We start from the raw sequence: 60,948 nt of genomic DNA, 5'->3' as shown, positions 1-60,948 counted from the left end.
ACACTCACATTCACACACTGGGGCCAATTTAGTGTTGCCAATGTTGATTTAATAAAAAACAAAAAAACAAAAAAAACAAAAAACGATACCGATAGTAAAAAACCGATACATTTCCGATATTACATTTTAAAGCATTTATCGGCCGATATTATAATGATTCATTATATATAAGAATAAATATACTCTACCATAATAATGTAACTGCTTTGAAATTATGTTTTTTTAAGAACCACTAGATGGCGTATGAGAAATGAGCGCTTCCGTGTTTTGCACCAACGAAGAAGAAGATCGTCTTTCTCGGCCAATGAAAACAGTCATAAAGAAGGCTTTCATAAATTCGAAAAAGCCTGTGATTTTGGTGAAGCGTTCATCTCGGAAGGATTTCTTTTGAGCAGTTTAAACATAACATGGCGGAGTTCGACGACCCAAGTATTAAAATGTATTTTTATGAGAACAGGCTGAAAACTTTTGAGGGATGGCCTTTCAAGGAAGACTGCTCGTGTACACCGGAAAATGTAAGTTTGTAAGATCAAACGGTCGACGAGCAACGTTCGCGCTCAAACAATCTCCAAAAAACAACATCCATTAAACATGGTCTTTTATGTTGTTAAAGATGTACATTTGTGTTTATAGCGTCACTTTAACGGAGGGACGTCGAAAGTGCGGCTCGATTTTAAAGATAAAATAAACACGTCCCTTATTAGAACATTACACAGAAAAAAAATAAACTAGCTGATGTTCTCCCAAAAGTAGGCACTGAAGAGCAAAATGGCCGACGACCTTTGCATTCTATTGTATATGCTGTTTGATCATTTACGTGTTTTGTCATTTTGCAATGATTGGTCATTTTTGTAGTTTCGCGAAACCCTCAAAAGCGTTTTTAGTTGGCGGAATATTACGACTGTAATAGTAAAAAAATAATAAGCAAAAAATAAATAGCTGAAGTTGGTTAGATTATATTTTACACTAATTTGCTGTGTTACCAGTAACTCAAAACTAAGATGTGGATACTTAAGCATATATTCATGGATCTGCATTGTATTGGTATCATTAGTGTACAAACATGTATCAACATGGCGCCCTGCATCCTTCAATTTCTCTGTATGTCGCCCTCGGTTTGATTGATTGATTGAAACTTTTATTAGTAGATTGCACAGTACAGTGCATATTCCGTATTATTGACCACTAAATGGTAACACCCGAATAAGTTTTTCAACTTGTTTAAATCGGGGTCCACGTAAATCAATTCATGATAAACATTCTGACGCCTCTGTTTTATTTACTTTTTACTTTTTAAATTATATCTCAATTCTGTACACTGTTGCTGGAATTTAAATTTTCCTGAAGGATTCAATAAAGTACTATCTATCTATCCATTGTAAAGTAGCTGTTTAATAGCATGTACACACTATTGCTCGCTATTACCATATCTGAGTTATTGTGTAGAAATATGGGGAAATAGCTACAAAAGTACACTTCATTCATTAACAGTGTTACAAAAAAAGATCAGTTAGAGTAATACATAATGTTGGATATAGAGAACATACAAACCCTTTATTCATTGAATCAAAAATACTGATATTCCACGACAGTGAATTTGCAAACAGCTAAAATTATACACAAAGCAAACTATAATCTGCTACCCAAGAATATAAAATAATTATTTTCAACAAAAGAGGAGAAATATAATCTTAGAGAAAACTGTAATTTAAAACATTTGTACGCACATACAACATTTAAGACCTTCAGTATATTAGTATGTGGAATCAAATTATGGAATGGATTAAGCAAAGAAATCAAACAATGTACTAATATGATCCACTTCAAGAAACTCTTCAAACTTAAAGTGTTTACAAAGTACAAAGAAGAAGAACCATGATAAACATTCTGAATATATTTCATCCATCCATTAATTTTCAAGATCATCTTATTTATCTCACCATATGAAATATAACTTACTTCACCAATTATTATTTATTTGTATTGTTATTACTTATGGAGTATATTGTGAATACATTGAGAACAGGAAGTGAACAAAAGTTTTAGCAACTGCTATGTAAAGGAAAAGAGGTAGGATTAAATAAGCTCTGCTTCTTCCTACTCTTTTTACTCTTTTTCAAACATGTTGAATAGAGAAACTGGAAATTGTGATGTATCATGTTGTATGCATGTACAGTATGTTCCAAATAAACTCAAACACTTACTAGGTACATATTAGTACATACATTTGCTACTGTTGTTTATTGATGCAATTTTGCTAAGTTATCAGTTGGTTATTTAGTTGATAAAGTATAGGGGACCACTTTTTAACGATCATTTTAATACCTTACCTGACATTGAAGTTGTTGGAAATTGGAATTACTAAAATAGATAATCTAAATCAGTGGTTCTCAACCTTTTTTCAGTGACGTACCCCCTGTGAACATTTTTTAATTCAAGTACCCCCTAATCAGAGCAAAGCATTTTTTGTTGAAAAAAAGAGATAAAGAAGTAAAATACAGCACTATGTCATCAGTTTCTGATTTATTAAATTGTATAACAGTGCAAAATAGTGCTCATTTGTTGTGGTCTTTCTTGAACTATTTGGGAAAACCCCCCCAAAAAAAACTAAAAACTTGTTGAAAAATAAACAAGTGATTCAATTATAAATAAAGATTTCTACACATAGAAGTAATTATCAACTTAAAGTGCCCTCTTTGGGGATTGTAATATAGATCCATCTGGATTCATGAACTTAATTCTAAACATTTCTTCACAAAAAAAGAAATCTTTAACATCAATATTTATGGAACATGTCCACAAAAAATCTAGCTGTCAACACTTAATATTGCTTTGTTGCTCTTCTTTTCACAGTTCTTTTTGACAGACATTTAAAAAAAATCTCACGTACCCCTTGGCATACCTTCAAGTACCCCCAGGGGTACGCGTACCCCCATTTGAGAACCACTGATCTAAATAACTGCTGTAAATAACTTAAAATGGTGCCCTTTTTTCCCCAGATGGCCGAGGCTGGTTTCATTCACACACCTGCAGACAACAGCCCAGATTTAGCCATGTGTTTCTTTTGCCTTAAAGAGTTGGAGGGCTGGGAGCCAGATGATAACCCAGAGTAAGATGAACATACTGTATTACTCTTGACATGTTGTCCTCTTGACATGTTGTACAGAGTAAGATGAACATACAAACGTACACAACACCAGCAGGTCATTACAGTATGAATGGATGTATAAAGTTTATTATTTGCCCACTATTGACTAGTGATGCACCGAAAATTTGGCAGCCGAGAAAAGACTTAGGTCACCGGAGTGGCACCTGCCGAAACAAGATGTTGTGATGACTTAAGCCATACGCACAGGCTTGTCTGGAACTAAGGAAGCATATCTGCCATGTGGACTTACGGTACTTTAATCATCGGCACTCACTCGAACGAGTATGACGATCCTCCTGGTAGGGGTGTATCCCTTTTATGGAGGATGCCTGTGCATGACTTTGTTTTACGTGGGGAGACTGGTGCACAGACAGTCACCACACGATCCTTGACAGAATCGGGTCAGGGTCCAGTGGCATGGAGTCCAAGACCGAGGATCATTTTCTGCTGCAGCCTTCTTCCGCCATCGCAGCTGTTTTGGTAGTTCTTAAATCTACCGTCTTCCGCCTGCTCCGCTGTTGAGGTCTTCACCGTATCCCTGGCTAGGGGGCAGTCAGGTACTAGGCCTTTGCCAAGGGCCACCTGGGGTTACAGTAGTAAAGGGGTTAACCTAGTGCCCCAAGACCCCCATAGAGGAGCCTCCACTGCCGGATGCACTTTAACGTCATGCCCAGGACTCAAACTCAACTCAACTTACTTTAATAAATCAGCGATATATGCGCTGACAGCGATCTTCAAAATTTAAGATGACAATGGTGGCTTGGCACTCAGCAACACGGGTTGGAGTTGGGGGTTAAATCACCAAAATGATTCCTGGGCGCGGCGCCGCTGCTGCCCACTGCTCCCCAAGGAGATGGGTCAAATGCAGAGGACAAAATTCACCACATCTAGTGTGTGTGTGACAATCATTGGTACTTTAATCTTTAATCTTTTAGGAGAGGAAGGCTCGCAGCAGCGCAAAACAAGTCTGACGTCAGCCGTCAGGCTCTCCTCAGCTAGCTGTTCTGTGAAGTAAAGTCTTTAAACACGAGTACAGTCTCTAATAACACCAGAAATAGATGTTTGTTGCTAGTCGTTGTTAATAAAGAAAGAGTTACTAAAAGGATTGAAGAGATCTCTAGAAAAACAATTCGCAACAAAGTACATTGTTCAATAAGCAGAAACATAAATGTAAGAAAAAATAAATGTTAATACTAATTAATAACATCCATCCATTTTCTACAGATTGTCCCGTTCGGAGTCGCGGGGTGGGCTGGAGCTTAACTCAGCTGCATTCATATTTGTTTTAAATCTATGTATACATTTTTTTGCCTTTTTTAAAAATAGGTATCATAGCAAATTATATGATGATGTCAAATTGACCACGACCCCAACTGCCACAGGTATCTTGGCAATCCAGGGGAAACCATGGATTGTGCTGGTTTTTTTTTTACTTATGTTTACACGGCACTCTGTAGCTATCTTTAAAGAGTACCCATATCAAAACCAGCTTTGCTTACCTACCTGCTGTTGTGTATTTCAGATTCGCAATGGTTCTGAATTTTTTTAAAATCAAACCATTAAGCCATTGCGGAGTTATTTATAAAACAATGTTGCCTTGCTTCATATTTCCTTCAAATGAGCCGTTGGAATTTTCCCCAGTAGGACATCAGCGGATTATCCATATATGTAAGCAATGTACCCAAAGTGCTTTGCGTGCATCTGCCATTGTAGTCCAATGATGTAGTCCGTTAGCTCCGTCTTTTTTGCTATCCTCGTCTTGTGGGGCAGACTGGGTCATACATGCACATACATCCTTCACTGTTGCCATTTCTAATAAAAAGTAGCATATAGTTTGAACTTATATCTGTCAGTAGACTCGCTAAGGAAGTGCTAAAAACTACAATATGGATGACGAGTAGAAGACACAGTTGAAGTAGAGGCATGTACCGTAAATTCCGGACTATAAGACGCTACGTTTTTTCCACGCTTTAAACCCTGAGTCTCAATAAATAGTGGGACTAATTCATGTTTTTCTCTTTACTAATGGTCATAATGAAAATAGTTTTCATAAAACACAAGCAGAGACATTAAAAATGTGTGTTATTGTTTGTGCTATCGCACCATATTTTGGACAAGTTTGCTCCTTGAAGATGCTGCGGGGTGAACGCCCTACAGCAGTGGTTTTCACCAAGTGGTGTCTCAAACAAAACTTGGCTCTCCAAGTGCCACCATAATGACCAACATTAAAATATGATAGCGTGGTTCGGCTAAGTATTAATTAAAAACAAGCCATAGGTTTTATTCAACAAGCATATTTTAATATTTTTGGCCACTGTAACATTACACACAGTTTGAACAGTAACAACTGTGTTTGAATATTTCATTGGTGATTCTTTGGCGTACCACTATATGGAGCACACGTACCCGTACCACAGTTTGAGAATCACTGGTCTACAGTATTTTCTTCTTTTTAGTGCTTTTAACCGGAAGTACAAGTGCCATCCCGTCTTCTGGTAGTCCATAGCTTTCTACTAGTGTGGAATTTGATTTATCACTCCAATCAATGTTTTTAGGTTTTACTATATAACTAAAACTATTTGTTCTTACTAAACTGTCCCAGGTGCGATGTCTGTAGGAGTGTTTTCATACATATTTGTACGTGCTATCGTAATGTAATGAAGGTAGCGTCGTTCGCATTAGCCAATGTGCTAACACATTTACGAGTGTCTGTGTTGGTATTATTGTTTTACAATAGCATTTTGTTTGTATTGTTTCAGTTTCACAAGTTCCTCAGTAAATACACCAAAACGTTACTGTGGAGTTAAGTCTGTTTCGCTGATTGGAAAGCTAGCTTTAGCAGCTAGTGGGTCCATGGCGATGACTTCTGTGTTTGAAAATCCGTTTTACTGCTGAGTAACAGGCACCATTTGGAAACAATTAAGATATGTAAATAAACATTTACAAAATTGTACTGTGTAAATAACTAATTAGCTCATATATGTGGCTTATAGTCTGATGTGGCTAATATATAGGAAAAAAAATTTTCTTCTCAAATCTATAGTCCGGAAAATACCGTAAATGAGACCTCCTACAAAACAGTGCATCCTGAAGAGACGGTCAAAAGCAGCTTGAAGACGGTCTGTAAAACATAATCTATGCAAAATGTTGTCCAAAGAACCACCGTTACATGTTAGGTAGACCCCAAGGAAGCGTTTAAATGTAGAAAAAAAATCATATGACCCCTTCAAAAAATAGATAAGGCCTGTGAGCGACATAATGTTATGTGATGTAAGAATGTGAAGTATTGGCAAGAAAATTGTACTCAACTGTTTTTTGGTGTCTGTGTTTGTCAACAGCAAAGAGCACAAGTCTCACTCATCTACATGCCACTTCATTGCCTTGAAGAAAAGAGTGGAGGAGATGACTGTGGAAGAGTTTTTAAAGATCCATCGGGAGAAACAAAAGAACATCATTCGTGTATGTTCTGAAGGTTTTCATATTTGTATAAATTGTCCATTTTAGTTCTATAGATGAATCATTTCTGTTAAGGGACTATATTATTATTTATTTCCATTTCATATGTGTTGTTTGGGAAGGTGTAATGTATTTTCGTTAGATTGTTTAACCGTTGCTAAGGTTACGGTTGCCACGGTTACGGTTGCCATGGTGACGGGCACTTCCGTTTCCGCCGGCAGGTAGAAAAAGTGTTTAAAAGGAGCTCCAGTATTGACAGGCAGCGGAGCGTCGGTAATACTACCCGGAGATAGAGATCACCACAGTTGCAGATCAGATAAGTAACTAGTACTCTAAGCGTTGTATTTAAGTTTGTTATAAGTGACAGTTAAGTGCCAGTGCACTAGTTTAAGTTTAAAGACGTTTTGGGCGCTTCACGTTGCCAGTAGGAGGTGAAGCCCATGCTAACTGCTAGTTAGCTCACCGCAGTTCGCACCTGTGTTTGTTGGCTGCAACGTGACTTCACGAACGCCAGGTTCAGTCACGTTCGGACTAAGTTTAGTTAAGAGACACTCTCCCCTGGTTGGACTGTGTGTGTGTGTGTTGTGTAATTGGTTTAGTGCGGGAGGTTTCATTAGGGAGGTAGCGTGTGAGTGGGGATGAGTGTATGAGTGTAATCAATGTGTTCATTATTGTCAGATTATTGTATGTTATATTGTATAGTAAATTGTTAACTATATAAGTGGTGTCCTCTCACTCTCTCCTAGACTATCTTTATTTGGTAAATAGTGAAAATTAGAGCATCTCCCTAAAGAAAATATACAGTCCTTTACAGGCTCCCGAACATTTTGGTCCTCCGAGCCGGATAGTCTAATCAGTTAGGATGTCCAAAAAGAGTGAGAAAACCCTAAGCCCCTCCCCAAAACCAGAACCACCAACACGCCCTGTTAGAGAGCGTAGGTTACCCACTAGACTACAGGACTATCACTTGACTACCCTAGATGAGACTGACAGCCCCAGTAGTTTAGAGAGTAAAGCACCCCAAGTGGCGGAGGACAATATTGCAACACCAGAATTAGGTTCAACTATGCAACCCAGTATTCACCCCTTCTCCTCACTACCAAGGGATGAAGAGAGACAGGAGAAGGTGGGCCCGCCGCTGACAGCAGTCATTCCCCCGCCGACAGAAATCGTCAGCCAAGGCAAAGAGGATCCACCAGGAGGTGGCGACTTACAGAACGGTGAGGAAATAATTCCCCCTGATGCCGCCACCCCACTAGACAGGACCGACCCGCGAACCTTCCATCCGGGTGAGTTTTTCAAGAACTCCGATCCTCAAGGCAAGCCCCCCAAAGTAAAGTCTCGCCTATCTTCTGGCCGGCGTAGCAGCGTCCATAGTAGCCGTACAGGTAGTCATCGTAGCAGCCATGAGAGTCTACTCTCTGAGAAGTTAATCCAGCAGTTGATTGACAACCAGGAGAACCAGCGCCAGGACGCCCTCGCCAGAGAGAAACGCCTGGAGCTACAAGAGCAGAAGCTGCGCGAAGAAGCCTGTGCTAGAGAGGAGCGTCTGCATGAAGAGGCCCGCGCTGACAAGGAGCGCCTGGAGCGGCAAACCCGTGCAACTGCGGAGGCACTAGAGAAGGCGGCCGTCCAGAGCCTGCAGCTCGCTAAGCTCGCTCTCTCCCGCCAACCAGAGCCCTCTCCCCCAGGCCGGATATCGAGAGCGCCCTCAAGGCCTGGCTCGCCAGAGGAAAGGAAGAGGAGCGTCGAGAGGTCTCGAGCGCTGGACCCAGAAACCCAGAGCGCACACGAGGAGGAAATGGAGCCTGACGAATGCTTGGACTCCCTTCTGGATCGTAGGGTGCAGTATCCACACGCCCCTCCCCCCTTCTCACCATCACCATCAGCCCGCCGTAATGCAGGACCATATGACCCACTTCTTCTTCACCCGCCTGGCTCCATAGTTCCCTTCCTAACTCAAGACAGCAGGGAGAACTACAGGGAGATGCGGCTGAGCCTGGAGTACCTGCTAGGAGAACCACAGGCGTACCACAGTGAGCAGCAAAAGTGGCTCACACTCCAACTCCATTGTAAGCTACCAATAGCTAAGAGACTTTGCTTCTCCCACGCCAAGTCCCTCACTCCCTACACAGACAGCATGAACAAACTAGATCACCGCTGGGGATGTCCATGGGACCACATCCTCGACGAAGTTGAAGCCCTCGGGGAGTTACCTGAGATCCGAACCGACGTAGCCCTGGATGACTACGCCCTCCGCATCCGCTCCCTGGTCACGATGCTGAAGCTGCAGGGACCGACTGGAGCCAGGGAATTGAACACAGGCTCCACCGTGGAGCGCTTCATAAGGAAGCTGCCCAGACACAGAGAGGAAAGGTTCCGGCGGCGCCACGACCAGCTCAATCCCGACCAGCCAGCTTGGAGGAGCTATCTGACTTTTTGAGAAGTGAGGTAAAGCACATCCGTCTCCCAACAAAAGCTGAGCCGAAGTACGGCGGACACGAATGGACCAATCGAGCAACCAAGAGGAAGGAAGGGTCAGTCCGGGTGATGACGACGATCCCAGGGGCTGACACTGAGGAGGAGAGGGACACCCCCCACGGTGAGAGGGGCGGCCCAAAGCAGGGTGACAAGAAGCTACAACCACCTTACCCGTGTTGCACGGGCCCCCACTGGCTTGAACACTGTCCACAGTTTGGGAAGAATAACACCGAAGAGAGGAAACAGTGGATCAAGGACAACAAGCGGTGTTGGAGGTGCGCCCGTGAGCACATGGCCAAGCAATGCACCCTGAAGAGGCCTTGTCGTATTAAGGAATGCGGCAGGATACACCTCACGGTCCTCCACGACCTCAATACCATAAGCGACAAGCCGGAGACCGGAGAGTACCCATCAAGTGAGATCCAGGAGGGTCGTACCTACTACGTAGGCCCAGTCCATGGTAACAACCCCCGAGTGTTACTCAAGATGGTGCCGGTCATCCTACGCCATGATGGGAGGGAGATGTCCACCTATGCCATCATTGATGACGGTGCAGAGTGCACCATCCTGATGGAGGCAGCCACCGCCCTCGGGCTCAAAGGTCATCCTCATCAGATGAAGATCCTCACCATCCAACCCAAGCCCACCCAAATCGCGGGTGAGATAGTGTCCCTGGAGATCATGGCAAAGGGGCGACCAGGAGAAGTGCACCCCCTGCGCGATGTGTTCACCGCGGCTGACGTGAGCCTTTCTAACTACGGCTACCCAATAAAGGCGCTCAAGGCAAAGTACCCCCATCTGGCAAAGTTGAGGCTTGATCAAGAAGAAGAAGTGGTACCGACCATCCTAATCGGGTCAGATCAAGCAAGGCTGACCCTCCCAAGGCGCATCCTCCTAGGCCCATGTGGCTGCCCTGTCGCCCTGGACACCCCACTTGGTTGGACTCTACAAGGCCCTATCAACCTGAAGAGTTCTAATCCCAGCCAGACCCAAACGCACTTCCTCGGGGCCGAGTGCAAAATGGAAGAACCCTCAAACCAGCCCAATAAGGCTGCCAGTGAGACAGAAGCATTCCTTGAGGTAATCAAAGCAGATGTGATTGAGGACAATGTGGACATGACAGAGGAGCTTAAGAAGCAACTAACCCCTCTTCAAGTTGACTTCCAGTACAACCCACCTAGCGCCCCTCCCACTCTAAACTTCACCCTTGGAACACAGGTCCCCCAAAGCTGAAGTCCTCGCCAATGTGTTAGCCGAAGCGGAAGCAATCTGGAATTCCAAACCATTGGAATATGCAAGTAGCGACCTGGCTGACCTCCATCCCATCACGCCCAACTCTCTCCTCATGGGGCGGCCAGTCATGATTGTGGATCCAGCGCTACCCAGAGCGCATTGGCTCCTGGGCAGAGTGAAGACCATCACTAAGGGGAAGGATGGTAGAGTTCGCTCAGCAATAGTGGACACTGGCCAGAGAACCTACCATCGACCAGTGCCTCGCCTTATCAAGCTCCCCCCATACTCTGACCCGACTCCCCCATACTCTGACCCGACTCCCTCATACTCTGACCCGACTCCCCCTAAACCCCCCTGATCTGCTTATATATCAAACCTTCATTAGGGTAACTGATTTCCTTCACATAAATCAGGGGGCGGCTGTTCTGAAGGTTTTCATATTTGTATAAATTCTCCATTTTAGTTCTATAGATGAATAATTTCTGTTAAGGGACTAATTATTATTATTATTTATTTCCATTTCATATGTGTTGTTTGGGAAGGTGTAATGTATTTTCGTTAGATTGTTTAACCGTTGCTACGGTTACGGTTGCCACGGTTACGGTTGCCATGGTGACGGGCACTTCCGTTTCCGCTGGCAGGTAGAAAAAGTGTTTAAAAGGAGCTCCAGTATTGACAGGCAGCGGAGCGTCTGTAATACTACCCGGAGATAGAGATCACCACAGTTGCAGATCAGATAAGTAACTAGTACTCTAAGCGTTGTATTTAAGTTTGTTATAAGTGACAGTTAAGTGCCAGTGCTCTAGTTTAAGTTTAAAGACGTTTTGGGCGCTTCACGTTGCCAGTAGGAGGTGAAGCCCATGCTAACTGCTAGTTAGCTCACCGCAGTTCGGGAGCTAAGAGGAAGCACGGCCGAGACCCCCCCCCCCCTTCTCTACTCTACAACGGGAGGTGTCCCCCCTCTCCAACGCCCCCTTGGTATCCAGCATTTGCAACTCACCACCCCCACCCTACGTGCACCAACGATACAGCAGGACCGCAACAGATTATCTTCTGGCCCAGCCAAGGGGCCCAGGTTGGACTGTGTGTGTGTGTGTGTTGTGTAATTGGTTTAGTGCGGGAGGTTTCATTGGGGTGTGAGTGGGGATGAGTGTATGAGTGTAATCAATGTGTTCATTATTGTCAGATTATTGTATGTTATATTGTATAGTAAATTGTTAACTATATAAGTGGTGTCCTCTCACTCTCTCCTAGACTATCTTTATTTGGTAAATAGTGAAAATTAGAGCATCCCCCTAGAGAAAATATACAGTCCTTTACAGGCTCCCGAACAGTGTATGTTGAATTCTAGAGCACCTCCATAACTTACTGCCTGATACATGTTATATTTGACATTACTATGATAACCTGTGCCATTTCTTCTCTTTGCAGAAACAATGTGACGAGGCCATTAAGAAATTTGCAGAGGCAGCAAAAAAGAAAAGAGCAGAAATAATCAAGACAGCCACATGCAAATAAAGCAGAGACCGTAAACTACCGGTATGTTGATTTGATGTTCGGAGACCTTGACAACGTTTTTTGCACTTTTAAAATGTGCTGCCTGGGCTTCCTTACGTGGACCCCCGACTTAAACAACTTGAAAAACATATTCGAGTGTTACCATTTAGTGGTCAATTGTACGGAATATGTACTGAACTGTGCAATCTGCTAATAAAAGTTTCAATCAACCCTAAAGTTCTTTGTGTACGTGCCCACCATGTCACAGAAAACAATATTCTGTTGATGTTATCCCCAGTTTGCCTTATAACTGCAAATAAGGCAAAGAATACGAACTACCGGTATTTTGCTTTGGTGTTTAGTGCCCTTGACATTGTTTAGAGTTTTAATTTGAATGTGTTGACAAGGCTTCTTAAAGTTATTTGTGTATGTGCCCACTACACCACATAATTAAAACACTGTTTGCTTAGGTCAGTCTTCTCAAATAGTTTGGCAGAACCCTCTGGGTGGGCACATGTGACCCCCATGGAACCTTCGAAAAGCTGCTCACTGCAAAAACGTGCTCATTGTAGCCATTAATCATGACTTCCTCACTATATTCATAAAACAAATCTGCACTTTTCTTTTTTTCATAGGTTAAAGTGTTTTCCATATTGCTCCTGAGTTAATGTTGGTGCTCAATTTGAATTCATTGAGTTTAATTTCCTTTTTCAGTATCAAATGGCTCAAATCGGTCAAAAAGTTTGTTTAAATGATTACATTTTATTTCAGGTAAATTGATGTCCTTCAATTCCTTTTTTTTATTGACGATAAAACAATGTTAAAATATATTTTTGTAAGTTGATGTATATTTATTTCCCCCTTTAATGTTAAGGCTACAATGCTATGCAGAGGTGTACTTATAACTATTTTATAGATAAATTATAGTATTTATTGTTGCAGTGGTGGGGGCATGAAATGTTTTCTTCTCCCGGGTGATGGGGAGGGGCGTAACAGAAAATAAATGCAAAAGCTAAATTGACAGTACGAAAAATATGGTCATAACAATCTTGCTAGTTTCTAGTGAAGTTGCACAAACCTAAATTGTACTTAATCCATAAAGAATTTAACATTTAAATATTCCTGCAGGTCAAAGTCATTTGTGTAAATGTTCTACAAAGACCACTTTTCTAATGGAAATAGCACATTTTCTTGAACACTGTACACAAGAATGTATTAATTGCAGTGCGCTGCTGGTCTTTTTTTGAAAGATTGATTTATTTGAATGTTTGACATGAAGACCATATGTGATATCCAACTTTTGATCTTTACGTCTATCAAGTGCACAATAAGATATCATTTTATGTAACATATCAATACATCAAGAACATTCACATTTTCTGGCAGTATGCCCAAGGACATGTTTTTGAGACCCATTTGTTTTTTAAATCACACTTGTCAACAGAAAACTTACCAGAATTAAACATATAGTAAAGGAATAAATTAGATGACTAGAGGTAACACTTGAACGTGAATACTGTTTTTTTTTTCCAATGTAAACAATGAGGCGACTTGATATAGTGAGTGAATGGTAGCGGTCAACCTTCATCACTGATTTTAGCTGAGGTTCTTTGTTGAAACACAGTTAACACAACTCGAGTTTGGCTCTGATCTCTGCATATCAGAACTACAACACTCCAGTTCTTTCTCACGCCAGCTCTGTCTTCAGCGCTCCTGCTTATCAGGATGGTTACGTTCCCGGCAGGCCTTTGCCTACCTCGCTTGTGTCGGAAACTACTCTGGTATGATTTCAAACTCAGCGTTTATCTCTTCTTTTGTCCATCTCCGTTCGAATGCGGGCCTCCAGGGCTGCCCTCATAGCTAAATCCAGGATGTTCTTCTCAGTGACATGTTCTACCACCCTTGCTGGTGTATCGTCCTTTAAGAACACAGAAACAATTTAGCAAGAGGCAAAACAAAAGAGCATCAGCGTGATGCATGGGGATGTACAGTAACCTTGTGCACAAGGACGGACGTGATGGTCCCCGAGTCCGCCTGATAGTCAAGCCAGAAGAGTTCATTTCCCTGCGTCTCCGTCTCTGTACTTGAGCCACTCTCATTCCACTCTTCCGCCTCGGCGCTGGCCCCCGGCTCGGAATCGTCTGGAAAATTACAATTAGTACACGTGACTTGCGCTCTACCCTCCGACTGTTTATAAACCAAAAAATGTCATCTTACGCCGTCGTCGGGGATGGTAAACCTGAATGTCAGGTCTCCGTGGGCGTCGAGGAGTTGTGGTGCACCTCCGCCGCTGAAGCTCGGTGGCTAACTTCACCTCCTTGTCATAATCATCTCTTTAGAGGAAATATTAAAGTGTTAGACAGTGTTGAACACAACTTACAGTTTATCAATAATTCTAAATGAACAACAATTGTTGCTGTGGTTTAAGATGGCAAGTTTCAAATCCATACAAAAACAAGATTATTTACATAGATTATTATTACACTGGTGCCCCAATTTAAGAGTGTTTTGAGATAAGAGCTGCTTCTCTGCTAATTGTTATGCATTTCTGCCATTAGTTGGTGAAGTAAGAAAATAACCTCATTAGATTTGCCCAAAACTCACTAGCATTAGACACTCTTGTGATTTGGATAACATCGGACTGTCTGCCCTGCAGGATGCAATTTGAGGATCAGTCATAGACAATTTAGTGAAAAGCAAATATAAGTTTCACTCGCATACAAAACATTCTAACTTGGATTGTTTCCCTGGCTTCGAGACCCTCCCGAAGGACAGTGCGGCGAAGACACGACAAACCCCCTTCTTGTCTCTCATGGACACACATCTGTTGTTGACTTTGGACTGACTAGCGACTGCACAACATCAAGGCCGCGGAATAGAGACACGCCGGGCCTTAACCCCGGGCCGGGTTAAGGGGGGGAGGAGTATATTTATAGCTAGAATTCACTAAAATTCAAGTATTTCTTATATATATATATACATACATTTACATAAAATACTTGACTTTCAGTGAATTCTAGCTATATATATATATGTTTATTTTATTATATATATACATATATATATATATATATATATATATATATATATATATATATATATATATATAAATATAAACTAAAATAAATACTTGAATTTCAGTGTTCATTTATTTACACATATACATATACACACATAACACTCCTCTACTCAAGGTTGTATTTGAAAGTCTAATGCTTTGCAGCCAGTAGCACAGCCTTTGAAAGAGCATAGGTATGGGCAGCATCTGTGAAATTTAATTTGCAGCTGAGGAGTGAGTTTAGGGTTGAATTGTCCCTCCTCGTTCTATTCTCTGTCACTCGTCGTCGCCATGATACTCTTCTTCGTTCTTCTGCTTCGTCTCCAAAAGCCGTAGATGTTATGACGTGACTGGGCCGGCACGCTGTTTATATGGAGAAAAAGCGGACGTGACGACAGGCTGTCCTCACTCAAGTCCGCATGGACCTGGAGGGCGCGTGCCTGTTGTCCGGCTGGAAATTGGGAGACATTCTGGAGAAATTCAGGAGAATGGTTGTCCCGGGAGATTTTCGGGAGAGGCACTAAAATTCGGCAGTCTCCCGGAAAATTCGTGAGGGTTGGCAAGTATGATCCAACGCCCTTGATGCAAATCCCTTATGGGTGATGGACGGATGGGCAGCGCCTGAAGAGCTGCAGCCTACCACCGTAGCCCCCACACCATCCGATCTGTTGGCAAGTCTCGAGATGGATGTTGTAATATGTATATGTGTTTTATGTTGCACGATTGCACCAAGAAAAATTCCTAGTTTGTGAACCCGTTCTCAAACAATGGCAATAAAACTATTCTGATTCTGATGTGCTTTGCTATGGAGGTTTTTTCCCACTCCAGACTGGGCCCCCTTAGCAGCCCAGTCTAGATTGTATTTTTTTTTACTCATCCTTCCCCAGCGTTTACCTTTTTCCCATCTTTTACGGGGCGACTTGTGGCGACTCATCAGCGTTCCTGTTCTGTAACCTTGTACACTGTTTGTTTGTCTAATCTTGAACGGGTTTGTGCTGAAAACAAAGTTTTGTTGTACTTGTGCAATGACAATAAAGACCTACCTACCTAGTTTATAGCAGTCCTTCTAAAATAGTGGGGTGGCACCCTCTTGGGGGTAGCGTATGACCTCGGGGAACATGCTTTCTTTGCCTTTTCCAGAATATAACCAAGCGTATGTAGCACTTGTCTTCCCTGTAACCACGGTGGGAGATGAGGAAAGACCGGTGTGTTGTTTTCTTTATTGTTAATAAGCTTACAATGTTATGCAGAAGTGTAGTTATAACAATTTTATAGACAAATCATACTATTGAGAGTGGGTGGCGTGAAATATTTTCTTATTCGTAACAGAAAATATTTGAGAAGCACTGGCTTATAGGTAGAGATGGACATACCTTGGTTTTTACAACCATGAGAACTAAGAAGATGATATTTGTTTAATAAAAAAACGTAATAATAAAAAAATATGACTGTGTCGCCAGTTTGGCAAAGCAATTCGAGCGTATAACCGCTGGTCTGCAGCATACTGAAGTACAATTAGTCTAACGCCAGTCAAGGATGTTGAAATAATTTCTAAGCGGCGGACATTTATCCATAAAAATATGGCAAAGCTGTGGATGGTGTGTTTGACAGAGAAGCAGCTGGATGTACTCAGGTAGTTCACGTGGTGTGTTGCTGTACAACAGCCATCTTTTAGTTTGGTCGACCACCACTGTTTTTCACTTCAGGGAAGAAGTCACGTGTCGGAATACCAGTTATTGTATTGTTTATGATACAACATTTCTGATCCAAATGCTTGTTTTTCTTTTTTAAAGGCATGCTAAAATTGTGCTGTTTTAGGGGTGTCCAAGTTCCAAATAAATGGATTTTAGTCCATTTCAATGGGAGATGATTTGAGATACGAGTGTTTTGAGTTAAGAGCTCCATCACAAAACAAATCGAGCTCGCAAATTGAGGTACTACTGTATTTGTAAAGGGAGAGCTTTGTATACATGTCGTGTACCTAATGATGCGAATGTATCACCTTTTTCTTTCACGACCATATTGCTTATAAATCAGAGTTTTGATGACAAAATTAAAACAATTTAATGTATCAAAACAAACTAAATTGGTTTAAATCATATCTTGAATTGCGACAACAATGTGTTCAAATAAATGGTGTAAAATCAGACGTAATAAATTGTGACTTGGGTGTGCCACAAGGATCTATTTTGGGCCAGCTGCTTTTCAGTATATATATTAATGACCTCCCCAATATTTGCTCAAATACCATATGCCAAATGTATGCAGATGATATAATCATTTATGTGTCAGTCGACAGCCCTCAACAGGCTTCAGAGATTATAAACAGACAGCCTGCTGAAGTATCAACATGGCTTCAAAATAACTGTTTAACCCTAAATTATAACAAAACAGTCTCAATGTGTTTCTCTTTGAAGAACCAATCATTAAATGAAATTCAGGTCAACATTAATCAAAATAAAATAGAGCAGGTAAAGGAATTTAAATATTTGGGTGGTATTTTGGACCCTAAGCTAAAATTTGATGGCCATATTATAAAAATGACTAAGACCATAACAATAAATATAAACTGTTTCAGGCTTATTAGACTGTGTTTAGCTGTTCAAGCTGCACAAGTTTACATGCATGCAATGATTTTATCCCTTATGTCTTATTGTGCCATGGTCTGGGGACAGGCCACGAGATGTGTCGTGAAGCTTCTGTTGTCTTTAAAGACATTTGATTAAAAACCAATGAAGCATCATCACTACCTTATTACTCAAAAATATAACATGATGAGTTTTGATCATTTTATACATTTCTAATTTTTACAAGCTATTTTTAAGTGTCTTAATGGATTAGCCCCTGATGTGATGTGTCAACAAATACAAAGACACTGCAGTGAAGGTGTGCAGACTCTAGCTGCAGTCGGTGGGAGCTGAAGAGTGAAAAGGCCACTCGGACCACTCTGGGTCAGTCTGCGTTCTCAGTGAAGGCCTCACATCTGTGGAACTCTTTGCCACTGGAGTTAAAGTCACAGTCGGACATTAAACTTTTCTCCATAAAACTGAAAAAATGGCTCAAAGAAAATCAGAAGTGTGAGCACTAGATCTGGGTGTAGTGTGGACAAATGGGGCCAATTATTTTCAATATGTTTTTATTTGTGTACCTGTCTTAATCCTTTTGTATGTGTTTTACACTTTTGTCAACTTTTTTTTTTTTAAAGCCTAACCAGGGACAAGGGTTGCAAATTAGCCTGTGGCTAGAAGTCTTATCAATCAATCAATAAAAGTTTACTCATATAGCCATAAATCACGAGTGTCTCAAAGGGCTGCACAAGCCACAATGACATCCTTGGCTCAGATCCCACAACAGGGCAAGAAAAAACTCAACCCAATGGGATGACAATGAGAAACCTTGGAGGGAACCGCAGATGTGGGGACCCACCCCCTGGGCGACCGGTGCAATGGACGTCGAGTGGATCTAGTTAATAGTGTGAGAGTCCAGTCCATAGTGGACCTAACATAATAGTGTGAGAGTCCAGTTCATAGTGGATCCAACATAATAGTGTGAGAGTCAGTCCATAGTGGATCCAACATAATAGTGTGAGAGTCCAGTCCATAGTGGATCCAGCATAATAGTGTGAGAGTCCAGTCCATAGTGGATCTAACATAATAGTGTGAGAGTCCAGTTCATAGTGGATCCAACATAATAGTGTGAGAGTCAGTCCATAGTGGATCCAACATAATAGTGTGAGAGTCCAGTCCATAGTGGATCCAGCATAATAGTGTGAGAGTCCAGTCCATAGTGGATCCAACATAATAGTGTGAGAGTCCAGTCCATAGTGGATCTAACATAATAGTGTGAGAGTCCAGTCCATAGTGGATCTAACATAACAGTGTGAAATCCAGTCCATAGTGGGTCTAACACAATAGTGTGAGAGTCTAGTCCATAGTGGGTCTAACATAATAGCGTGAGAGTCCAGTCCATAGTGGATCTAACATAATAGTGTGAGAGTCCAGTTCATAGTGGATCCAACATAATAGTGTGAGAGTCAGTCCATAGTGGATCCAACATAATAGTGTGAGAGTCCAGTCCATAGTGGATCCAGCATAATAGTGTGAGAGTCCAGTCCATAGTGGATCTAACATAATAGTGTGAGAGTCCAGTCCATAGTGGATCTAACATAACAGTGTGAAATCCAGTCCACAGTGGGTCTAACACAATAGTGTGAGAGTCTAGTCCATAGTGGGTCTAACATAATAGCGTGAGAGTCCAGTCCATAGTGGATCTAACATAATAGTGTGAGAGTCCAGTCCGTAGTGGATCTAACATAATAGTGTGAGAGTCCAGTCCATAGTGGGTCTGACATAATAGTGTGAGAGTCCAGTCCATAGTGGATCTAACATAATAGTGTGAGTGTCCAGTCCATAGTGGATCTAACATAATAGTGTGAGAGTCCAGTCCATAGTGGGTCTAACATAATAGGGTGAGGGTCCAGTCCATAGTGGGTCTAACATAATAGTGTGAGTGTCCAGTCCATAGTGGATCTAACATAATAGTGTGAGAGTCCAGTCCATAGTGGATCTAACATAATAGCGTGAGAGTCCAGTCCATAGTGGATCTAACATAATAGTGTGAGAGTCCAGTTATGTACTTTGACATCGGTTACCTATGGGTAGCACTGTTTAATTGTACTGTCCCTGCCAAATAAATACATAAATAAATAACATTTTGAGGTTGAATAAAAATAATCAGTCATTTATGTTATAAACATGCTACAGCACGATTTGTTGAACTAAATACATTTATTTTCACCTTAAACAACAATCTTATTTTTTGTATTTGTGTTACCCTGACAGACGTTAGCTCTTATGTATATTTACTATTATTGGCATGTGTTTTACGATTACACAGGACTGTTTGGCTGAATGTGTTAATAGTTAGTTATGATAACAGCCACATGTATCAAGCCCCGACTAGAGAACATGACGGCAGCTAGCAGTCGCTGTACCCACCTGGCAATCTGGTTCCTGCGGATATGGTGCAAAAAGCCATGGCTCATATCCAAACGCCCCCCGCGTTTGTACTTAAGCTCATGACTTTCATCGTCTCTTAAAATGTCCATTTGAACAGACACTGTCCACAAAGATGACAGTATAATTAAGCGTAAACACAAAATGACAAACAGGAGTTTGACAAAAAGCTACATGGCTAGCTGCTGGCACATTGCTGGCCAACTAAAACACTCCCGGAGTGACGCTTTATAGTTGGATGTATCTGCATTATAGTTATATGTGTGTACAGCTCCACTAATGGACATTGGAGTGTTACTTTCAAAGGCAAAATTAAAGTATTGCTCGACACATAATTTTACATGGGACTTTATTGTATTATATGTATAGTACATGTTGCAAAAAGAAAAAAGCATAAAACACCACCAGAATTAGAGATATTACAAGTCAAAGTGATGAAGCTAGTGTTACGCTCATGACTTGGTGTAACTAAACATTACCCTATAAGATGAAGGCAATTGCAGTTTATTGATATTTGAAATGTATTTAATGTTTATAAATGAATATTTATATATACTAAATGTAAAAAAGGGAATAAATATTCAGAATAAGATCATTAAATGAAATGTAGTTTGGTTACGCCATCATGAGCGCAACACACGGTTGTAAAAGTTTCAACTACAATTCTAAATAAGATGTCAAAAGCAAACTGAAATCAAATACACACAGCTTAAAGATTGACCAATACCTATTTAAATTTAGTAATACATAAATATGATGATTTATCAAAATATAAAAGAAATATACCTGAACAGAACGCTCATGATGGTTACACCAAAAAGTAACGCTATAAATTGTGTTTTTCCAAGTTTTTGGCGCATTTTTATGCTATTTCCAAGCATCTCCTTTTTATTATCGTTGATTTTAAATGGTCAAACTAATGCATATTATTTATGCATGCCCTAGTAAACAAAAAAAAAGTCATATTTATTTTGATTGTTACATTTTGAAGTATTTGTGCAGGTGGGTGGGAATGTACCCATTACCAGAGCTGTACACGTGTATATGAGCATAAAGTGTTGCCTGTGTTTAAATAGATGGAGGCTAAATTTGTAAGAACATTTTACATTTTTTTTAAAAGTATTTTGGACAACATTATGGCAATATGGAACAGAGAGAGTTAATTGACGTGAGTTAATTGTTCATTTTATTCTCTAATAATAATGACTATAGCTTACAAAATGTTCCTCGTAAATCTTACATATGTAAAATATAATTTATCCAACCGTTAACACCGAATAGTACCTGTAGGTATTCGTGAGTCTTTTGTAAACGCTTGGTTAGTTTTTTGTTCATCCACTATTATGCTACTGTAGTGACGTAACATGGCGGCTTCCGGCGCGTTCCGCGGTGTTTCACACAGGTCCTTCACCCATTCATTTGTCCAGGAATAAAGTTGTATATTCTCCTTTATTCGACACGAAGCCTGTGTTTTATGAGCTGCAATGGTTTCTTTGAAGCGAGAAAGAGAAGATGAGGTGGACGACGACGACGAGGAGGAGGACGGAGGTGAGTTTTATTCATGTTACTTCCCAGCAGCCCACAGTCGATTAGCTAGTAAGATGGCATTACAAGCAGGGGAATGCTAGTTTGGTTGCCAGTTTAGTTGATACCAACATAACAACTGTACAACATAACAACGGTACAACATGACAACTGTGTACGGAATATTATGCACAAACCTTTTCTCAACAATAAACTTGTTCGAACGATGAAAATAAGTCTTGCATCCAATCAACAGCTAGGTTTACTGGCTAGCATGCTTAGCTAGCTGCGTCTTAAATATACCATTATAGAATATTGTAACTTAAAACGTGTGTGTGTGAATTTACAACACATTTAAAATCTTAGCGTATCAGTATGTGGAATGAAGTTATGGAATGGATTAAGCAAAGAAGTCAAACAATGTACTAATATGATCCAAAAACCGTTCAAGCCTAAAGTGTTTATAAAGTACAAGGAAGAAGAATCCTGATAAACATCATTCTTGAAAATGAGAACATCTTATTAATCTCATTATGCGAATCGTTACATAACGATTTATTTAAGAGAACGGTTGTATTTATTATTGTGTTACAAATTGAGAACAGTAAGTAACCTCCTGGTACCCCCAGCACCCCCAAAACCCTCAAATCTAGACTCCAAACATCCCAGAACAAGCTAGTCAGGTTACTTCTAGACCTCCACCCCAGATCACACCTCACTCCTACTAGGGATGGTGTTTGATAAGAAATTATCGAGTTCGAGCCTATTATCGAATCCTCTTATCGAACCGATTCCTTATCGATTCTCTTATCGAGTCCAGATAGGTTGTTGTATATGGAAAAAAACACACAATATTTGGTTTAACAAAAGCTCACTTTTATTACATAAGAAAAAAATAAAATCTAATAAATAAATAAATATTGATTGTTACCCCCCTAAAAAAATAAAATAAAATAAATAAATATTGACTGTTGTTACCCAAAGTATATTAAGTGGGATTTTTCAGAAAAACTAATATATACAGTAACACTAAAACAACCTGTCTCTGTGATCACTATAGGTGTATAAATAATAATATAGTGTTAAATAAAATCAGTCCCTTGGGCACAAAACTGAAAATAATATAGCTCTCCAAAAAGTGCACTTCTGCTGCTATTTGACATAACTGTTTATGATGCTTTGACATTTTTGCACTTTATTTCCTTATTGAAAGAAAATTCTATGAAGAGAAAAGTTGTTTGCAAATGTGGTTACGATGCTAAAAAATGAAAAGTTAAAGCTTAAAAAAGAAATAGACTTTATTGAGTTAACATTATTTCTTTATAGGGGGAAAGATGTGATGTTATGAGCTAGGGCAGAGGTCGGCAACCCGCGGCTCCGGAGCCGCATGCGGCTCTTTGACCACTCTGATGCCGCTCAGCTGCATACTTGCCGACCCTCCCGATTTCCCCGGGAGACTTCCGGATATCAGTGCCTCTCCCAGTAATGTCTCGGGGCTGATATTCTACGATTTTCACCCTAACAACTATAATAAGGGCGTGCCGTGATGGCACAGCATTTAACTCCCTCTACTACATGTACAGACAGCGTGCCAGCCCAGCCACATGTTGTATGCAGCTTCTGCTTGCACACGTAAGTGACAGCAAGGCATACTTGGTCAACAGCCATACAGGTTACACTGACGGTGGCCATATAAAACAACTTCAACACTCTTACTAATATGCGCTGTGAACCCACACCAAACAAGAATGACAAACACATTTCGGGGAGAACATCCGCACCTTAACACAACATAAACACAACAGAACAAATACCCAGAATCCCATGCAGCCCTAACTCTTCCGGGCTACATTATACACCCCCGCTACCACCAAACACCCCCCCCCAACCCTTCCCCCCACACATCAACCCCCCCTCCGTGCGTCGGTTGAGGTGGGCGGGGTTTGGTGGTAGCGAGGGTGTATAATGTAGCCCGGAAGAGTTAGGGCTGCATGGGATTCTGGGTATTTGTTCTGTTGTGTTTATGTTGTGTTACGGTGCAGATGTTCTCCCGAAATGTGTTTGTCATTGTAAATAATGTAAATAATTCAATGTATATACTCTGATGATTAACTTGTGTGATGACTGTATTATTCTGATAGTATATATTTATACCATGAATTGATTAACGTGGACCCTGACTTAAACAATTTGAAAAACGTATTCGGGTGTTACCATTTAGTGGTCAATTGTACGGAATATGTACTGTACTGTGCAATCTACTAATAAAAGTCTCAATCAATCAATCAAGTTAGATGGATAGATAGTACTTTGTTGATTCCTTCAGGAGAGTTACCTCAGGAAAATTTGTAATTCCAGCAGCAGTGTACAGAGTTGAGATATAATTTAAAAAGTAAATAATAAATAATGGGGGTATATGTTATTGTTTTGCATCCCCTGTCATCCTAGTACCCCCCTTCCACCCAGAGAGGCGTTGTACAGTCTGATGGCGTGTGGGACAAAAGAGTTTTTGAGTCTATTAGTCCTGCACTTGGGATGAAGCAGTCTAGCACTGAACAGGCTCCTCTGGTTACTGATAACGGTATGCAGAGGGTGACTGGCATCATCCAGGATGCTCACTAGTTTTTCCACAGTCCTCTTCTCTGCCACCGTCACCAGTGAGTCCAGTTTTATTCCGATCGTAGAGCTGGCCAGCCTGATCAGTTTCTCCAGTTTGGAGCTGTCCTTCTTAGATGTACTGCCCCCCTACATATTAGCAGTAATGCTACTTTTTGTAGAAACGCTTTTGCCCCACACTTGACAAATTACGGTTGTCTGTTCGACATATTCCCACTTGAAGCCAAACCACCGCCAGACGATGGACCCCCTGCTGTTTTTCTTGGGAATTAATTCTTCCTTCATTTGTTACCAGATTCGCACCTTCTTTCTCTCGTATTACCACTCGCACCACAGCTAACGTTACCCATGCTGCTACCTCTCTGCTCCGCGAGGGCGTATACGTATGTGACCTATGACGTGACAGTATGAGACGTATGTAGAAGGTGCGCTTGCTATCTGTGAGAAGGAGACACAAGAAAGAGTGGGAAGAGCCTGTCGTGTAATGCCAGCAGCTAAAAGCAACTGCGTGAGAACGTATACTCGAATATCACGATATAGTCATTTTCTATATCGCACAGAGACAAACCCGCGATATATCGCGTATATCGATATATCGCCCAGCCCTACCTTGAAGGTACGACCGGTGCAATGGATACCGAGTGGATACGTTTAATAATGTACATCACTATAACTTGCAAGCTAATCAATTTTTTAGCAGTTGACCCCGAGAAGGACAAGCGGTTGAAAATAGATGGATGGATTTATGGATTTGACACATTGTAAGGTTCCTTCTTGATGAACCCTGAAACAACGGTTGGTTGCTAGTAGAGGTTGACATCTTTAGCCACCTCACAATTCGATTACGATTCAGGAGCTACGATTCGATTAAAAAGCTATTATTGATGCATCTTTAGTTAACCTCTTAAGGCCCAAGCTGTTTGTTTACATGCTTTTTTTATTTCTCTTTGCTATTTGGGCTTATTGGACCCTAATTACAATAAAAACTAAGAATCATCTTTTGATATGATGTACTTAGTCCATAAGTAACAAACTTATTTCCCAAAATTCCATTGTATGTTATACTCTTCTGACACCACCAGATGGCAGTATAAGTGTCCACATAAGGGCCATAAGACCCCAATTCATTAGTGTACACAATTTTGGAAATAAGAGCTAAAAGGTGCTGTGCACGCATGTGGTCAACTAAGCCTTTTTAATGTATATTATGCAGTTTTGCATTTATTTTCGTTTCACTAAATAAGCGTTTATTACTTGCAACTATTAAAAACAGTGCATTTGTAATAAGAAAGTCCCATCACATTTATTAAATTAATGTAAATGTGTGCTAAACTGGAACATACCCTATAATAAAGGAGCTGGATTAAATCTCTTAGTGTGGTGGCTCGCTGCAGTGAGTCAAATTTTAGAACGGTCTGCATTACTGTATTTACAATAAATAAATTGATTATCGGTTATTGACGTTTACTAATCAATTATGTATTTGTCCAAGTCCGAATTGCAATGCATCTAAAAATCTATTATTTACCCCACCTCTAGTTGCTAGGTAGAGGTTTATTTTGAACATGTAAACAGTTTCAATATGATGCATCACGTGATTTACATATTTTCATTTCTCTTTACAACATGTCCGAAAAAGAGTAAGCAGAAGCAAAGCTTATTTAATCCTACCCCTTGGCCACCTGAGCACAGCTGCGCAGCTTAGCAGAAAGGACCACTGGTTATTACTACTAACTTACTCTCTACTTATCTTTTTTTAAAACTAAATACTAGTATCTTATGTATGTATATATTGCATTTGCTGATATATATCTGTTGTAGTTGTAAAAACAAAATCAGCCAATAAAAGAGGGCTGATATCGATATATGTCAAAATGCCATATATCGGCGCCAATAATCGTTCGATCCCTTGTAACTGTATGCATATTTGAATAAACTTAAATCATAACCATACTTGATGTTGCAGTGCCAGTCAAAATAGGACGAGGACGTGTAGGAGAAGATCGGAGAAGCCGGCACTGTCCATATCTTGACACCATAAACAGGCAAGATGCATTTAAATGTTTATGATAATCAAGCATGGGTTCAAGATACTTATAAATACCCAGGTCACCTCTTACTTTGTATGTTTATACATCAGGAGTGTGTTGGACTTTGACTTTGAGAAGCTCTGCTCCATCTCTCTCTCCCACATCAACGTGTATGCCTGTCTTATATGCGGGAAGTACTTTCAAGGTATGTGTGTCACTGTCTCACTTAAACATCACTTTTTTCTTATTACACTAAAGTACTGACTGGCTTCCTTATGTAGGCCGAGGTCTGAAATCCCATGCATACACCCACAGTGTCCAATTCACCCACCATGTGTTCCTCAATCTGCACACGCTCAAGTTTTATTGTCTGCCGGACAACTATGAGATCATTGACTCTTCTTTGGAGGACATCACGGTGAGTCAAGCATTTGGATACATTCACTTTTTGAGATGTTGCTTATGTTGCATCTGACTAGATTGTGCAATGTGTTTACCTTTTATTATGTGAATATGTAATTTGTTGTCATTTATGCTTCCACAGTATGTGCTGAAGCCAACATTCACCAAGCAGCACATTTCAGGTCTTGACAAGCAGGGCAAACTTTACAGAGCCTATGATGGAACCACCTACCTGCCAGGGATTGTTGGCCTCAACAACATCAAAGCCAATGACTATGCCAATGTGGTCTTACAGGTATGAAAAACCTAACCATTTCTTTAACCGTAATTAAAATAAGTTAAAAGAAAATTAAAACTTAATTTGACCGCTTTGAATTTTCAAGGCCTTTTCCAACGTTCCACCACTGCGGAACTACTTTCTGGAGGAAGAAAATTACAGAGGGATCCGCAGACCACCGGGGGACATCATGTTCCTCTTGGTGCAGCGCTTTGGCGAGCTGATGCGCAAACTTTGGAATCCAAGAAACTTCAAGGCCCACGTGTCACCCCATGAGATGCTCCAGGCTGTGGTGCTTTGCAGCAAGAAAAACTTCCAAATCACCAAACAAGGTTGCAATTATCTCTGTGAAGAATAAGAAGTGGACTGACTTGCTGTTTTATGGAGCTAACATACATACATCTTCTACGTCTGCCATGTAGGTGACGCCGTAGACTTTATGACTTGGTTTTTAAATGCTCTGCATGGCGCTCTTGGAGGCACAAAGAAAAAGCCAAGTGAGTGTGGGGAAACATTTGCATTTTGTCTTAGCTGGGACTGTTGTTTCTTTTTATTTGAATCTAAGTGTAAGTCATCATATATAATAATGTAGTAATTCATATGATTTAATGTGTGTTCCTCTGTCATTCTAGCAATCATTACAAAAGCATTTCAAGGCTCCATGCGAATTTTCTCAAAGAAACTACCACACCCGGATTTGGTGAGTTCTCTGACTTACTTTTAACTCCTCCAGGGTTTCCCCTATATTCAAACCTCCATTTGGACATCGCTGTGTAGAGTGTGCATTTATCCCCGTGCGTGTGTGGGTTTTCTCCGGACACTCCAGTTTCCTCCTACATTCCAAGAATATGCATGTTAGTTTCATTGAAGACTGCAAATTGTCCATAGATATGAATTTTTTGGAATGTGAGAGGAAACTGGAGTGTCCGGAGAAAACGCACACACGCACGGGGATAAATGCACACTCTACACTGCGATGTCCAAACGGAGGTCCGAAGATGCACACAGTTATTGTCGGTAATAATGTCAAAAGATTTTAGGGTGGTTTACACTGGCTCAAACAAGAAATGCAATTATTAGCTTAGAATACCTTTCTCTTCAACTTTCTCTCCTTACTTTTGCCGGTTGTCAACTCGTTTAGGTGTGCAACCAGCTGCTGTCCCACTTCTGACAGGCAATTTAGATGCTTTAGATGATTTAGAAGTTTTTTTTCCTCACAATAAAGCAATGAGGAACGTTTTTATGATATTTAATCTGTTTTTCAAACTTGTTATAGCCAATACTATGTAAATAATAGACTATATATGGGATATCCATTCATACAATATTTCACTTAAATTTATTTTCATGTTAAAAAAAGTGTTTTCATGTAAAAAAACAAAACGTATTTTGAAGGTGTGGCGGCAGTAATCTTGCTTTGGTGTTTACATGTAGGAGAAACCCTGTACTCAAATCAATCCAACTTGTAATTATTTGTACATCCTAACCATGGTTTTCTTACACCCGACCTTTCGTATGAGCCAGGTTTTGTCAAACATATTCCCCTAGTTTTCATATGGTGTCTTGGTTAACTTATGGCCAAACATGGCATGTAACAAAAGTCAGTTTTCCCAATGTATCATTTCACGGAATGGAGTGAGTGCTGACTTCCTTTTACGTCAGACACTGGAAGCGAGCTGAGAATGACGTCACAGCCAAGTTATTAGCGTCCCAGTTACGAGGTCGCTATCCTTGTGCGTATCTTGTATGAACACAAAGTTCTGGACAAATACGTGGCCATTCTGCAACCTTTAAACACAGTTGATGGAGAGGAAACACAAAGATGCCATTGCTATCGATGTAGTACACAAATACCACATGAAAAAATGTAATATACACTACAATAACATTACCATATATGCGTCCAGTAACATATACTGTATATGGCTGATTAAGTGTGGCAAAAACTAGTCAGAAGTGCTAATAATGAAAATTACAGGAGCTTCTATCGTTGTAGGAAATCTGACCTCGGGGTTCGTTCCAAATAGGAACTCTGAAATTCCTACTTCTCAGTATAAGTGGAACGCGGCAAAAGCATACTCTGGCACTGTCCTTTGTTTTTATTGAGTGCACCTGCAAAATGACCCACCATGCGGTTGCCAGCACTTTGATAAAGAAGGTGAAAAATTGAATTCAAGAAAGAACTCGAAGCGAAATACAAGGGTAGTGTCTCTCCTCACTCTCTGCTCCTCGCAGTCTTTGCCAACAAGGTTTTTCAATAAAGGAAAAAAGTGGTGTTAAATGTTTACTTATCGATTTAATTAATCAGTCTTATGTAAGGATGTATACCAAGTACAATTTTTTTTGGTACAGTTTTGTAATTGGGTCAGTCCAGTGGGACCGTTATTGATACGGTTATTTGTATTTTTTTCATCCAGCTGACTGTTGTCATTATCAGGCATGTGAAATGTTCGCGAAAATCTGTATTTTTAGACATTAATTTTCGCGTCAAAATATCACTTCCATGTTTTTTATTGAAATATTGTAACGTGTAAGGATGGGAGTTGAAGGAGTGTCAAAAATATGGAACTAATTGTTTTAATGACATTGAGACTTTTTCTTATCATCAATGGGTGAGGGCGGACCCACGTCACTTCCGCCTACCAATCCCCTAGCAACCGGGAATTCGTTGAAAACAAACAAGCTCACAGCGAACACAGCATTGACAGAAAAAGCATTTAACGAGCGTTGTGGCTTGGAAGTCGGCGTTAAATCCTTCATTTACGCATTTTTACTTATTCGCATATCGTGTGAAAAAACGAAAATGTATTATTTGCGTCAGACTCGTCTCAGTGAACTTTAAAGCTTCTCAGGCTTAGCTTAGCTTGCTAGTTAGCTTAGCCTGCGCGCTACTAAGAAAGAGACGCGGAAGTTATCAACAACTTTGTGTGAACACGCCGTACTTGTTGGAGCCCACGTCGAAGAAGCGCTTGTTGTCCACAGTCATCGACGAGCCCTCCGGCAGTTCTGCGGGCTCCTCGTCCACGCCGTAATCGTCAATAAGTTTGGCCAAAGCGTCGCGGAACTCGATAAGTCCCTGCGCCGGGAGCGCGATGGTCTGACCCCAAGCCGGGCCCCCTGTTCACGGTCTGCCGGATCCTCAAGAACCGTCCCCGCTGGTTCTCTTTCAGGTCCATGTAGTACTTCCGATTCTCCCGCACTAGGAACTCGCTTTTCAGGGCCCGCCGCGGCTCATCCTGCACCATGCCCGGGTTGCTGGGACCCAACTGGGCGTAGTGTTCGATGAAGTCCCCCAAGTAGTCGCGGAACTCGACCGCCACCGACATAGACAGCGTGAGGCGGCTCTTGTTGCCACCGGCCCCGACTTCGGCTATCTTCAAGAAGCGGCCTTTGGCGTTCTGCTTGACGTCCAAGTAGAAGCGTTTGTTTTGGATGTCAACTCGCTTGGACGCCAGCTCCTGCGTCTCATGCTGGAGGCCGGAAGCCGAGCCCGTCCCTCCCGCTGTAGCGTGCATGGAACCGAAGCCTGGGCCCGTGGCTGCTCCTCCCTGCTCACTTCCACTGTCTCTGTCCGCTATGATGCTGCCTGCCTGCCTGCCTGCCTGCCGACTTTGGGGGACTCCAGTGAGAACCGTCCTCGTTTTCCCGGTGTAAAGCTGCGAGCCATTTGTCTCGTCTCTGTGGGCTTTTATCACGCTTTGGCAGAACAAAATACAACCTTTGTTTTCCCTGTTTCCAGTTGTGGTTAGCACAACCAAAAACAACACAGTTTTTCGGCATTTTGGAGGCAGAATGACGGGTTTAACCAGCGTAGGTCGACAGGTAAGAGTAATGGCAACGGTTTTTTTTCAACGCCAGTCTGGTTGCTATGGCTCGAAGAACCCGTATGTAGCTCAGTTGCCCGGATGTCGGCCCTCACCCATAGAGCAGCAACAACACACAACACCGGAAATGTGTCCGGAAACCGGTCACACCGGAACTCTAACAAAAAACAAGAGTTCTGTGGGTGAATTATGTAAACCCACTACAATACATAAAAAAAAAGGACCTCAACAAAATTTGTTTAACACTTGCCTCAGCCGCTGATACTTGCAGGACAGGGAGACGATCAGGGGCGCCGAAACAAGCTCGCTCGTTAGCATAGTTAGCATCACTTCGCGAGCTTACCTGTTGTCGCCTGCGTTCGCTCTCTGAGCCACAACGTTGACGGCTTTCTACTTTGCTGCTAATCATATTTGGATGATTACTGCCTTTTACACTCTAAGTCCCAAAGCAGTTGTAGTTATAGAACATTTATTAGTAACCAGCGAGGAAATATATATTTTTGAAGTGACAAATGTAAACCGAGGTGTTCTTTGCATGCATGTTATACAATTTTACATTTTCAATGATAATAATGTTAGTAAATTATCTACAAAAAACTAAAATTTCTGTGGTGCATTACATGGGAAACCTAAGTGTCAAAAAGACAGCCAAAAGAGGTTGTTAGATGAGAATAAATTTAAAGGTAAAATATAATGTAGAAATACACCCAATTGCAGGAAATGTAGATTTTAATTTAAAAAACTGTTTTCGCTTGCTTGGCATAATTTTGTGCCGATAGAAATAGTCCTTTTTTTCATCAGTTTTCCTCTTTTTTTCTCAAAGGGTGCTCACATGCCTGAATTATACCGTCATCACATTCACTTTTGGCGCTGCTGCTACGCATAAAAAAAACCAACTGGTTGGATCTGATAATCACCTTGAAATAATCACAAAAAAGGAAGCAACACCACACATAAGTTTGTAACACAACAATATGTCCTCCTTAAAATTCCGTCAAATTCATGCACGCTAGTAAGAGTTAGCATCAGTTTGAAGTAAACGCGCTTTACTAATGACCTATACAGTGCTTCATTAACCGTCCTCTCAAAGGAGTCATATTATGATTTTTTTCTACATTTAAAACACTTCCTTGTGGTTTACATAACTTATAATGGTGGTTATTTGGTCAACATTTTGCAAAGATTGTTTTACAGCAGCGGAGGATGCATGCAAGGTGATGACATAACAACTGCATTACACCTTGCACTGCAAACATAGTTAACTTGTTTAAGACTTACAGTAAAAAGCAGGTGTTATTAAAATACTGTTGTTACATGGTGTTGGTGGTGTACAACCTCTTGTGCTAATTAAAATGGGAATGAAAAATGCTATTTTCCACATCTTTATTTACACCAATTACATAAAGTACCGATGAATATAAGTATCGATAAAGAATATCGATGTATTGTTATCGTTAAAATCATAACATTATACATCCCTAGTTATGGGTGTTTCACACAGTTTTCTGCATGTGACAAATAATCTCTCTAAAATGTGCTTGCTTTTCATATTTTGGGTGTCTGAAATAAATGATAATAAATTCAATACTTGAATTTACATTATTTCCTATAAGAACATTTTCTTGTATTTTGTCAGACTTTTTGGAACACATTACTAACAAAGACCCAAGTTTGACAGCCCTTTGAGACTTTTGTAATTCAGGGCTATATAAATAAACATTGATTGATTGATTGATTGATTATATGAATACAGACTGTTATGTATTGACGAACATATTTCCACATTTTGAGACCCATCTATTTTTGCTAAAGCCGTCCGGGGATCACCAAAGGTCACATTAGGTTATTTCAACTTCAAACCCCTAAAATGTTTAAAAATCTTTTTACAGACGCCAGAGGAGAAGGATGCGCTGCTCTTGACGGAGGAGTACCAGGAGCAGATGTCTGAGTCAACGTTCTTATTCTTGACACTTGACCTTCCCACTGCCCCGTTGTACAAGGATGAAAAGGAGCAGCTTATTATACCACAGGTCCCTCTCTTCAACATCCTGTCCAAGTTCAATGGCGGTACAGAGAAGGTAACATTCCATTGATATTTTCATCAGTGGTTTTAATCAACAGTTAAACAAAACACATATTGGTGGATTTTCTGTCGATGCTCAGTTTAATAACAGTATTTAAAAAGCAGGTTTCTATTTGATATACTTTCAGGAGTACAAAACTTATAAGGAAAATTTCCTGAAAAGGTTCCAGCTGACCAAACTTCCACCGTACCTCATCTTTTGCATCAAAAGGTTCACAAAGAATAACTTCTTTGTAGAAAAGAACCCCACCATAGTCAACTTCCCCATCACGTAAGTGTTTGTCATGCACTCAAGCAAAGAGCTTTAGTCAAAAGATTTGACAGAACCAATCATTGATATTATGGGAAGGTTTTTTAAACTGGACGGTGTCGTATTTGTTTTTATTTGTATTCTTTTCATCAGGAATGTAGACCTTCGTGAGTACTTGACAGAAGAGGCCCAAATCACGGAGAAGAACACAACTTATGACCTTGTTGCTAACGTCGTGCATGATGGGAAACCAACTGAAGGGGCCTACAGAATACATGTCCTGCATCATGTAGGTTCACACAGACCTTTGTTACCCTTTGACAACAATAAGCAACTCTGAAAGTGTCATGTTTAAACTTGTTTGGGTCATTTATCAGGGAACTGGGAAGTGGTATGAGATGCAGGACCTGCAAGTGATTGACATCCTCCCGCAGATGATTACACTATCAGAGGCCTACATACAGGTACATTTTGTGTATGTGAGTTGGTGAAATTAAATGGAGCGGAAGCAGTATTAGCACTATTAGCATTTTTCATATTTCACTAGTGTATCAATATTATTATTTATTGTCATTGTGCATGTGCAGGTACAGGTCCAACGAAATTTAGGTTGCTTCCCTAAGGTGCTTTGCATTTAAAAAAAAGAAGAAACCACACAATATACAAAAACAACACAATGTACACAATATGCAAAATGGCCTAAGACCACTCTAAGAGGCAATGTAGAAAAATGATATGAATTCAAGCAGTCACTCTGCAACAAAAATGCTACGATTAAAACTTAAAAAATCTTGACGTTCTCATCCATCATATTCATATTTTCACAAAATGTATGTAAAATAATAATGAATAGTGGAATCTCTCAAGTCAAATGCCCTTAATATTGTACAATTTAAACATTTTTTTGGGGGGATATATTTATTAAACACCAAAAATTGCAGTTTAAATCCTGCATGACATCACCTAAGACCCAGTTATGGCAATCGATATTTTTGTCATTAAGAGGAATCGCCATCATGCATGATATCACACAAGACCTCAGTAGAAAATGTCAGCGTACCTCATTTGAGCTCAGTTCAGTCAGCATATATGGATTCATTTTTGGACGTTTCATTTTAAAAGAAAGGCCATAGTGTCAAGAGAGGAAGACTGTGAGAAGAGAAAAACATATATCCAAGCTTAGATAAAAGCACAAATATATATAAATTATACTGGAAACTACAAGCAAGTGGAATCATATTCAGCGATAATGGTCAAGTAATAACATGTGCATAGTCATTAATTATAAACTAGCGATTTGTGGTCGTTTCACACTAGTTAACTTCTATTTACACGTGTTAATGTTTTAAAAAACGTGTTAAGTGCATCTGCTGCGCAAACTCACCTTTGCTATATTAACACTAAGAATATTCAAATGTTACTTCAAAAGTTCGTATATAATATAAGAAATTGCATCTGAAACATTTGACATTTATCGAGGTCTATTTTTTTAATCACAAAGGCTGACTTTGTCTTATTAGTATATTTTTGCCATAATTTTTGCGGTCTTACTCCATTATACATGATTTTTAGGGTTTTATATTAAATTTCAATGTCCAATTATTTCACGTGTATGATATACAGGCAAGTATTTAATAATACCCCAACGCTAAACGGGACATAAAAGTCCTTCATTTTTCAAAGGGCATGAAAACATTCTGCATTCATATTTTGTTTTCTATTTATTGCTCAAATGTCTCTATTAACTTCAGCCCTAAACAAAAATCACCTACCATGTAATGTTTTTATTTTAACCACCTGAAGGTACTTTGATCAAATGATGTCACAGTTGTCATTTAGTATACTTTTGCATAACATTAGTTATTTTACTCATTTACGTGAGATAGGCTCCAGCACCCCTGCGACCCGAAAGTGACAAGCATTAGAAAATGAATAGATGGAACCATGTGACATGAGTCTGATCAAAAGGCCTTCAAAGGAGTCAAACTTTTTAAAATATTACATGCTTGATATTTTTGTTTGAGACTGAATATTAAGAAAAATATATGAATCCCCCTCCAGTGGTATCTTCAGAGCTTCGATGACATTATTACATTTTTATCTTTTGTAGATTTGGAAGAGACAGGAGAGTGGTAAGGACACAAACAACCACACAGGTGCGTAGGGGTTGAAAGGAGCATCACAAGATAAAGACAGGACATTTTACTTAGTAACAAACACAAAAAATTTGGAATCATGTTCTTTTTTTCCCCACAGTTTGTATTTTTATTATGACGTTTCTAAATAAACCTGCTCTTACCTGTAGTTTGTACATCTTACCAAATAAATGTTTGTAGGTCTTTTGTAAAAACGTTTCATTAAGTCAGTATACATACAACTGAAGAACGCTGAAAACATGGTGGTTGCAATCACGAATGCACTTTTTCCTGCAGATTCAAAAAATTAGAACAAACTGTCTCTTAAGAAACAAAATACGAAACTCATCGTTCAAAAAACAAATGACAATGTCACAGTAGAACATTGTGTGTATGCATATTTAGGTGATTTAGCGATTCACTTCTTCCACACGTGCTTCTCACAGAAAGCCAGGTTCTGAAACGATAAAGTCAAATCAGTTGTATTTCAGAATAGCGCTATAATTAATTTCAAAAGACCAACTGAAATATTGATGAAAAAGCAATGAAATAGGTGAAATAGTAATAAGGCACACGGTAATCCTGGAAAGATTACATGCGTTTTAAAAGTTGATCTAAAGAATGACTAATTCATATCGGTGCCTTAAATGAACACTCAGAGCAAACATAGTATATGAAGACTGAACAACAAAAGCACATAGTGATTAACAACAGAACACCAGAATTGAATGGCTTCCTGTTGGGCTCATGCTAGATGTGACAAGCAAACATAAAGACAACAACATGACTTTTCCTCTGCATTTTTTGCCTGTTGGAAGTTAAATTAAGCAACCAGTATGTGTATAACTTACACCACACTTCTGAGCTGTGTCTGAGTCTTTGCACCAGAAGCTTGGCCCCCAAGTGCACGGATTACTTCCCAGCAGGTCGGACTTCTTTGTGCTGCACAGGTCAGCTCTCTAAAGGACACAAAAGTGATGACAAACTCAACTACTACACTACAAAACCTGTCATTTCTCACAAAAGTTGTGTTGCGTAGTAACAATACTAAGGGACTAAGTAGAATTGGATTCCTGTGAAATGATTCGCCCTGTGCACTTACTTCACAAACGTCTGCGTACTCTGCCTGGTTTCCCAAAACCTGCTGTAGTCGAGAGCCGTAGATTCTGGTGAAAGCCTCGCACTGAAAAGACGGGTTAACATGATAAGCAAAACATACATATACTATACTAGCGCCTTTTTTCTTTTTTTCTCGATTTTGTGGACGGGACTGCTCTTCTTTCTAATTTATTTTGCAGGTTCTGACTCTTAAATTCTTTTCAACCAAACTCGACTAAAACCCTTCGTCTTTGAAGTCAATCATTAAAATGATCTCTTCAATACTCTCACTTGGTCTGCCCCATTTTGTGTGAGTCAATGTGACTGAAGAGGTCCATACTTTCCTCATATTCCCACCATTTAGAAATGTATGAAAGCTGACCCCTTCCTTAGTTGTATTGCTCTGCCTTGCAAAAATGCATCTGGCAGACATATTTGATCATTCCTTCAGATTCTGTGTGGAAATAGTATGATTCAGGATGAAGATGCTACCAAAACACATACTATGCAATTACAAAAATTGTCTCCAGTTTCTCTTGGTGAAGTCAGCAGAATGATACAGGCCCGCCCACATTTTGGAGCTAAAAGTTGGCGTTCCAAATGTGTTAAAACTCATTAGAAAACCAGCCAACAATAACTACTGTCTATTTTGGGTACAAATTTACCTGTAGACATACTTTTTAGGTCCAGAACTATGAAATAAGTGCGAATGTTGTCAGCGTTAGAGGGGCCCTTTAAGTACTTAAGTCAAGAAAATTGCAAGATATTTAATAGATCTTGATCCCCAATCAACAAAGACCACCTATCCCAACGAACTTAAGATGACCGATGTACATTCTAGACCAGTGTTTTTCAACCTTTTTTGAGCCAAGGCATATTTTTTGCATAGGAAAAATCCGGAGGTACACCACCAGCAGAAATCATTAAAAAACGAAACTCAGTTGACAGTAAAAAGTCGTTGTCGCAATTGTTGGATATGACTTTAAACCATAACCAACCATCAATCAATATAGCTCTTGTCTCAAAGTAGGTGTACTGTCACGACCTGTCACATCACGGGGTGACTTATTTAGAGATTGTTGCCGTTTTCCTGTGTGTAGTGTTTTAGCTCTTGTCTTGCGCTCCTATTTTGGTGGCTTTTTCTCTTTTTTTTGGTATTTTCCATTAGTAGTTTCATGTCTTCCTTTGAGCGATATTTCGCGCATCTACTTTGTTTTAGCAATCAAGAATATTTCAGTTGTTTTTAATCCTTCTTTGTGGGGACATTGTTGATTGTCATGTCATGTTCGGATGTGCATTGTGGACGCCGTCTTTGCTCCACAGTAAGTCTTTGCTGTCGTCCAGCATTCTGTTTTTGTTTACTTTGTAGCCAGTTCAGTTTTAGTTTTGTTCTGCATAGCCTTCCCTAAGCTTCAATGCCTTTTCTTAGGGGCACTCACCTTTGGTTTATTTTTGGTTTAAGCATTAGACACCTTTTTACCTGCACACTGCCTCCCGCTGTTAGACATCTACAAAGCAATTAGCTACCGGCTGCCACCTACTGATATGGAAGAGTATTACACGGTTACTCTGCCGAGCTCTAGACAGCACCGACACTCAACAACAACACATAATTTGCAGACTATAATTACTGGTTTGCAAAAAACATTTTTAACCCAAATAGGTCAAATTAGATAATGTCCCACAGCACACCAGACTGTATCTCACGGCACACTCGTGTGCCGCGGCAATGGTTGAAAAACACTGCTCTAGACGGATCACCTGTCATCCAGTCACATCTTTAGAAAGAACTTGCAAATGCAACAGAACTCCAGAAACCATCTTGCTACATTCCGCTGTATGAAAATGGTTTAGAAATGGTATGAAGGTTTGAAGAATCTCATAGCTAGAGTAAATAGTCCCACCTTTGGAATGGCATTTGGGTATTGCCCACACACAGATTGGAGGAAAGAGGATGTTTGAGGCTGCGTGGCATTGAGACCCAGCTGAAGTCGGCTCAGCAAAGCCAGTGTGTGGCACGACTCACAGTCTAAGGGGACGGGCACCTCTGGGAAGTCATCACAGAATCAAAACATGGTTAGAAAGTAGGAACCATCTAGCCATCAGTGTGTGAATGTGTGTGAATGGGTGAATGTGGAAAATAGTGTCAAAGCGCTTTGAGTTCCTTAAAAAAGGTAGAAAAGCGCTTTACAAGTACAACCCATTTACCATTTAGCCTGTAAAAGAAGCTGCAACTAACCTGGAGCAGGCAAGTCCTTGAACCAACAGACGTGTAAGAGCGTACATATTGTGTGAGGAGCGGCCGATGAAAGAAGAAACTCTACTATCTGCACGCCGTATTTGTCAACAAATTCATCACACTCATCCTTGTAGCTCTGAGGAAGGAGATCGCAGACCTCGCCCATGAGCTTCATTAAAGCATCCTGCGGATTGAAGAACACAAATCAGGCACACTGAAAAACACTGCTTTCGTGTTAATGAAAACTGGGTATTTTATTTTTAAAGTAAACCGAATAATGTATGTATGTTTGTGCATGACTTCCTTTTAACACAAGCAGATTTTAGCTAAATTGAACCGCCATGTTTCAGCGACCGGCAAAAAATGGAAGCTTTGCGTATATTGGGCGCTGGAATGCAGGACGTGGTGCAAACCAACACAAAGACTTGAATGGAAACAGAAAGTCCGCCGCCGTGGTGGCGCTATTTTGCGGCTGTTACGCATCCAGCGGAAATTCAGGGTAAAGAAACCTCCATCTATGTTTTATTTATAAAACATGCTGTAAGTATATGTGTAATGTAGTAACAGGCACATTCATAATAATATGTAATAGTTACCCTATTTTGGTCATTTTAAGCATTACCGGTACTTCTTTTTTGGGCACATTGATTTCACAGAGCAATGGACACTATACTTCTGTCAACGAAAAAGCGTGTTCTTTGTTTGCTACCATTAACCATAGCAGTCTTTGTGGGAGAGGAAGATTACGAGTACTTTGGGACAGATGAAGATCTAGAAACGTATATTTTTGAGAGTGAATATACGAAGGGTAAACTACTGTTTATAAGAAGATTAAAGGGCAAGAAGAAAGGGTCAAACGTTGGAGCAGACGGGGGGCCGAGAGTCAGGACGGAAGGAGAGGATAGAAAATCTGTCGGGGAAACAAAGTCTATCAACAACTTCGACATGACTTGATGGTGCAAATGTGGAGCTTGTAAGCCTTGCCTACAAAAACAGCTGCACACTTTACCATCGATGCAAATCGCTTTGTGTATCTGGCGAATAGAACACTAAAAGATTGCATCACAACAAATGAAAAAAATGTTTGTTCTAACTAACGCTGCAGTGGTAGAAACTTTTTTCCACCTACCCAAAATCAACTGGAAAAGATGCCCCAAGTCAGCTGCACCAGACAGACAAACTGAATTGTGTATGATGGGCAAACTAATACAAAAAGTGCAGTTAAGGACACGGAAACTGTCACTGAACGCTTTCAGTCTAAGTGAACGTGACATACGTCAAAGACAGATGTAAAAAAAAAAAAAGGAACGCGTAGACGATAATTACATTCTGTGAAGGCGTTTAAATTGCTGTCTCGTCACACATTACAACTTTGTCTCTACACTAATTAAAATATTGTCTGTGTCAATACATTTACTACTAATACTTTTTAGGCCTGTCGAGTCTAACTTGTCTGTTGTTTACCTGTCATCTTTCAATCAAGTCACGGAAACTTCACTAGCAGATACAATTACAGTTTTAAATGTATGTCTTTTGAAGTATGAAATACGTCTTGAGCAATATTGAGGCGTCATGTCGTGTTACAAACGCACAGGGTACTTCCCTTGCCCCGACCACAATGCATGTTATGCTTAGCAAAAACGAATATATACAGTACAAAAATAAACCACGTACCTCTGTCATATTCTGGGGCAACATAGTCTCCAGTTTCTTGATGATAAACAAGCACAGGGTGCAAGCTGGGTTAAATTGTTCCTGATGGAGAAAAGAAGACACGGCCACATATTGAGATGCAATACAAGAGCTTGATTGATTTCACTCTTTAAAACACAGGTGTCAAACACAAGGTCAGATCTGGCTTGCCAGGGCATTGTACAGTATGTGGCCTATCATGTCGATTAACACGGGTCCGTCAGATCATTTAAAGGGGACCTATAATGCAAAATTCACTTTTCTTACATATTGGTACCTGTTTTGTGTATTTAAGTTTTGCATAAGTCACAAAAAAATGTAATCAAACCACGCAGGCTTTGGTAGAAATTTACCCAAAGAGCTTTAAGCGAGTCCACCATTGTAGTCTGACGCTGTAGTCAATAAGCTCATTCTTTTTCACTATCCTCTGGTTGTGGGGCAGACCGTCTCGTACATTAACATGCATCCTCAGCTGTTGCCATTTCTAATAAAAAGTAGTGCATGGTTTGAACTTATATCTGTGATTAGACTCCAAATGTAAGCACTAAAGATTACACCGAAGATGGCGGGGAGAAGACTCAGTCAAAGTGGAGGCACGTAAATAAGACCGCCCACAAAACGGCGCAGAAAGTGGCTTGAAGATGTTCTGTAAAACATAACCTATGCAAAATGTTGACACCATTACATGTTATGTAGACAGCAAGAAAGTGTTTTAAATGTAGAAATAAACATAATAAAACATAAAAAAAAAAAAAGAAAAAAAAAAGAAATAAACATAATATAACCCCTTTAAGGTGGTGAAATTGTCATTTCAGGTGGCCGCCATTTCATTTTAAAAGGTCCGCCACTTTTGACAAACTTTTAGTTCATGCAATTGCCTATGTTCTACATTATTTATATTATCTAGTCATGCTACAAAAGGTTCCAAGCATTTTTTGGGGGTTATCAAAAATAAATACTGAAATATCTGTCTATCACCTTGACTTACAATCTCAAAAGTAAGTTAACACCGACGTGGCTCAGATGGTACAGCGGCCGTGCCAGCAACTTGAGGGTTCCAGGTTCAATTCCAGCTTCCGCTATCCTTGTCACGGCCGTTGTGTCCTTGGGCAAGACACTTCACCTACCTTGCTCCCAGTGCCGCTCCTATTGGTGTATGTTTGTGAATGAATGTTCTTTAGTGGTCAGAGGGGCCGTAGTTGCAAATTGGCAGCCACACTTCCGTAGTCTACCCCAGGGCAGGTGTGGCCACAAATGTAGCTTACCACCGTATAGTGGAATGAATTATGGGTTCTCAGTTCTCTGTAAAGCGCTATGAGTGTCTAGAAAAGCGCAATACAAATCTAACCCATTAATATTATCCACCAATCCATCAAAACTTTTACTGAATAAGTTTCTATTCAATAAAAACTAGTTTGACACCCCTGCTTTAAACTGTATCGCTCACGCCGCTAAATAAGTTCACAGTAGCATTACAAACAAACACATCAGTGTTATGGGGAAGTGAGTTTAGTGGACTGAATATTCCACTTCTAATGTCTTACACTGGAATGAGTGTTGGTGTGTGTGGCTTTCACAGTGCCACCGTGGTAAAGTTTCTCTTCCTCATCCTTGTTGGTCGCACACAGCCTAAAGGCTGAACAGGTAGCTTTCACTTCCTAGAAAAGACAATCATACACAATCCTTACTCATAAAGCATGCAATGAGGGCATACAGTGCATCCGGAAAGTATTCACAGCGCTTCACTTTTTCCTCATTTTGTTATGTTACAGCCTTGTGACTCTCAGCCAAAATGGAACAAATTCAATTTTGTCCTTAAAATTTTACAAACTAACCCATAATGACAATGTGAAAATATATTTTTTGTTTTGCGAATGTAGTACAAAAACAAAATCACATGTTCATACTTTGTTGATGCACCTTTGGCAACACAGCCTAAAGTCTTTTTGAATACGATGCTCCAAGCTTGGCACAGCAGTCTTCACGCAGTTTTGCCCATTCCTCTTTGCAGCACCTCTCAGGCTCCATCATGTTGAAGGGGAAGCTTTGGTTTTCATCCAAGATGTCTCTGTACATTGCTGCATTCATCTTTCCCTCTATGGTGGAAAATTCCTATAAACAGACTCCGCAACCTTGTGGACAGCCTTCCCAGAAGAGTTGAAGCTGTAATTGCTACAAAAGGTGGACTGACATCATATTGAACCCTATGGGTTAGGAATGGGATGGCACTTCAAGTTCATATGTGAGTCAAGACAGGTGGCCAAATACTTTTGGAAATATAGTGTAGTTGTCCTTCTGGAAGGTTCTCCTCTCTCCACAGAGGAATGCTGTAGCTCTAACAGCGTGACCATCGGGTTGTTGGTTACCTCCCTGACTAGACTAAGATGAATGCAGCAATGTACAGAGACATCCTGGATGAAAACCAACGCTTCCCGTTCCACCTGATGGAGCTTGAGAGGTGCTGCAAAGAGGAATGAGTGAAACCGCCCAAAGACAGGTGTGCCAAGCTTGTGGCATCGTATTTAAAATGACATGAGGCTGTAATTGCTGCAAAAGGTGCATCAACAAAGTATTGAACAAAGGATGTGAGTACTTATGTACATGTGATTTTCTTTAGTTTTAATACATTTGCAAATGTTAAAAAAACAAAACATTTTCACATTGTTTTTATGGGGCATCATTGTCTGTGGCATTTTGAGAACACAAATGAATTTATTCCATTTTGGAATAATGTTGTAACATATCAAAAGGCTGTCAATACTTTCCCGATGCACTGTATGTTTAATGTGACGACATAGCATACCTTTTGACCAAGTGTTTGTCGCAGCATTTTGGGCAAGTACATCTTCATCTGAGAGTCACATTCAGACGCGTCTTTGTCTGGGAGGTGTAGGCAGAGTGCATGCAAGGTTTCATACACATGTTCCTGCAGAAGCAATTAGGGACAAGAACACTGAGGGCCTGTGCAAAAACAACAGGTGGACAAAGCAACATTCTGGTGTCACTGAATGGAAGAAGGCAACAACATTAATACCTTATGATCTTTGCTGGAAATCATATTAGCAGATAGCTGGATGATGTGGTGGCATTCTGAACACGTGTACGATGTCTTGGGAGGAGAGGCACAAACATGAATTGTCATTTGTCACCATCCCTTAGTGTTGAATTAAAATCAATCATTTGTTATGGTAATAGTATTTCCTGCTTGTTTTGGACATGCTTAAATTACACTTCAAATTATCACACTATTTAGTGGTGTCAAACACATTTTTATTGAGGGTCACATCACAATTATGGCTGCCCTCAGAGGGGATATATATGAATATAAACATAATAACCTCATTAAACAATTTGCATGGGTAATTGTTTGATAATATTTTTTTACTGACAGGTTGATGGAGAACTTGCTTGAAATCTTTTGTCAAGGTGACTAACATATATTAATTTTGATAACAAAAAAAAGCTTGCAAAATCTTGTTGCATGATCAGATAATTTAGAAGTTATGCAATTGCATGCAGTACATTGTGTAGAAAGAGGAACACAAACTGCTCAGTGTCCTTGTGGTTAGAGTGTCCACCCTAAGACAGGTCGTGAGTTCAAACCCCCCGGCCGAGTCATACCAAAGACTGTAAAAATGGGTTCCATTACCTCCCTTTTTGGCACTCAGCATCAAGGGTTGGAATTGGGGGTTAAATCACCAAAAATGATTCCCGAGCGCAGCCACTGCTGCTGCTCACTGCTCGCCTCACCTCCCAGGGGGTGAACAAGGGGATGGGTCAAATGCAGAGGACACATTTTACCACACCTAGTGTGTGTGAGACAATCATTGGTACTTTATAACTTTAACTTTAAATCCGGCACACTGAAAAACGCTGCTTTGGTATGTTTTTGGAATTTGCCCATCGTTCACAATCCTTATGTGAGACAAGAACACACGTCTTTCTGTTTTTTTGTGAGTTCCGAATACCGAAAAAACTGCTAGCAAGAGGTTGCTAATAATACAGGTAATGGGGATTGACCTATTTTGCCTGTGAAGCTCTTTAAAGAAACATCCAAAACACCCATCAATGTTGAATATACAGGCACATTTAGAAGATGGGCAATTGCATGCAATGCATTTTTCTGTCAAAATTGAAATAAATTAATTTGGCTAGAAAGTGCCTTATCAATGCATATTATTTCCAGCCTTTGGTAGGCCACATAAAATAATACCAGAAAGTAAAGTGAAGTGATTCATATTTATATAGCACTTTTCTCTAGTGACTCAAAGCGCTCTACATAGTGAAACACATTATCCAAGTTACATTTAAACCAGTGTGGGAGGTACTGGGTGCAGACGGGTAAAGTGCCTTGCCCAAGGACACAGCGGCAGTGACGAGGATGGCGGAAGCGGGGATCCAACCTGAAACCCTCAGGTTGCTGGCACGGCCGCTCTACCAACCTAGCCACGCCACGCCACCCACAAAGTGCTTTATCAAAGCATATTAATCCTAGCTTAAAACATTTGTATGCATGTACAACACTTAAAACATTTAGCAAATCAGTATGTGGAATTAAATTATGGAATGGACTAGGTAAAGAAGGGAAACAATGTACTAACATAATCCACTTTAAGAAACTGTTCAAACTACCAGTGTTTGCAAAGCACAAAGATTAATAGTATTGGTTAATGTCGTGAACTTCACAAAAAGAATATATTTATCTCATCAAAAATGACTTACATAGTCATGAAGAAAACGGTTGTATTAACATAATAACACTGATTTGTAATGTGTGAAATATTTGAAACGTGTACATACCGGTTACAGGGAGTTAACATATGTAAAAGTCAGGGGTGTCTAAACCGCAGCCCGCCGGCATCTTCAGTTTGGCCTGTGAGACGGCACGTGTCCGATTTCAATAAACAACCTGCCGTGCCGGTGATATGATATTTAATTTGAATACCCAGTAGTTTCACTGTCGTTGTCAATATGATACTCTGCAACATTGCGTGGACATCAGGGGCGATACCTTTTGGATTGGCAGACCGGGGTGGTGGTTCCTCTCTTTAAGAAGAGGAACCGGAGGGTGTGTTCCAACTATTGTGGGATCACACTCCTCAGCCTTCCCGGTAAGGTCTATTCAGGTGTACTGGAGAGGAGGCTACGCCGGATAGTCGAACCTCGGATTCAGGAGGAGCAGTGTGGTTTTCGTCCTGGTCGTGGAACTGTGGACCAGCTCTATACTCTCGGCAGGGTCCTTGAGGGTGCATGGGAGTTTGCCCAACCAGTCTACATGTGCTTTGTGGACTTGGAGAAGGCATTCGGCTGTGTCCCTCAAGAAGTCCTGTGGGGAGTGCTCAGAGAGTATGGGGTATCGGACTGTCTGATTGTGGCGGTGCGCTCCCTGTATAATCAGTGTCAGAGCTTGGTCCGCATTGCCGGCAGTAAGTCGTACCCGTTTTCAGTGAGGGTTAGACTCCGCCAGGGCTGCTTTTTGTCACCGATTCTGTTCACAACTTTTATGGACAGAATTGCTAGGCGCAGTCAGGGCGTTGAGGGGATCCGGTTTGGTGGCTGAAAAATTAGGTCTCTGCTTTTTGCAGATGATGTGGTCTTGATGGCTTCATCTGGCCAGGATTTTCAGCTCTCACTGGATCGGTTTGCAGCCGAGTACGAAACGACTGGGATGAGAATCAGCATCTCTAATTCCGAGTCCATGATTCTCGCCCGGAAAAGGGTGGAGTGCCATCTCCGGGTTGGGGAAGAGTCTTGCCCCAAGTTGAGGAGTTCAAGTACCTCGGAGTCTTGTTCACAAGTGAGGGAAGAGTGGATCGTGAGATCGACAGGCGGATCGGTGCGGCGTCTTCAGTAATGTGGACACTATCAATCCGTTGTGGTGAAGAAGGAGCTGAGCCGGAAGGCAAAGTTCTTAATTTACCGGTCAATCTACATTCCCATCCTCACCTATGGTCATGAGCTTTGGGTTATGACCGAAAGGACAATATCACGGGTACAAGCGGCCGAAATGAGTTTCCTCCGTTAGGTGGCGGGGTTTTCCCTGTCATCCGGGAGGAGCTCAAAGTAAAGCCGCTGCTTCTCCACATAGAGAGGAGCCAGATGAGGTGGTTCGGGCATCTGGTCAGGATGCCACCCGGACGCCTCCTTGGGAAGGTGCTTAGGGCAAGTCCAACCGGTTGGAGGCCACGGGGAAGACCCAGGACATTCTGGGAAGACTATCTCTCCCGGTTGGCCCGGGAACACCTTGGGATCCCCCGGCAGGAGCTGGACGAGTGACTGAGGAGAGGGAAGTCTGCGCTTCTCTGCTTAGGCTACTGCCCCCACGTCCTGACCTCGGTCGGATAAGCGGAAGAAAACGGATGGATGGATACCCAGTGGTCTGACAGGTGGCAATTTGTCTCATCGTGTGTACAATATAAGAAACTCAGGTCAGTGCACAATAATTACTTATATGACCCAATCCCAACAACTTTTCCTAGTCACGTCGCAGAAAAAACAAACACGTTGTTTTAGTCCAGGGGTCGGCAACCCGCGGCTCCGGAGCCGCATGCGGCTCTTTGTCCACTCTGATGCGGCTCAGCTGCATGTTTGCTGACCCTCCGGATTTTCCCAACATACTTGACAGCCCCCCCGACTTAACCAGGAGACTAACGAATCTCAGTGCCTCTCTTTAAAATCTCCCAGAGCAAATATTCTTCGACAATGGTGTGCTCTGATGGCACTGCATATATTGTCCTCTATAGCCTATGCTGTTATCAAGCCAGCCCGGCTACTTGTTGAATGTAGCTTTTACTTGCACACGTAGGTGACAGCAAGGCATACTTGGTCAACAGCCACACAGCTTACACTGACGGTGAACGTATGAAACAACTTTAACACTGTTACGTTACAAATATGCGCCACACTGTGAACCCACACCAAAAAAGAATGACAAACACATTTCTGGAGAACCTCCGCACTGTAACACAACATAAACACAACACAACAAATACCCAGAATCCCATGCAGCCCTAACTGTTCCAGTCTACATTATACACCACCACCACCCCCCCGCCCCCCTACCACCAAATCCCCCCACACATCAACCCCCCCCTCCGTGCGTTGGTTGAGGTGGGCGGGGTTTGGTGGTGGTGGTGGTGGGGGGGGGGGGGGTGTATAATGTAGACCGGAAGAGTTAGGGCTGCATGGGATTCTGGGTATTTTTTTTGTTGTGTTTCTGTTGTGTTACAGTGCGGATGTTCTCCATAAATGTGCTTGTCATTCTTTTTTGGTGTGGGTTCACGGTGTGGCGCGTATTTGTAATGTAACAGTGTTAAAGTTGCTTTATACGGTCACCGTCAGTGTAAGCTGTGTGGCTGTTGAACAAGTATGCCTTGCTGTCACTTACGTGTTCAAGTAGAAGCTGCATTAAATATTTGGCCGAGCAGGTACGCCGTACGAGCAGGCTCTAGAGGGCGCTAAAAGCAGTGCCATCACGCCCTGATATTCGGGGAGCCTCCCGGAAAAATTGGGAGGGTTGGCAAGTATGACGCTATCAAGCGCCTATCATGTAAAACTCGCGGCCTGCACTAACATTACATTTTCATAATAAGGTGCGGGCCGGGGCGTGTGTCTGTGACCCCTGATTAAAACATAGCACAAAGCAAAAAAGCTTTGTAAACAGTGTTATTTCATTTTAAATTTTCAAAAGAGTTTTGTGGCTCCCATTGTTTTCTTATATTTGTGAAACTTGTCAAAATGGCTCTTTGAGTGGTAAAGGTTGCCGACCCCTGTTTTAGTCCAATGCGGCCCCTCAGTCAAAAGGTTTGGACACCCTGTGTAAATAATTGATATAAAGTGAAAAAGGGGTAGGATTAATTACGCTTTGCTTCTTCCTAAACCTTTTGAACATGTTGTAAAGAAAATGTAAAAAATTGATGCATCATTTTGAAACTGTATGTTAAAAAAAATGTATACGCATATAAAATGATACCTAAAATGTTTGAATTTGAAACATGTTTTACATGTTAATTAATCATATACTGTTTTTTATATACATTATTACACTTATCTATTCATACTTTTTACTTAAGAAAACAACCACTTTTCTTCTTCTTCTTATTTTTTAGAAACATGTACAACAGTCATGTGCATGCATTTTTTTGACACGCATTTTTATTTTCATGTCTTACCAGAGATGGGTGCTTCCTCAATGCAAGAGGGTCTTTGATGAACATGCATTCTCCTTAACACATCAAGGTAAATAAAGCAAGAAATCATTGATTTGAAAATGTAAAAATATGTATAATCACAAGACATGACAATACAAATATATACCTAAAAATCCCTCTTCCAAAACAAACTGCACCTCTGCATGTAATCATAAATCCCCGATAACTACCGTATAGTAGAGCAATAACAACATGTCAGGTGACTCATGCGGAATTAAAATGGCCAGCTTGTATCTTACCTGGGCTGAAAGACGCTGCTAAGATCACCAGGAAAAGCCCCAAAGCCGACATAATGCGACAGCTGGAATAGGACAAAATGAGAAGCAGATGACTAGATTTATTTGTCCGGGCTGTTGTTTGTGACGCACCGGAAGTTAGCCTTATAAGGATTCATCCTTGTAAGGTCGCGTACTCATGCGTCAACGCCCACGTGACGAGTAGGAAGTCCCTTTTTAAACCTTCACAGTTAACATCGCCAGATGTCCGAGGATAATCGTATTTTGAACATGATTTTACTGTCTATGATCATCAGTTAAAAAAAAAAAATGCAGTAATGCATGCAGTAAAATAGAATATGTTGTGTGTTGTCTCTTAACTGCCAGGTGAGGGCACTGTTCTACCATTGGCAGCTTTTCCAACAGTGCTGTTTGTTTAGCCGCCGGTAGGGGCAGTATTGATTGATTGATTGAGACTTTTATTAGTAGGTTGCACAGTGAAGTACATATTCCGTACAATTGACCACTAAATGGTAACACCCGAATAAGTTTTTCAACTTGTTTAAGTCGGGTTTCACTTAAATTGATTCATGATACAGATATATACTATCATCATAATACAGTCATCACACAAGATAATCACATTTAATTATTTACATTATTTACAATCCGGGGTGTGGAGGGGGGGTTAGGTTTAGTTGTTATCATCAGTCATCAACAATTGAGAACAGAGAAATGGATGTTGGAACAGTGTAGGTCTGACTTGGTAGGATATGGACAGCAAGTAGTGAACAGACAGAGAGAGAGAGAGAGAGAGAGAGAGAGAGAGAGAGAGAGAGAGAGAGAGAGAGAGAGAGAGAGAGAGAGAGAGAGAGAGAGAGAGAGCTCAGAAGGCATAAGAAAAAGTAACTGCATTTGATTGTTTACATTTGATTATTAACAATCCGGGGAGGGTGTTAGTTTAGGGTTGTAGCTGCCTGGAGGTAAACTTTTATTGCGGTTTTGAAGGAGGATAAAGATGCCCTTTCTTTTTAGCGTCCAAACTATCAACTTTGGAAATTAAACATACACTTCAGTCAGATGTTGTTTTATTTCTTATGAATTGTGGTTATGTATAAAGGAAAACACTGCTCTATAACTGTATGCATTATTTATCATGCAGGAATGTGTCCAAAATAGCTTTAAAAACGTTAGGCCAATACATTAACTGCCCGCCAGATGACAGCAGAGTAAAAGTAACGCCCTTGAATGTGCTTTCATCAAAAATGATGCACGACAAACCTCCCACAGGACATCATTCTAATACATTGTTCTTCTTTGTACTTTGTAAACACTTTGTTTGAAGAGTTTCTTAAATTGGATCATGTAGTACACTGTTTGATTTCTTTACTTAATCCATTCCATAATTTAATTCCACATACTGCATACTTGCCAACCCTCCCGTTTTTAGCGGGAGACTCCCGGTATTCAGCGCCTCTCCCGATAACCTCCCGGCAGAAATTTTCTCCCGACAAACTCCCGGTATTCAGCCGGAGCTGGAGGCCACGCCCCCTCCAGCTCAATGCGGACCTGAGTGGGGACAGCCTGTTCTCACGTCCGCTTTCCCACAATATAAACAGCTTGCCTGCCCAATGACGTCATAACATCTACGGCTTTTAGAGAGTAGAGTGCACAACTGCGCACACAACAAGGAGACGAAGCAGAAGAACGAGGAAGTTACAGACATGGCGACGCGGTCGACGAGCAAGATGAAGAAATACGCTTGCAAGTTCCAAAACGAATGGAAACAAGAATTTCAGTTCATCCAGGACAGTTCGAAGGGGAAGGGGTATGTAATTATGTTGCCTGTACATTTTGTAGAACAGACTTCTCCATTGAACACCGTGGCCGAGTCATGAACGGAGGAGAAGTTAAACAGGACAATTTGTATCATGAATCAATTTAAGTGGACCCCGACTTAAACAAGTTGAAAAACTTATTCGGGTGTTACCATTTAGTGGTCAATTGTACGGAATATGTACTTCACTGTGCAACCTACTAATAAAAGTCTCAATCAATCAATCAAAACAACTGCCATCTACTGGATAGCCCCCGGAACACTAAAATTCAAGTATTTATTTTATTTATATGTACAATAAAATAAATATATATACATACATATATATAGCTAGAATTCACTGAAAGTCAAGTATTTCATACATATATATATATATATATATTTATATATATATATATATATATATATATATATATATTTATATATATATATATATATATATATATACTGTATATATATATATATACTGTATATATATGTATATATATACTGTATATATATATATATATATATATACTGTATATATACTGTATATATATATATATATGTATATATATATATATATATATATATATATGTATATATATATGTATATATATATATATATATATATATATATATATATATATATATATATATATATATATATATATATATATATATATATATATATATGTATGTATGAAATACTTGAGTTGGTGAATTCTACCTGTAAATATACTCCCCTATTAACCATGCCCCCAACCACGCCCCCACCCCAACCACGCCCCCCACCCCCCAGTATCTGAGGTCTCAAGGTTGGCAACTATGACATACTGATATAATGAAGGTCTTAAGTGTTGTACGTGCATACACATTTTTTACATTACATTTTTCTCTAAGCTTATATTTCTGGGAACGGCGTGGCACAGTTGGGAGAGTAGCTGTGCCAGCAACCTGAGGGTTCCTGGTTCAATCCCCACCTTCTACCATCCTAGTCACGTCCGTTGTGTCCTTGAGCAAGACACTTCACCCTTGCTCCTGATGGGTCCTGGTTATAGCGCCTTGCATGGCAGCTCCCGCCATCAGTGTGTGAAGGTGTATGTGAATGGGTGAATGTGGAAATAGTGTCAAAGTGCTTTGAGTTCCTTAAAAAGGTAGAAAAGCGCTATACAAGTATAACCCATTTACCAATTCTCTTCTTTTGTTGAGAATAATTGTTGTATGTTCTTGTGCAGCAGGTTATGACTTGTGCATAATTTTAGCTGTTTGCAAATTCACTATATCTTGTCATTTCAATATATTTGATTCAATAAATAAAAGGTTTGAATGTTCTCCATATCCAACATTATTGTATTACAGATCTTTTTTGTAACACGGTTAGTGACTGAAGCGTAAGTTATAAACTAAAGATGATGAACAATCTAGGGTCCTAAATTCATAAATAATATCTGTTGTGAGATGGATATAAGACTTCACAATTGTAAATATGTCTGCTGAAACATACTGAAAGCCTCAAGTCCAAGTTTAAAGTTGTGATGCATGTCATGGGTTCAAAAGTCATGATTCCACCATTGTTGTACACATTATTTCAAATGTTCATTGAAACAACTTGATACCGTTCTTCCATCATTTCACTTGATTTTTTGTGATTATACTTAGGTAGCTTTTTCCACATGTTTTTGCAAAACACTTTTCCCCCCCAATAACATAATATCAGCTGGTATTTTTGCTCATTTTCAATGATTGGAGTGTTTTTATGCTACCTTAACATACTGTAATTATGTGAGGTTACATCAAAGCAGGTGTTTCCTGCAGTAGGCGGCGCCATAGAAGCCACAAGCTGCAAGGATTTATTTTTTTCTTCTTCCTTGTTCCGCCCATGTACAGTAAAATACGCCCTACTAATGCACGCACATAGACACGTAACAGAAAGGTAAAGTTATGCACCAAAAAAAAAGGTGATTTCACTCACCGGTTTAACAGGAATATAGCAACCACCATTACTTCCTTTTTTGAAATCCTTTCATTCTGGAAGATCTCTTTCGTACGCGTGACAGGCATGTGCACTTGCACGAAACAGCTTTCACTGACAATTTTAACACATTTTAACTTTACGTTTGTTAAATCTAAACCACGTTAGCTCGCTATTGGTTGTACGCTTACATTTTTTTTGTTTAAAGGGAACCTATGATTATCTTAATCTACACTCGATATACTGCCTTGTGGCCTAGTTCAGTGGTTATGAGACTTTTCTCACTAAGTACCACCTAAGAAAACACTTGGCTCTCCAAGTACCACTATAACGAACAACATTATAATACAGTAGCATAGTAGGCCTAAGTATTCATTAAAACAAAGCTGTGTTTTTATTGAACAAGTGTATTTCACATATTTGGCCACTATACAGTACATATTTACAGACTTCTTAGGCGTACCACTAGATGAAGCACAAACCACAGTTTGAGATTCACTGGTCAAGAATAGATAATATGTATTGGATATGTTTTGTTGTGAATTTTGTGTAATTTTGCTCCACAGTCACTTTTATAACCTGCTTTCTGCATACATCTATTTGTTTGTGAAGGCGTTCCCTTTAGATTGCAAATGAAAGTACTCCCCACTTACTCCAAAAGTATCTGAATTTTTTTTCATAAATGCTATAAAAAAGCTGCTTGTGTCACATGTCGATAGGGATCGGTGGCGAATTTGGTACTTTTATTGGCACCGACTGAATTTCACAGATAATACCGGGTATCGGTTCACGTAAAATCAAAAGGTGCCGTATTCCGATAACGTATGTTGCAGGTGATGTCACGTCCAGTTGCAGACTCGGCGGGAAAATAGGCACTCATGCGGCACTCAAAGCTGATTCAGTCAAACTTCTTCTAGGTAATATTGCAGTTTTTCATGCCAACAAAGAAATGATGCCTTATAGAAAACACTTGAAATTAAAGCTGCAAGCAGCGATGGACGGGACCGACTTTTGCTGGTGTTTCCTGCCTTTACCCATTCAACATATCTTTACCTCCCCATTACCTACCTTCCCTGCATCCTGGGGACACACTGGTGCTTCTTTCTTTCAACCATACTACATATCTATGTAATCATGTAATTTAACCTTCTCTGCATAGTAAGGTCACGCTGGTACTTCCTGCCTGTACCCATTAAACCTATTTTCACCCGCACATTACCTACCTTCTCTGCATAGTGGGGTCACGCTTGTGCTTTCTGCCTTTACCCATGCAACATACAGTATCTTCACCTGCACATTACCTACCTTGTCTGCATTGCCTCGACCACACCTGCGCGTCCTTCTTTCACCCATACAACATAGTTTCACCTGCACATTACCTACTTTCTCTGCATAGTGGGGTCACGCTGGTGCCTCCTTCTTTCACCCAGTCAACATATCTTTACCCGCACAGTACCTACCTTCTCTGCATTGTGTGGTCACGCTGGTGCTTCCTGCTTTTAAGCGGTCATCTTGAGACGGCAGCAGCGCAGCAACATCAGCGCAGCGGTTCTTTGAAGGCTCGTAAAATCTAAACCGGAGCAGTTATGAAAACTCTTTCATCAACTTTTAATCAGAAGGGTTCAATCTCTCTCCTGTGCTAGTTTGAAGCCGACACGACAAACGTTCTCAGAGGAGATAATTTTTTGAAAAAAGGTGACCGGTTTTTACAAAACTTTTGTTTTGAAGGGGGAATTGCAAACTTCCTGTTGATTTTTGCTGGCTACATGATATGTAGGTCTAAGTGAGACCTACATAAAGGTTTTTGTTTCATGTCTCTACGACATTCCTACTGGAAGTTACAGGCAGTTTTGTCTGTGTTTTCTTCCTAGGAGCAGTTTTGTCTGTGTTTTATTCCTAGGGGGCGCTAGAGCCCAATTTTGAGTTTTAGGGTTGGGTTTTTTTATTAGATCGCAATTTTTGCCAGTCCTGATGTGTGTGTCCAGTTTGGTGAGTTTTGAAGCATGTTAAGAGGGTTAAATTGTAGCTCAAAGAGGCAAAAGTGACTGTTTTTACAAAACTTTTGTTTTGAAGGGAGAATTGCCAACTTCCTGTTGATTTTTGCTGAAGGGTGTCAGTGTATGAAATGTAGGTCTAAGTGAGACCTACATAGAGGTTTTTGCTTCATGTCGCTACGACATTTCTACTGGAAGTTATAGGCAGTTTTGTCTGTGTTTTCTTCCTAGGGGGCGCTAGAGCGCAATTTTGAGTTTTGGGGTTTGGTTTTTTTAATAGATGGCAATTTTCGCCAGTCCTGAGGTGTGTGTCAAATGTGGTGAGTTTTGAAGCATGTTAAGGGGGTCAAATTACAGCTCAAAGAGGCGGCGGAATAATAATAATAAAACCTTACAAATACAATAGATTGCGGTCCCTAATTAAAGTAAGGCTCCAGTCTTCAAAATACACTAGCTCGATGCTAATTTACGTTGGATTTGCCGTAGTCATGCTACTGATTAGCATTAGTGATTTTACATGGCCATTACAACACCTCCAAATTTTGAAATGAAAACTACAACTAAGATGCACATTAAAATCAGACAGTTGCTGAGTTATAAGTACAATACTTACGGTATAAACACTTGGTAGGGCGCAACAACAGACTAGATTCAGCTTAATGGCAAAGACTACATCCTAGCTAGGCAACACACCGTAGCCTATATACTAAGGATGTAACGGTACGTGTATTTGTATTGAACCGTTTCGGTACGGGGGTTTGGTTCAGTTCGGAGGTGTACCGAACGAGTTTCCACACGGACATTTTAAGTAGCGCACCGCACGTTGTGTAAACAATGCACAACACACGGCATGCTAGCAGCGACCGGGCTACAACAACATGTAAAAGCCAGAGCTGGAAGACCCTCCTGCCTCGTTAAGATCTCCCGTTTGGGAACATTTCAGCTTCGCGGTGCGATACAACAATGGATAACATCGCTTCAACGAAGAGAAAGACGAACAAACACAGCTCCCACCGCATTCAAGCAGCTTCTCCTCGGCGAGTCAGGCAGGGCTAAAGCAATAACAAATGCCGTTGGTGTTTTTATGGCAGCAGATTTAAGACCATATTGCATTAAAAACTAGATTTTGACCCACTTCTATGGTGGAAGAACAATGAGCCCATATATCCTCCTACTGCCAAGTTAGCCAGGCACTACCTCGCCTTACCTGCTACCTCAGTGCCCAGCGAAAGGGTATTTTCCACAGCTGGAGACATTGTAACTGCAAGCAGGTCTGCTCTTTCTGCAGATAATGTGGATAAACTGATTTTTCTGGCAAAAAACATGAAAATTGAGTGAAAGTCACCAGGGTTAGAGGCTGGGGGGGTGGTGAAAAGAAAAGTTAATCTGAGGCTGAGTTGACTTGAAACTGTTTAATGTTGCACTTTTTGTATGTAGAAGAAAAGTTTTGTCATTTTATTTAATCTGAGCAACAACTTGAAGCAGTTGAATGTTGCACTTTATATGTGGAAAGGTTTTGTTAAGAAACCAATTCTGAGCCTTATCTTATTTAGTTTTTATTTGATATATGTTGACCGCATTAACCCTGGCAATCGACCCTGTGTGTATATGTATGTTATTGTTATGCTTAGCATTTATGACTGCCTGCTGTTGCACTGATCAGCCTACTGGTGGCTCACATCCATCACACACAACTATTTTAAAGCAATGTTAAAAGGATAAAGCCATTGTTTACAAATTTTGGTAAATAAATAACCAGAAAATGTATATTTTGTTGTTTTCTTACTGTACAGAAAATGAACCGAACCGTGACCTCTAAACCGAGGTACGTACCGAACCGAAATTTTTGTGTACCGTTACACCCTTACTATATACTCATGCCACCTAATGTCATGGGATTGCAACTGCATGCAAAGTCTATGAAATAATAATTGAAAATGAGACCCAGAGGTGTAAGAAAACAATATATAACAACTGGACAGCACAGTCATTATTTTTGGTACCGTATCGATTCAAATGTGAAAGGTACCTATCTCTACACCTCATTGTTATGTGCATGCCAGGATTAGCGGAAAATAATACTTAACCCTAACTCATTTTGTGTTTCCTCAAATTCTTTTTACGTCGGAGTTTAGCGGCTAATCTTATTTCGTACTGGTCCATGTTGACAAAACAGTCCTGTGTAAAATGCCGTAAAGACAGTTAAACATGCGTATTTATTTTATAGCTATCACAGCAGGTGGGAGGGCATTAGACAAGAATCACTAACATGCGCGTAGAAATTGCGACAAATGGACAAACTTGCAAGGCCAACATTTGTCTGGAATAAACTTGCGTAGGTGCCTATATATAAAGTACTTCCTTACAGTCAAACAAAAAAAAAACTGGATTTACCCTCTTGTGTGCCAACAGACACAAAGACACTACCCTGATGAGTAAGCACATAAATGAGATTAATCCCTTAATTATTGCAATGATTTATGTTGCACCTGGTACCAAGTTCCTTGTTTAACCTTCACTAATGCGGTCAAAAACCTCTCGTTTTCATGTCATCATGTCATCATGTGATGTTTGTAACATGGCCTTATGAAAGACATTTAAAAATGTTGCTAAATGAAAACATGGGACTTGACTAATACATTATTTAAAATTGGAAGATTAGTGTTGCGCCATAATTTTTCAGAAAAATTTAGTTGTGAGACCCTATTTTGCGTGATGGTATGATGAAATTACTTAATTCAATTTAAATTATTCACTGAAAGGGAAAGGGGTTATAGTTTAATTCACTCTATAAGGTTTTAAAGTATATTCTACAACATTTTTAGCCTGAGTTAAACATTGTGAAGCAAAAAATGGCTAAATAAAGTAAATTTAGATAAATGTAAATTTAAATTTAATGAATTAATTAAAAATAAAAATATATATTTAAATTGTAATTTTAATAAAAAGTAAATTTAAATAAATAAATAAATAAATACTACAGTAGTATTGGCCACAAGATGATAATATAAACAAAACAGAAAAGCCTGGAAAGTGGCAACTCCAAAAGTATACACCGTCCCAGACTAGCACGGGTGCAGAGCAGAAAGTCCTCGGCCGAACGCTTTATGCTGTATTTTACTTCAATCATTGGCGTTGTTAGGCCTATTTTAGGGGGGCTCAAGCCCCCCTAAAATGTTCTTAAGCCCCCCTAAATAATTTGGTGTTAAAAAAAAACAAAACATTTTTTTATTTTATTATTATTTTTTTTTTACAAATACATGCCATACATTCATTATAAAGTGGCCCGAATATGAGTTTAAATAAATAATCATATAACCTGTCATTATTCACTCAGTTTCCCCTCACTTCATAGCGTAAGGTAGAGAGCCCCTTTAGTGCGTCGGTATCCAATCCATTCCACTTGTTCATATAGAAAATGCCCACATCACTCAAAATCCAGTCCGCATTTTCTCTGTGACCTTGCTTGCGGTCCTGCAGGTGTACGAAGCACATTAGCACACAGCACTGCAGAACAAGAACCTTGTGTCTGCAATTGTGAAACATTTAGTTTTTAAGTTTTGTGTTTCTTGTAGAATCTATATAAAGTAATATGCATTAGCCTATTGTTAAAATAATGAAAACATCATTAAATATATTTGTTTTATTGTATTGTTACATTAATAGCTGTTGTATTATTATAGGATGGCTTGTTAAACATTTCATAGAATTTTCAGAGGGTTGAAAAACCAAGACATTTAATATAAAATGTAAAATGAATAAATACACAAAAAGAAAAAGAAAAAAAATGGTTAAAAGCCATCGTCCCGGGGAGCATTTAATTTCATCTCGTGCATTTTTTTTTTACCGTCCCTGGGACGACGGGATTATGTTAATCTCAAGCCCTGGAAGTTAAATTTTATTTTTTGCATTATTTGTTTCAGCATTGCACTTTGAAGATGGTCCCTCAGCTCTTTGACAGCTTTGGCTCTTTTTCAGATCAGCTAAGTCTTTCTTATTTACAGTACATATAAAAGTTTCTCATTTCTATTCAAACTTCTTTATATATTTAATTTCTTTAACGGCTTGCCATAATATATACAAATCCCGTTACCATATGAGTTGGGAAATTGTGTTAGATGTAAATATAAACGGAATACAATGATTTGCAAATCATTTTCAACCCATATTCAATTGAATGCACTACAAAGACAAGATATTTGATGTTCAAACTCAAAAACTTTATTTTTTTTTTTGCAAATAATAATTAACTTAGAATTTCATGGCTGCAACACATGCCAAAGTAGTTGGGAAAGGGCATGTTCACCACTGTGTTACATGGCCTTTCCTTTTAACAACACTCAGTAAACGTTTGGGAACTGAGGAGACACATTTTTTAAGCTTCTCAGGTGGAATTCTTTCCCATTCTTGCTTGATGTACAGCTTAAGTTGTTCAACAGTCCGAGGGTCTCCGTTGTGCTATTTTAGGCTTCATAATGCGCCACACATTTTCAATGGGAGACAGGTCTGGACTACAGGCAGGCCAGTCTAGTACCCGCACTCTTTTACTATGAAGCCACGTTGATGTAACACGTGGCTTGGCATTGTCTTGCTGAAATAAGCAGGGGCGTCCATGGTAACGTTGCTTGGATGGCAACATATGTTGCTCCAAAACCTGTATGTAACTTTCAGCATTAATGGCGCCTTTACAGATGTGTGAGTTACCCATGTCTTGGGCACTAATACACCCCCATACCATCACAGATGCTGCCTTTTCTACTTTGCGCCTATAACAATCCGGATGGTTCGTTTCCTCTTTGGTCCGGAGGACACGACGTCCACAGTTTCCAAAAACAATTTGAAATGTGGACTCGTCAGACCACAGAACACTTTTCCACTTTGTATCAGTCCATCTTAGATGAGCTCAGGCCCAGCGGAGCTGACGGCGTTTCTGGGTGTTGTTGATAAACGGTTTTCGCCTTGCATAGGAGAGTTTTAACTTGCAGTTACAGATGTAGCGACCAACTGTAGTTACTGACAGTGGGTTTCTGAAGTGTTCCTGAGCCTATGTGGTGATATCCTTTACACACTGATGTCGCTTGTTGATGCAGTACAGCCTGAGGGATCGAAGGTGACGGGCTTAGCTGCTTACGTGCAGTGATTTCTCCAGATTCTCTGAACCCTTTGATGATATTACGGAGCGTAGATGGTGAAATCCCTAAATTCCTTGCAATAGCTGGTTGAGAAAGGTTTTTCTTAAACTGTTCAAAAATTTGCTCACGCATTTCTTGACAAAGTGGTGACCCTCGCCCCATCCTTGTTCGTGAATGACTGAACATTTCATGGAATCTACTTTTATACCCAATCATGGCACCCACCTGTTCCCAATTTGCCTGTTCACCTGTGGGATGTTCCAAATAAGTGTTTGATGAGCATTCCTCAACTTTATCAGTATTTATTGCCACCTTTCCCAACTTCTTTGTCACGTGTTGCTGGCATCAAATTCTAAAGTTAATGATTATTTGCAAAAAAAAAAAAGTTTATCAGTTTGAACATCAAATATGTTGTCTTTGTAGTGCATTCAATTGAATATGGGTTGCAAATCATTGTATTCCGTTTATATGTACATCTAACACAATTTCCCAACTCATATGGAAACAGGGTTTGTATATATAAATATATTATATACAAGCCAAATTATCCCGATCCAGATATTACTTTAATTCAAGTAACTAAATAATATTTCAAGGGCTTGAATTTACAACCATTTTAGTCACATATGTGCCGAAAATGTTATCTGTGCAACTTCAAAATATTTGGAAACAAACAATTATTGTATTGTGAGCGAAAGTGGTGGCATTAGCCTCTATGTTGTGACTTAATAACATAGAGGCTAATGCCATGACTTTCATTGTGTTTCAGTGTATCTTGAAGAATCATGCAAGTAATAGTTTCTTGTTGATGCTGTAAACAAAATGTCACTGTGCAAACCCATGTTTGTTGTTGTACTGAACACAGATTGAAAATAAACCCACTGAAATAATAATAATAACAATGATTAATTTCCAAGTCTTTGTTAGCCGTTTGTGAAGTTTTGTGCTCGTGCGCTACGTTCGCTCGCATCCTGTGCATCTTCTGGGGGCTAAGCCCCCCCTGTCCTTAAAAGCTAGTGACGCCCCTGACTTCAATGTTTAATGTTCACCAATATATCTAACCACACTAATGACAATTTAGGTAAATTACTATATTTAGATCATTATTTGTAATGTCTCATGCTTGTTCAGCTTCTTGTTGAATTAAATCAAAACCGAATACAGCCCGCCAGCGTCCAAAATCCAGCTCGAGGGAAGTCTCAAGTTTTTATTTTTTTTATTTGTCCGACCGCTTCTATGTTAGATATCTCTCTTTGTTTATAATGTCATTGTTCTGCTGGATCTACTCTCTATTTTATGCTGCCCTTTTTTTTGGCTGATATACTGTAATACTGTACATCAGGGGTGTCCAAGTCATTTTAGCTCCGGGGCCGCATGGAGGGAAATCTGTGCACACGCGGGCCGGACTATTAAAATCATGGCATTAAAACTAAAAAATAAAGACAACTTCAGATTGTTTTCTTCGTCTTACTTTGGCTAAAAATAGAAAAAACACATTCTGAAAATATGACAATAAAAGTAAAGAAAAATACGGCCCACCAGCATCCA

The 60,948-nt window shown here is 40.2% G+C and overlaps 4 protein-coding genes and 1 pseudogene across 5 annotated transcripts; 2 read left to right on the top strand and 3 right to left on the bottom strand.

Annotated features, from left to right (window-relative positions):
* The first annotated feature begins 304 nt into the window (after positions 1 to 304).
* Positions 305 to 12,039, top strand: LOC133652534 (baculoviral IAP repeat-containing protein 5-like). Of its 2 annotated transcripts, XR_009826590.1 has the most exons (5): positions 305 to 515; positions 3,000 to 3,109; positions 6,487 to 6,607; positions 7,709 to 7,824; positions 11,750 to 12,039. XR_009826590.1 is itself a non-coding variant. In XM_062051382.1 (4 exons), the coding sequence occupies exons 1-4, from the start codon at positions 408 to 410 to the stop codon at positions 11,834 to 11,836; spliced, it is 426 nt and encodes a 141-aa protein (XP_061907366.1). In that variant the 5' UTR covers positions 307 to 407; the 3' UTR covers positions 11,837 to 12,039. The 2 variants fall into 2 exon arrangements, 1 of the variants encoding a protein (XP_061907366.1); XM_062051382.1 differs by lacking the exon at positions 7,709 to 7,824 and having other exon boundaries at positions 307 to 515.
* A 1,050-nt stretch (positions 12,040 to 13,089) lies between these two features.
* lg06h2orf68 (linkage group 06 C2orf68 homolog) lies at positions 13,090 to 20,052 on the bottom strand. The gene is made up of 4 exons (XM_062049639.1): positions 19,871 to 20,052; positions 14,033 to 14,148; positions 13,811 to 13,956; positions 13,090 to 13,733 (listed from the first exon to the last, which is right to left on the bottom strand). Exons 1-4 carry the CDS (start codon positions 19,978 to 19,980, stop codon positions 13,611 to 13,613), a joined length of 495 nt encoding a protein of 164 aa, XP_061905623.1. The 5' UTR covers positions 19,981 to 20,052; the 3' UTR covers positions 13,090 to 13,610.
* A 1,175-nt stretch (positions 20,053 to 21,227) lies between these two features.
* On the top strand, positions 21,228 to 35,198 carry usp39 (ubiquitin specific peptidase 39). Its single transcript, XM_062051380.1, has 13 exons — positions 21,228 to 21,436; positions 25,995 to 26,073; positions 26,169 to 26,263; positions 26,340 to 26,476; positions 26,603 to 26,755; positions 26,844 to 27,069; positions 27,160 to 27,234; positions 27,370 to 27,437; positions 32,451 to 32,639; positions 32,773 to 32,915; positions 33,048 to 33,183; positions 33,272 to 33,358; positions 35,005 to 35,198. The coding sequence occupies exons 1-13, from the start codon at positions 21,373 to 21,375 to the stop codon at positions 35,056 to 35,058; spliced, it is 1,506 nt and encodes a 501-aa protein (XP_061907364.1). The 5' UTR covers positions 21,228 to 21,372; the 3' UTR covers positions 35,059 to 35,198.
* LOC133652211 (transcriptional activator protein Pur-alpha-like) lies at positions 29,652 to 30,879 on the bottom strand (annotated as a pseudogene).
* sftpbb (surfactant protein Bb) lies at positions 34,879 to 48,658 on the bottom strand. The gene is made up of 11 exons (XM_062051381.1): positions 48,508 to 48,658; positions 48,230 to 48,282; positions 43,093 to 43,167; positions 42,862 to 42,984; positions 41,603 to 41,716; positions 40,041 to 40,121; positions 38,367 to 38,550; positions 38,032 to 38,174; positions 36,132 to 36,212; positions 35,881 to 35,988; positions 34,879 to 35,486 (listed from the first exon to the last, which is right to left on the bottom strand). The coding sequence occupies exons 1-11, from the start codon at positions 48,557 to 48,559 to the stop codon at positions 35,448 to 35,450; spliced, it is 1,053 nt and encodes a 350-aa protein (XP_061907365.1). The 5' UTR covers positions 48,560 to 48,658; the 3' UTR covers positions 34,879 to 35,447.
* Positions 48,659 to 60,948: the final 12,290 nt, after the last annotated feature.

This window comes from Entelurus aequoreus, linkage group LG06 (assembly GCF_033978785.1).
Source record: "Entelurus aequoreus isolate RoL-2023_Sb linkage group LG06, RoL_Eaeq_v1.1, whole genome shotgun sequence".
Lineage (NCBI taxonomy): Eukaryota > Metazoa > Chordata > Actinopteri > Syngnathiformes > Syngnathidae > Entelurus > Entelurus aequoreus.
Note: the sequence above shows the minus strand (reverse complement) of the source record. Positions and strands in the feature narration are given on the sequence as shown.

Bases quoted from the DNA above. Each gene is read 5' to 3' on its own strand.
- LOC133652534 (XM_062051382.1), top strand. From the start codon at position 408: ATGGCGGAGTTCGACGACCCAAGTATTAAAATGTATTTTTATGAGAAC. The intron at 3,110-6,486 runs GTAAGATGAACA...GTTTGTCAACAG, and splicing joins GAGCCAGATGATAACCCAGA to CAAAGAGCACAAGTCTCACT. The intron at 6,608-11,749 runs GTATGTTCTGAA...TTCTCTTTGCAG, and splicing joins AACAAAAGAACATCATTCGT to AAACAATGTGACGAGGCCAT.
- sftpbb (XM_062051381.1), bottom strand. From the start codon at position 48,559: ATGTCGGCTTTGGGGCTTTTCCTGGTGATCTTAGCAGCGTCTTTCAGC. The intron at 43,168-48,229 runs GTAAGACATGAA...TCTCCTCCCAAG, and splicing joins TGAGGAAGCACCCATCTCTG to ACATCGTACACGTGTTCAGA. The intron at 36,213-38,031 runs GTGGGACTATTT...CCGTCTTTTCAG, and splicing joins ACCCAAATGCCATTCCAAAG to TGCGAGGCTTTCACCAGAAT.
- lg06h2orf68 (XM_062049639.1), bottom strand. From the start codon at position 19,980: ATGGACATTTTAAGAGACGATGAAAGTCATGAGCTTAAGTACAAACGC. The intron at 14,149-19,870 runs GTGGGTACAGCG...TTTCCTCTAAAG, and splicing joins CGCAGGAACCAGATTGCCAG to AGATGATTATGACAAGGAGG. The intron at 13,734-13,810 runs GTTACTGTACAT...GTGTTCTTAAAG, and splicing joins CGTCCGTCCTTGTGCACAAG to GACGATACACCAGCAAGGGT.
- usp39 (XM_062051380.1), top strand. From the start codon at position 21,373: ATGGTTTCTTTGAAGCGAGAAAGAGAAGATGAGGTGGACGACGACGAC. The intron at 27,070-27,159 runs GTTGCAATTATC...TCTGCCATGTAG, and splicing joins CTTCCAAATCACCAAACAAG to GTGACGCCGTAGACTTTATG. The intron at 33,184-33,271 runs GTAGGTTCACAC...GTCATTTATCAG, and splicing joins GAATACATGTCCTGCATCAT to GGAACTGGGAAGTGGTATGA.